The 72,089-nt window shown below is 36.4% G+C and overlaps 3 protein-coding genes across 3 annotated transcripts; 2 read left to right on the top strand and 1 right to left on the bottom strand.

The window, feature by feature from the left end:
- The first annotated feature begins 21,664 nt into the window (after nucleotides 1-21,664).
- Nucleotides 21,665-47,316, top strand: LOC116109355 (calmodulin-binding transcription activator 2). Its single transcript, XM_031395579.1, has 13 exons — nucleotides 21,665-21,869; nucleotides 22,969-23,088; nucleotides 25,473-25,588; nucleotides 25,743-25,831; nucleotides 27,467-27,509; nucleotides 30,988-31,165; nucleotides 31,320-31,445; nucleotides 31,589-31,884; nucleotides 41,344-41,817; nucleotides 42,600-43,285; nucleotides 44,742-45,318; nucleotides 46,089-46,409; nucleotides 46,933-47,316. Exons 1-13 carry the CDS (start codon nucleotides 21,830-21,832, stop codon nucleotides 47,044-47,046), a joined length of 3,180 nt encoding a protein of 1,059 aa, XP_031251439.1. The 5' UTR covers nucleotides 21,665-21,829; the 3' UTR covers nucleotides 47,047-47,316.
- A 7,307-nt stretch (nucleotides 47,317-54,623) lies between these two features.
- Nucleotides 54,624-60,164, top strand: LOC116109324 (protein WVD2-like 5). The gene is made up of 3 exons (XM_031395559.1): nucleotides 54,624-54,811; nucleotides 55,079-55,283; nucleotides 59,244-60,164. Exons 1-3 carry the CDS (start codon nucleotides 54,624-54,626, stop codon nucleotides 59,700-59,702), a joined length of 852 nt encoding a protein of 283 aa, XP_031251419.1. The 3' UTR covers nucleotides 59,703-60,164.
- A 6,532-nt stretch (nucleotides 60,165-66,696) lies between these two features.
- LOC116109323 lies at nucleotides 66,697-67,557 on the bottom strand. The gene is made up of 3 exons (XM_031395558.1): nucleotides 67,489-67,557; nucleotides 67,394-67,401; nucleotides 66,697-66,951 (listed from the first exon to the last, which is right to left on the bottom strand). The coding sequence occupies exons 1-3, from the start codon at nucleotides 67,555-67,557 to the stop codon at nucleotides 66,708-66,710; spliced, it is 321 nt and encodes a 106-aa protein (XP_031251418.1). The 3' UTR covers nucleotides 66,697-66,707.
- Between the last annotated feature and the right edge of the window lie 4,532 nt (nucleotides 67,558-72,089).

The raw sequence follows: 72,089 nt of genomic DNA, 5'->3' as shown, positions 1-72,089 counted from the left end.
CCTCGGCAACGGTGCCAAAATCTGGTGCGCTATCGCAGGTACCAAAATTAAAATCTAAGAATACATGTAGTACTATGAGTAAGGATCGTTGCCACAGAGAGTGGCTAGCCTAGTTTTATGCTACGTGAACAAGGATGGGGGGAATTTGAGTATAACGAAAACAATTTCAGGAAAAACAATTAAGGAACAATTCAAATTAAATTATCAAAATCAATCTAAAGAACAAACCTTGGTCTAAGTCAACATCCACCATCGGAATTTTACAACTGATCATCGATGCAAGTATATATCAATTCGTACTTTGAATATTCACCATTGGAACTATTTTCCTATCTCTCCTTAGTTGCAGTTAATTAGGAAACAAGCGATCTAATTAATCTTACTACTAAACAACCCAAGACAAGCGTTAAAGGTTTAATCTAGTAGCAGTCTTAAGAACTAGAGAGATCGATGAAGCTGAGCAACACAAACACAAGCAGTTGTATTTAATTTAGTCAAGCGTTCTTCTTAAGATTTAATAATTCCTAACGCAGCAAATTCTTAAATCTTAGTTACTCACAAATTAGAGGGATCAAACAATTACGGATTTGATATCTTATTTAGCGATAGATCGCAACAAATAATAAACTATTAGGTCTCCCAGTAATTAAATGAGACAATCATAAAAATAGGCATAGAAGAACATCCAATACTCAAAGCATATATTGAACTCTAAAAACATATTAGATCTCACAGTTTTATTGATTCCGAGGCCTCCGTTTCCTTCGACCAAGTTATGAAAATTTAGTCGCTCATGGCTGTCATGAAAACTCAAAAGAGAAGTTGAAGAAGAAGGGAAGAAGAGGCATGTGTAGTATATCCCCGTCTAATCTCTCTTCCCTTCTTAAAATATCCAATTCAAGTCTTTGAATTCTACTCAATCTTCTAAAAATATTCTAAGTTTTATCCTAAAATAACATTTATCCAAATCTGATTAATTGAAAATAAAATAAAGTGCTAATATAACTAGTAAAGTGGTGTTTCCAGCTGTAACTTTCATGCATCAGATCTTCAAAACTTCCAATAATAAACCACCTATTTGAATTGCATGATAAGGCGGAATGTTCCAGAACGTCAACAGTGCAGGTGTGTCAACTTCAAGCCCGATTACAACCTTGATAAGTGAGTATCTCTCCAAACTCAAAACATGAATGTTGTAGATCTCTTTCTTCTAGTTCCATAGCATTTTGAATCATCTCAATTGAATCTTGGACGAGAGAGTTATGCCTAGATTACAAAGCGATGTCGAAACTGTTAGAAATCACCTAATTAGTTTCGTTTTGCATTTAACGCCTCCATTTGCATCCTAAATCAAAATAAAATAATAATGAGTACATTTAGGCACCAAATAAGTATAAAAGACTAGACATTAAGGGGGAGGGGGGAATATTACATTTTGCATTCTCATCAAACACATGGGCGCTTGCTGTAGGCAAGGTCACTTGACTAACCCACGAGAGGATTCCATAAAGATGGTAACCCCAGTGTCTATGGAACAAATCCTCTAACAAATGGTGGTGCATGTGACCTTTAGACTTGAGATCACCAGAGTGTCTTATGCATCGATTGGTGTAGTTTGACACTAGCCTAATGTAGTTCTATTTAGAGCTATCAATACGGTAGTGATTGGCTGCATCGAGCAGTGTATCAAGACTATGGTGGATCAAAAAAGGATTCATCACTCCTGGGTACGGAGAAGTTTTTCTCACGACGCAATTCAGTCAATGACAATGACACTAAATCTGTGATCACAGTGGGATTGAGTTGTTACTTATCTAATTTATTATTTCGATCATTGGTCCAGTAACTGAATACAAAGATATCGATAATAACTAAGGTTGACACTATTTTTATACCTCTATCTCGATGAGATAATAGATGATGAAAGGATTTGATTATACAATAACATATCATTGACAGGTAGTTGTTTCGCTGAATCCGAATCTATCAGGTGGCCATGATGCCTTGTTAGGGGCCAATTTTGGTCTGTGTGTAGTGAGACGATTAATTGGTGTCAATTGCGATACTACTCACTGCTGGTATGATGAGGAGCCTACAGGTCACACACATAGAAGATAATTTAAGAATCAGTTTGTAAAAAGGGCATTTTCGTCTTTTAGGATGAAAGGGTATTTTCGTAATCTCACAGTGTAATTAAATTTGCTGAGGTTGTTGCCTATATTTAATTTAATGTTAAAATTAAATGAGTGAGATTATATTTAAATATATATATACACATATATTTAAATGAATTATTATTATTAATTAAATGTTAATATATTTTATAAATATATTAATTGATTTTAATTGCAGTAATAATAATTAATTTAAAAATAAAATACCACAAGAGGGGTGTTTGGATGCAAGGGTTGGAGCCATGCCTATTCCTCAACGGAATAGGGTTTTGACATATGCACTATATAAGTGCATGTATTGCATATGTAAGTGCATGTATGTTAAAGAATGATAAGATTTTTCATTCAATCAAAAAGGAGAAAAAAGAGGCAGGCCCTCTTTCTCTAAACCTCTCACGTTTTGTGTAATAACTCTTTCTAACTAGTATACTTTAGGAAATACAATATAAAATCACTAAATATGATATAGAAAATATATGTGTATAAAGGGTATAAGATAGTGGGCCAGAAATTAACTTTACTTTTATGTACAAATTTTTATATTAAGTAGGAAAATCATATACATAAACTCAAAATACAACTAGACAGAAGTGTCGTTCCCCTCCGCTTCTTGATGTTCCATCCGACCGCTTTTCACCTATTACCTGCAAAAATAGTGAAATCAACGGAGTGAGCACTAATTGCTCAGTAAGTAAATCCCCTATGCTACTCTTCTTCCTCCGTTACTCTTATTCTAAATTTCTTTCCTTATAACAAATTTCTCTATTCCTCACTATTCTTTCTCAGATTCTAGCTTCTCATTTACTGATATATAAACACACTTAGTGAAACAAATTCTATATAGAAAGGAAAGCATAATGCATATGCACAAATGCATAGGAAATGCATTTTCTTTTCTGTTTTTCTGCTTTTCTTATTATGTTTTCTATTTCTTTTCTATTTTCTTTCCTTTTCTGTTTCTCTTCTTTCTCTTCTTCTTTTCTTTTCTTTCTTTTCTTTTCTTTTCTTTCTATTCTTCTTTTCTTTTCTTTCTATTCTTCTTTTCTTTTCTTTATTTGCTGATTGGACTCGGTTGAGGCATGGATTCGGAATCCTAGCCGTGTGAGTGTATTCTCAAATTCTTTCTTGGGTACAGTCCTCATCCACATGCACTCTTACAAACTGTACAAATTCTTCTTTCTTATTCTTAGGCCGCTCACTGAAGGCGGCATGCATGTGGGTTATTCTTCTTCTTGTCACTCACGGGTCCCCCATCGCAACAACCTTCTCTTCTCTTATCTTTCTTTAAATGTGTTCTTTCATAATTTTCTTTATTTCTCTTCATTCTTGAATGTTCTTAATGTTCTTATATGCATGTATGCATGTGGATGGCCTTTTTCTTGTTATTCTCTCTATACTTACATGATTAAATGCAAGAATGCAATATGGCATGTGAACATGTCATTCTCTACTTTCTCTACCATCTACAAACTCATATCAATAGAACATGCTATCATATTCATACATACACTTCACTTTGAAATTTCATCAAACACTTTGTATGCACAAACAAAGCACTAGGGTGATTACACTTCCATAACAATCTCTAACCACCAAAATTTGGAGCAAAGCTCCCTAAAAGCAACATCAAACCTGGCCAGGAAAACACACTCCATAATTCTACTCAAATTCTTTCTTAACTCATCCAAACTTCTATCAATCACCCTATACACAAACATCACTCCTCATGGGAGAATTTCAACCATGAATCATCATCAATTCCATCAACAATTCTCAACAGGCAAGCACATAAATACATATAAGAATTTCTCTACACAATTATTTCTCAAATCATGACTAGGGTTGGATTTACTTACCTTGAACTTGAGTAATTCCAACACTATAATATCTCTTGGTAGAATTCCTCTTCCTCTTAAACCCTAAGCATATAAAACTATAAGAATTCAACACTTCAAAAATTAATCTCACATCGTATTGCAAGAATTCTTACCTTTGGATGCTTAGGATTAAAATTCTACCAAACTTAGATCAACTTCTATGAATTTCCTTTGAGATTGGTTGAAGAAAATTTGAGAGAATTGGGGATGAAGATGGCATGAGATAAGGGGAAGATGTCTAGAGTTTTCACTCTTGAACCCTTAATATCTCATAATATTACTTATACTTTCCCATTTCACCCTTGCACTTTCTACAGAATTCCATCTTTGCTCTTTAGTCAATTACAATAATACCCTCATCTCCATTGTATTCTCCATGAAATTCTACTACTTTTCACTCCCAACATTTTCAACGAATTATGGGTGGAATGACCATTTTGCCCTTAAGCAAGTTTTCCAGAATTTTCTCAAAAATTCCAGTGAGTTCTTTTCCCTGGCAAAGCTTTTTCTTTGCCCCGGCGAAGACTGTATTTCCTGCCACGAATTTGTGCAGAGAGTTCATTGCCGTGGCGAAGTATGCAAATGCAAATTTTTCAATCTTTCACCTTGAAATAAGTAAAACTAAGGGCATTAAAGCATTAATGGAGTTACGTACCTCAATGTGGGTGTTACAATTCTCCCCCTTATAAGAATTTCGTCCCTGAAATTCAAATGAACAACTCAGGGTAACTGTTCCGCATATCTTGCTTTACCTCCCATGTAGCTTCTTCTACTTTGTGATTCCTCCATAGTACTTTCACTAACGGAATACTCTTGTTTCGGAGCTCTTTAATCTTTTTATCCAATATTTGTATTGGATGCTCTTCATAAACGAGATTCTCTTCTAAGTCCACTTCTTCTACTATTAGTATATGGGAGGGATCGCTAACATACCTTCGAAGCATCAAGACATGGAACACATTATGCACCCTGTCCATGCTAGGTGGTAGCGCCAACTTACAAGCTACATTTCCAACTCGTTGCAACACTTCAAAGGGCCCAATGTATCTCAGCGCTAACTTTCCTTTGTCACCAAAACGCATTACCCGCTTATATGGGAAAACTTTAATAAACACTTTATCACCCACTTCAAATTCTTCATCGTTTTTCTTTAAATCTGCATAGCTTTTCTATCTGTCTTGGGCTTGTTTCATTCTATTTCTGATCAACTTGACGTCTTTTATCATTTTCTGAGTTATCTCCGGCCCAAGAGCTACATTCAAAACATCTTTCTCTCCCACCTCATCCCAATGCAGTGGAGATCTATATCGTCTACCATACAAGGCTTCGTAAGGAGCCATTTTAATTGTGGACTGATAACTATTATTATAAGCAAACTCCACCAGCGGTAATATCTTATGCCAGGTCATTTTATGATCCATGCAACATGCTCTCAGCATGTCCTCAAGTACTTGATTCGCTCTCTCAGTTTGGCCATCTGTCTGAGGATGGTATGATGTACTAAATGCTAACCTGGTACCCAAGTTTCTCTGTAGACTGGTCTAGAAAGCGGAAACAAATATGGAATCTCTATCTGATACTATTATCTTGGGTACCCCATGGAGTCTAACTATTTCTCTGATATAAGTTTGGGCCAACTGATCTGAGGTAGTACTATCATTTACTGGAAGAAAATAGGCTGATTTAGTTAATCTATTTACTATCACCCATATCACATTATACTCCTTCTAAACTCTTGGAAGGCCTGTGATAAAATCCATTGATATACTCTCCCACTTCCATTCAGGAATGCTGAGTGGCTGAAGCAAACCTGATGGCCTTTGGTATTTTGCTTTCACCTGTTGACAGACTAAACACTTAGCTACGTAATCTTCGATATCTCTCTTCATACCTGACCACCAATAACTCTTCTTTACATCTTGATACATCTTGGTTTCTTTTGGATAAGCAGTGTATGGTGTGTCATGAGCCTTTGTAAGAATTTTCTTTTTCAACTCAGCATCTTGGGGAATGCATAAGTGATTCCTGAATCGGAGGACACCATCTAATATGTGGAATTCTAGTGTCTTGCCCTCAAGCACTTGCTGATTTATTTTCTGACACCACTCATTGACAACTTGTTTTTCTTTAATCTCTTCCAGTAAAGTAGACTAAATTTCTAACCTGGCAATCCTTCCTGGTATCACCTCAATCTGTTCCCTACACAATTCTTCCAATAATTCTTTCTGCATTGTGAGTTGGGACAAATAAGCTTTCCTACTCAAGGTATCAACTACTACATTGGCTTTTCCTAGCTGATACTTAATTTCACAATCATAATCTTTGACCAGCTCTAACCACCACCTCTGTCTCATATTTAGCTCCCTTTGAGTGAAGAAGTACTTCAAACTCTTATGGTTGATGTAGATATTGCTCTTTGCTCCATATAGATAATGCCTCCATATCTTTAATGCAAAGACTACAGCTGCCAACTCTAAATCATGTGTAGGGTATCTCGTCTCATACTCTTTCAACTATCGAGAAGCATAAGTTATTACCCTACCCAACTGCATTAACATAGCACCAAGTCCTTGAAGTGAGGCATTTGTATAAATATCATAATCTACACCCTCTTGTGATAAAACCAAAATGGGAGCAGTGGTTAATCTTCTCTTTAACTCTTGAAAACTTTCTTCACAAGTATTCGACCATATAAAATGAGTTCTCTGTTTGGTAACAGTTGTAAGTGGCTTAGCCAGCTGGGCAAATCCTGCTACAAACCGCCTGTAATAGCCTGCTAGCCCTAAGAAACTTCTAACCTCCTTTATTGTCTTCGGCCTTTGCCACTCAAGAATCACCTTCACCTTACTAGGATCCATTAAGATGCCTTCCTTCGAGACAGTATGGCCTAGGAAGATAACTTGATCCAGCCAAAATTCACACTTAGAAAATTTGGCAAACAACTTCTTATCTCTTAATCTCTGTAGCACAAATCTCACATGTTTTTCATACTCCTCGCTTGACTTAGAATAAACCAGGATGTCATCAATAAATACCACTATAAATTGATCAAGACAATCATGAAACACCCAGTTCATTGAGTCCATAAAGACTGCTGGGGCACTGGTTAACCCAAAAGGCATCACCACAAACTCATAATGCCCATATCTGGTCCGAAAAGCAGCCTCAGCAATATCTTGCTACGCAACTCTTACTTGATGATAACCCAACCTCAAATCAATCTTTGAGAACATTACTGCTCCCTTAAGCTGATCAAATAAATCATTGATACTAGGTAACGAGTACTTATTCTTCACTGTCACTGTATTCAACTCTCTGTAATCTATACACATCCGTAGCGACCCATCTTTCTTCTTCACAAATAAAATTGGAGCACCCTAAGGAGAATGGATGGGTCATATAAAACCCTTATCCAGGAGTTCTTAGAGCTGCTTCTTCAATTCTTGAAGTTCGGCTGGGGCCATACGATAAGGGGCTTTAGAAATCGGTGTTGTCCCTGGTACCAGCTCAATACTAAATTCTACTTCTCTTTCCAGAGGTAAACCCAGTAAATCTTTCGGAAATACATCTAAAAATTCTCGAACTACTGGCATACTTTGCATCTCTAGTTGTGGGACATCACTGTTTTGCATCACATGAGCAATATACCTAGAACACCCTTTTCTTAACATCTCTCTAGCCTTCACACTACTAATTAACATACTAAGTTGGTAGCCCTCTTCGAAACTAAGCTTATCTCCGTCATCAAGATTAAATCTTACTTTCTTCTTTCGACAATCAATCTCTACTCCATATCTCCATAGGAAATCCATGCCCAAAATAACATCAAAATAGGGCATGTCAAACACAATCAAATCCACTGGCAATACTCTTCCATGGATCACTACGAACTCCCCTGGAAGCATCTCCTGGGTTACCACACTAACCCCATCTGGCAATTCTATCTTATCTCTTTCTCTATGTGGAGCGGGAGGTGGATCACTAGGCACTGCTATTGATGGAACTGTTAGGGTGAGCTAATTTACAAATATTTCAGCCCGTAAGGCTCGTTCCAAAGCCTCACTATAAGTCTGAGGGGGCTAGGCACCTGCCATTACATCTTGAGCTATTTTCGGTTTTAGCTCATGCACAAACTTATCCCTCCTCAAGTCTAGTGTACTCACTACACTTGGAGCCAACCTTGCAAGGGAATTAAACCTCACAGAGTACTCTTTCACCGAACTAGACCCTTGCTATAAGCTAATAAATTCTTGAATCTCCTCATGAACTCGATCAACTGTTCTATACTCTGCCTTAAACAATCTTCTGAAATCTCCCCAAGTCATAGAAGTTGTATCATGGGTATCTTCCATCAATTCCCACAATATATGGGCATCACCCCTAAAGAAAAAACTCACATATTGAATTTTCTCTCTATCTGTAATAGGGAAAAGTGCCATCGTACGTTCCACGGACCTAAACCCCTTGTCTGCCTCTATTGGGTCCATCGTACCCCTGAATTTTGATGACTGATGTTGACTAGGCAACCTATATATAGGATCAATACGGTTCTACACTATTGAGGGTATTGGTCTTTCTCCTTCTTCTCTGGGGTTGGTTCAATAATTGGGGTCTGAACTCCCTCCAGTATAGTTCTTCCCTAATTTTCTACTAATAGTTGTTGTATAATATGTTAAAGTAGATGCCCTAGAGCCAATCAATTATTGTAGAATTGACTCTTTGTAACAATGTTCATTAATCAATAAAAGGCATTTTATTCTGTATCGTTTAAATCATTATTATTGCAATATGTATTGATATATGTCCTTAGAATGGTAGAACCGTGACGAAGGTATCAAGTGTTTCAAATCTTGATAGTGAGAACCCTATGAGCACATATGGTGGCCATTCTAGAAACGTCCATAGCCCCAGTATTATTCTGAAGTAAGGGCACAGATAATATGGTAAGGCTATCATAGTGTTGAACGACCCTGTCGAAAGGCAGTGACTAATCTCGCTTGTCAAGGTTGTTTAGTGACAACCTGGTGCAACACATGGGTGCTTGCTGTAGGCGAATACACTGCAGCAAGTTCACTAGACAGACCCATCAGAGGATTCCATATGGATGGTAACCCCAGTGTCTATGCATCAAATCCTCTAATGAATGGTGGTGCATGTGATCCTTAGACTTGAGATCACCGAAGCGCCTTGTGCACCGATTGGTGTAGTTTGACACTAGTCTAACGCAGTTCTATTCAGAACTGTCAATACGGTGGTGATTGGTTGCATCAAGGAGTGTATCAAGACTATGGTGGATTGATAGAGGATTCATCACTCCCGGGTATGGGAGAAGTTATCTCACAGCGTAATTCAGTATATGACAATGACACTAAAACTGTGGCCACAGTGGGATTGAGTTGTTGCTCTATCCGGATTATAATACAGGTCATTGGTCCAGAAACTGAATACATAATATCGAGAGTAACCGAAGGTTGACACTGTTTCTATGCCTTCGTCTCGTCGAGATAATGTATGATGAAAGGATCAAATTGTACGGTAACCATATCGTTGACAGGTAGCTACTTTGCTGAATCTGAATCTATCAGGTGGCCATGATGCCTTGCTAGGGGCTAATCTTGGTCCATGTATAGTGAGATGATTAATTGGTGTTAATCGCGATACTATACACTGCCGGTATGATGAGGAGCCTATGGGTCACACACATAGAAGATAATTTAAGAGCCAGGAAGTTAGAAGGCATTTTCGTCTTTTTAGGCGAAAGAGTATTTTGGTAATTTCATAGTGCAATTAAATTTGCTAAGGTCGTAGCCTTTATTTAATTTATTGAAAAAAATTAAATAAGTGAAATTACGTTTAAATATGTGTTCGCATATATTTAATTAAATAATCATTATTTTTAAATGTTAATATATAGATTAAATATATATTAATTGATTTTTAATTGAAATAATGATGAATTAAAATAAATATCTAATTGGGAGTGTTTGGTAACATGGGGTGTTTGGGTTGGAGCCCAAGCCTATTCCATATGGGAATAGGGCAATTAAAAACATCACTATAAAAGAAAAGTGTTAATTGAAAGAAAATAAGTCATTCATTATTTTCAATTCATTGAAAAGAAAAAAGCTACAACCCCTAAACTCTCTCACGCTAGAATTGATTTTGGCCTAAAATCAAATACTCTTCATTTCTTCTTGATTCTTAAAGCTAAGGAGGATCTAGCAAATCCCTCCTTAGTTCCTTGTGATTGTCTTAATGTGGACTACGTCGGTTCGATCCTGCACTTGGGTCGGTAGCAAAAACGTTCAAAGACAAATTTGGAGGAGCCTCCAAACATGCGTATGTTTTTCTAAACTCATGATTAATTTATGTAGATTTCTACTTTAATATAAACTATAAAATTATACCTTTGATCTTGGCTCTTTGGAACGATCCTTGTATTTTTATTTTTGTTTTCCGCTGCATGTATGGATCGTTTCCTAACAGATTGGTCTAATCATAGCTCTATTAATGATATAGCATGAAGTATTGACCGCCTCGGTTCAAACATGTCTAGGTATATTATGTTCACACAACATGGTCCTAACCATTTCTACTAAAATTGTATTTCTCCTCTCAACAACTCCATTTTGTTGAGGAGCCCTAGGTTCCGAAAAGTTATGCTCAATGCCATAATCATTGCAATATGATTCAAATAATGCATTTTCAAATTCTTTTTCATGATCACTTCTAATGCATGCAGCTGCATAACCTACTTGGTTTTCCAATTTCCTAATCAAATGTAAGAATGATTCAAATGCATCATTTTTATGCGCAAGAAACAGCACCCATGTAAAACGTGAATAATCATCAATAATCACAAAACAATAATGCTTACCTCCTAGACTAGTTGTCCTTGTTTGTAACGTCCAAATCGAGGTACATAGTTTTACTTATGCCCTAATACCCCTAGTTAAATTTATTAAAATTATCTTGAAAAAATGTGAAGAAAATCCCTTAAACTTTCATTAGGGGTAAAATGGTCTTTTCACTCATAATTAGTTGAAAATGTGGGGAGTGAAAAGAGATAGAATTTCATGGAGAATGTAATAAAATGAGGGCATTATGGTAATTGACTAAGGGACATAGATGGAATTTTATAGAAAGTACAAAGGTAAAATGGGAAACTATAAATAATATTATGTTATATCGAGAGTTGAAGAATGAAACCCTAGCCATTCCTCCTCTACTTTCACGCCACCTTTATCCCCAAATTCTCTCAATTCCTTCAATTCTTTTTCAAGGGAAATTCATAGATTTTGGGTTATTTTTAGCGGAATTTCAATCTCAAGCATCCTTAGGTAAGATCCTTGCACTAAGAAGTGAGTTTTAATTTTTAAAGTGTTGACTTTTGATGATTTGTGTTCATAGGATTTAAGAGAAAGAGAGTTGGATCAAAGAAGATTATTAAAGGGTTGGATTGCTCACATCTAAGGTAAGTAAATCCTACCCTAGTTATGATTGAAGCAATATTGTGTAGAGAATTTCTTTTATGCTTATATGTGTTTTATATGAAGAATTGTTGACAGATTTGATGTTGAATGATGGTTAGAACTTATCCATGAGAAGTAGTATTTGTGTATTTGATGTTTGATGAGAGTTTGGATGAATTATGGAAGAATTAGAGTAGAATTTATGGAGTGTGCAATTTGGACAGGTTTGGCGTCAATCTTGGCAGATTTTGTTTCAAATTTTGGTGGCTTAGAAAAGAAGTAGAAGTGTAGCCAATTTAGAGCTTAGATGTGCACATAAGTTGTTCGATGAAATGTCAAAGAGAAGTGCATGTATGAGTATGGTTATGTGTTATTTTGAGATGAGCTAGTAGATGGTAGAGAATGACATGTTTGCATTCCATATTGCATTATTGCATCTAAACATATGAATTTAGAAAGAATTATAAGCATGAACCATCTACATGCATACATACTCATGAGAGCATGAAAAAACATTAAAGAATATTAAAGAGTAAATAGAAAGAAATGAGAAGATTAAAGAAATTCAAATCTGAATTTTTATTTAAAGAAGTGTAAAAAGATAAAAGAAGAGAAGGTTGTTGCGATGGGGAACCCGTGAGTGACATAGCCCCGCATGCACGCCGCCTTTAGTGAGCGGCCTCAGAATTCAGAAAGAAGAATTGTACAGTCCGTTAGAAGTGCATGTAGATGAGGACTGTACCCAGAATTAAAGAATACACTTACACAGCAGGGTTCCAAATTCATGCCTCAGCTGAGTCCAATTGGCAAGAAAGAAAGAAAGAATATAAAAAAAGAAAGAAAAGAAAAGAAAAGAAAATAATAAAAATAAAGAAAGAATAGAAAGAAAGAAAGAAAGAAAGAAAGAAAAGAAAGAAAAGAAAGAAAAGAAATAAATAAATAAATACAGAAAAAGAAACAGAAACCAGAATAAGAAAAATAGAAAAGAAAATGCACATTTTATGCATTTGTGCATTTGCATCATATCTATGCATAATACCATGCCTATTATCTTGAGTAGTGAGAAAATTAGAAATTGAGAAAGAACAAAGAAAGAGAAGAGAAGGTTGTTGTGATGGGGAACCCATGAGTGACATAGCCCCGCATGCATGCCGCCTTTAGTGAGCGGCCTCAGAATTCAGAAAGAAGAAATGTACAGTCCGTTAGAAGTGCATGTGGATGAGGACTGTACCCAGAATTAGAGAATGCACTTACACGGCCAGGGTTCCAAATCCATGCCTCAACCGAGTCCAATTGGCAAGAAAAAAAGAAAGAATAGAAAAGAAAAGAAAAGAATAAAAATAAAGAAAGAATAGAAAGAAAGAAAGAAAGAATAAAAAGAAAATAAATAAATAAATAAATACAGAAAAAGAAACAGAAACCAGAATAAGAAAAATAGAAAAGAAAATGCACATTCTATGCATTTGTGCATTTGCATCATATCTATGCATAATACCATGCCTATTATCTTGAGTAGTGAGAAAATTAGAAATTGAGAAAGAACAGAGAAAGAATAAAGAAAGAATAGAGAAAGAATAGAGAAAGAATAGAGAAGAATAGAGAAGTGTGAGGTAGGGAAAGAAATTCAGTATTTAAGCAACGGAGAGAGAAGGGTAGCGTAGTGGATTTACTTACTGAGCAATTAGTGCTCACCCCGTTGTTTTCAATGTTTTTACAGGTAGTAGGTGAGTCGCGGTCACATGGAATGTCAAGATGCGGAAGCGTTTGGCAACATTGTCGAGATGTTTTGTGACTTTATTAAACTATGTAAAGATTTGTATATAAAGAAAAATTACTATAGGCCCATTATTTTATATTCATCTACATGTATATTTTCTTATATATATTTAGTGAGTTTTACTGTTTATTTTCCGAGTATACTAGCTAGACAGAAAGTATTACATTGTGGGACCACACAAATCTATATGCAACAATTGTAAAGGTCTAAAGGTTGATAGAACATTATTTAGTTTAAAACAAACACGAGTTTGTTTGCCTTTTGCACATGTATCACAAACATGATCCTTTTTTTAAAACAAGCTTAAGCAAACCATGCACTAAATCTCTTTTTGAAAGCTTTGCAATAACATCCATGCTTGCAATGTCACAGAAATCAACAATATAAACATTTAAATGTCTATGACCTATAAATGCAATCTTACTAGTTCTAGACTCAATGACTTCACAACACATGGATTGAAAAACAACTTTAAAGCGCTTGTTGCTCAATTGACTAATGCTTAATAAATTATGCTTCAATCCATCAACAAGCAACACATCATGAATAGTTAGAGACTTGCTACCAATAGAGCCAATACGAATGACTCTTCCTTTTGAGTTATCACCAAAGCGGACATTTCCTCCATTCTTTAGTTTCAATGATGTGAACAAGATCTTGTCTCCCATCATATGTCTAGAGCATCCATTATCAAGATACCACTTGTTTTCTCCTTACTTCTTTGCTTCAAGACACATCTACACAATGAAAACATTCATGTACTTTTTGGTACCCAAATGGTCTTGGGTCCATGGGAGTTAGTTTCAACCATTCCCTTAGGAATCCAAACCCTTTTTACCACAAAAAACTTGCCTTTCCTAATAGGACATTTGTGTGTGCTATGACCAACATACTTGCAAAAACCACATTCCTTAATATATGCTTTTGGTTTAATGAGTGATTATGCATTTTGTTAAAAGGTTGTTCATTTGAAAACATGTTATAGCCCAAACCTTCGTTGTTAAAAACATATATTTGTGAAGCAAGCATTTCATCAAGTCTTTTGCTTCCTAAAGTGAATTTACTCAAAATCTCTTTATGTTTTCAAGCTCATTTTTTAAACATATGCTTTCATTTTGAAAATAAGCACAAGATAATTTCAAAACATCAATTTCTCTATCCAAAATGATTTTATCACATGCAACACAATCAAAATCATCTTTGAGTGGCTCATGATCACTCAAAAGTTTTTCATGTTCATTTTTCAAAACACATGCTTGTTTCTTTAACATGCAATTCCTTAAGGACACTTTTTCATATTCTTCCATTAATGATTCAAATTCACATTGTAATTCATTAAAAGAATAGGTTTCTGAGTCATTTACCTCAAATTTGAAGTCTCCTTTCGAATTCATTTGCTAGCCATGAAGCAAAGGTTGGCTTTCCTTCATTTGTCTCATCTTCATCGCTTCAGTCATCACTTCCACTCTATGTGGCGACAAGAACCATCTTCTTCTAGAATTTGTCCTTCTTGTTCTTCTTCTTCCACTTGGCTTAAGGACAATCTTGACGAATATGGCCCAGTTTCTTACACTCATGACAAATGATGTTTGATTTGCCTTTTTCATCTTCATTTCTTGGTTTGAATCCTTGGAAGTTTCTTCCTTTGAATCTTTTATTGCTTCCAAAAAAATTAGTGAACCTTCTTGCCAAGAAGTTGATTTCATCTTCTTCCATAGAGAAATCACCTTCCTCTTCTTCATTTATCATCTTGAGGGCAATCTCCCTCTTTGGTTTGCTTTCATCTTCTTTTGGCTTTCTCTTCATCTCAAAAGTCAACAAGCTACCAATGAGCTCATCCATTTTCATGTTGGTGAGATCCTTGGATTCTTCAATCTTGGTCACCTTCATTGTCCAACTTTTTGGAAATGAATGGAAGATTTTCTTTACAAACTCAAGAGTTTCAAAACTTTTTCCAAGACCCTTGAGGTCATTTATCAAGTTTGAAAATCTCTTGTACATGTTGGTGATGCTTTCTCCGAATTTCATCTCAAAAAGCTCATAGTCACAAAATAGCATCTTGATCTTTGATTCGTTCACTTGGCTTGTTCCTTCATGAGTTGTTTGAACAATCTCCCATGCATCTTTGGCCGTTTCACATGCCAAAACTCTTCCAAACTCTATAGCATCAAGAGAACAAAACAAAATGTTAAGTGTTTTGTCATTTAAGCTTAATTTCTTTTCATCATCAGTCGTATAGTCTTCTTCTCTTTTTGGAAGACTGGTGTTAAAGTCCATGGGAACATGGTTCTCTTGTTTTACTATTTTCCATAAATTGTAATCTATCTACCTAATATGAAGTCTCATTCTAATTCTCCATTATGTGTAGTTTACACCACAAAACAATAGGGGTCTTGTAGTACAATGACCTTCATTAAAGAGAGGTGTTGATATACTAGCCATATCTAGATTGATTAACTCTTGAAACCATTAGGGATTCAACACAAGAGCCCAAGCTCTAATACCAATTATAAAACCATATATGGCAAAATAGTCATAGAGGGGGGTGAATAGGATACTATAAAATTAATTGCAAAATAAAAACTTTCATCAACCCAAACAAGTTAAGAACAAATAACACCAACAAGGATATGCAATAAATGAGAATGATGCTAAGCACTAAGGATAAACAATATAAAGCCATAAATGAGAGAGAGAGAGTTGAAAATGAAGCAATGAATAAGTGCAAATGATAACGATGCTTCAAGTACATATGCAATGAATAATAAAAGAGTTGAGAGAGAATAAATGCTCAAAGATTTATATTTGCAAGGAGTCGTCCATCCCTTTATCAACCCTAATAGGGGTGAATCAGTAGCGGAGTATGTTACATCGTTTGTACCATTGCATGATGTAATAGATGAGAGGATAGACAGCCTAATGTTGGACCTAGAAGGGGTCATGCATTTGAGGGCAGTTACAAGGCCACTGCTTGAGCATGTGATTGAGGCCGAGAAGGATGAAGCTCTAGTTGGCAAGAGGGAGGAGGGTGAGGTTTGTACACTTGTAATGCCCCACTTGAGGTACGTTGCTAATGTTTCTTATTTCGCTCTTATTTGAGTCAGTTTTTATGAATAGTGGTTGGTTGGTCTTTGGTTGTATTGATATGTTGAGTATTTGCATTGAATTGAGTCAAAATTAGAAGGTTTTTGCTGTTACAGGGCTCGCCGAGGCAAAGGATAATCTTCGCCGCGGCGAAGAGGTGTTGAAGCCATGGGGAAGCTACTGGACAGTTTCGCCGCGGCGAAGGAAGCTTCTTCGCCGCGGCGACGTGCCGGTTGAAAAGTTTATTGAGTTTTAGATATTTTTCCCTTGGGTACTATTTGACCATTTTACCCCTAATTAGTAGGAAAAGTGGGGAATGTAAGGAAATTTCATGGAGAATTTGTTAGTATGGGGGTGTGTTTGTAAGGAATCAAAGGATATGGATGGAATTTCCAAGAAAGAGCAAGGGCAAAATGGGAAGAATGAGTTTGTTAGGAGATATTTAAGGGGGTTTAGTCTTTGAGAACTTTTCATTTTCCCATTCCACCGCCTCCTCCATTCTCCAAATTTCTGTCAAATTCCTTCAATCTTCCAAGGATTTCCAAGAGCTTTTTGAGTAACTTTTAGTAGGGTTTTAATCTAAAGCATCCTAAGGTAAGGATTCTTGCTTTAGATGAGAGTTTTATTATGTTTTGATTAGAGTCTCATGTTGTTGTTGGTTAAAGTTGTAGAGAGAAGGCTAGCTCCCAAAGGAAAGGAGAAGTGTTAAAGAAGCTATTTCCTCATAAGGTAAGTAAATTCAACCTAAGTTGAGATTTAAGAACTCTTTTGAGTAGAGTTATATATGTATATGTGTATTCATTAGGTTTGTTGAAATGAAATGAATGAGATTAGTAGTTATGAATGAGTAATACACATAAATTGAGTTATGAGAAGTGTTTTATTTGCTTGATGTTGGGTTGAGTTTGATTGAAGTTGGAGGAAGTTTTGAGCAAGCTTATGGAAGTGTTTTTTCTTTTGACAGGAAATTTAGAGTTTGTGAGGGAGTTTCCTCCCATTTGGATGATTAAAGAAAAGAGAAAAGTTAGAGTTAGAGTAGAGTTTTATATGCACATGAGTTGTATGATGAAATGCTCAAGAGAAGCATAAGTAAGAGTAGAAAGCCTTAATTTTTGCTACATGGCATAATTGCATTTCATAAATGCATTAATGAGTATGAGTCATTTATGTGCATTAACTATGCATTATTTATGCACTAGAAAAGAGAGTAGAGAAAGAGTAGAGACTTTTGAGTTTAGACTACTCTAAGAGTAAAGAGAAAGAGAGAATAAGCACTTTAGAGTAAAAGCTAGAGTAGTGCTAAAAAAAAGAATAGAGTAGGTTGTGCGATGGGGAACCTGTGAGTACGGGTAGAGTATTCCTGCAAGTACGCCGCATAGAGAGAGCGGGATGAGTATCAGAGAGAGAAGTGGTGTAGCCCGTAGAGTACATGCGGATGAGGGCTATACCCGAGTTTACCCGAGAGATTCTATGAACTCACATGGCCAAAGGTTCCGAATCCATGCATAACCAAGTCCGATCGGCTAGAATGAGTAGAAGTCACAGGGAGTGGGAGCGAGTCCCAACCGTGTCTCCGGTCAGATGGGGCTGTGACTTACTAGAAAAGAGAGTTAGTAGAAAAGAGTTATGAGAAAGAGAAAACAGAGAGTTGTATAAGAGAAAGAGTCAATAAAAATTATAGGGAAAGAATTAGAGAGAGAGTTACGGGGATAATTGAGTAGAGGGTTTACTTACTGAGCATTGTTTTGTGCTCATCCTGTTGTTCCCTATGTTTTTGCAAGTTCCAGATGAGGACACAGTCGGATGGACATCGGCACACGAAGAGAAATGGCTACACTGTCCACCCTATTTTGATAGTTTTGCATATGATACAAATCTTGTATATATTTGTATAAAGAATACATATGTTTAATAAGAGAAAATTTTGGGCCCAACTTTTAATGTTATTTTACATGTACTTTTACTATGCATATTTTTATGAGAATGGAGTCGTTACAACACCTCCACCCAATTGGCAAACCAACACAGCAAGTACTGATTTGCCTACTCATCCATAATATGTATTTATAGGAATCTCTACATCTGCAGGAACATGTACGGGGTCCTCCTCATCCACATTTTCATTCTACCCCACATGACCAACCTCTTATAGAATGCCCTCCTTACCACCCAAATCACCGTCTACTCTTGATTTTTCAACAAAGAAATCAATGCCCTCATAGTTAAAATTAAAACCAGCATTCTCTTCACCAACTTCCTCGTTATCCTCTTCCTTTGAACCAACTGCCAATGGTTTATCTACAAAAGAAACCCTTAAAATCGATCTCGAACCATTATCGCCCACATCAAGCATATATAACTTTACACCTTCATTCGACTTTAATACAGCAGGGGGTACCTTAAAATGTTCAAGAACTTTACTTAAAACATACGTCAGGTGAGCAACTCAAATCACCTATTCTAATTATTTTATCAATCAACTCATCAAAACTAACCTCTATGCTCATAGCAATTGGTATAACTTATTTGCTCTTCCCAATCCACTTCCAGCAACTTTCTTCCTCCATCCATTCACCAAAATATTCAACACCTAATAATAGCCAATTACCTATAATGCAAGAAAAAAAAAATATTAACCAATATATTAAGGGTTGACAGATTTTAAATAGCATTTATAAAGTTGCTTAAGTGATCTAAGCGATCTAGTATATCGCTTAAGCGATCTAGTATAAATAAGTCTGATCGCTTAAGTGATCTTCTACCATATACCTAATCGCTTAAACGATCTGCTACGATATACCAAACTTATAGCAGATCGCTTAGGTGATCTTATGCCATATACCTGATCGCTTAAGTGATCTACTGCATTACACTAGACATACCAGATCGCTTAAGCGATATTCCAGATTCAGAACATATTTTCAATCATCTCCACCTATAATCAGTGCTACCACCCCTAGCCACCGACAATGCAAGAAAATAATCAACAAATTTCACTCATTTCAATTTGCATTACATCAAACATAACCCAACAACCTAAACAACTAAATCAAAATCATAACCAAAACCCAATCCATCATTAAATCTTTGTAAATTGATATATAAAATGCAAGTAGGAGATACACATACCTGGATGAAATGTCAAAAGGAGGAGGAGACGGAACTTTGGCAAGAAGATGTTAATGACGGCGGAAGAAGAAGGTGTTAATTGTTAGAGTAATTGCCCTAGAGCCAATCAATTATTGTAGAATTGACCCTTTGTAATGATGTTCATTGATCAATAAAGGACATTTTATTCTATATTGTGTAAAACATATCTATATGTATTGATATATGTCCTTCGAATGGTAGAACCGTGACGAGGGTATCAAGTGTTTCAAATCTTGATAGTGAGAACCTTATGAGCACATATGGTGGCCATTCTAGAAATGTCTATAGCCCTAGTATTATTCTGACCAAGGACATAGATAATACGGTAAGACTATCATAGTGTTGAGCGACCCTGTCGAAAGGTAGTGACTGATCTCACTTGTTAAGGTTGTTTGCCGATAACTTGGTGCTATGCATGGGTGCTTACTATAGGCAAGTTCACTAGACTGACCCACTAGAGGATTCCATATAGATGGTAACCCTAGTGTTTGTGGAATAAATCCTCTAACGAATGGTGGTACATGTGATCTTTAAACTTGAGATCACCGGAGCGCCTTGTGCACTGATTAGTGTAGTTTGACACTAGCCCAACGTAGTTCTATTTAGAGCTATCAATACGGTAGTGATTGGCTATATCGAGGAGTGTATCGAGATTATGGTGGATCGAGAAAGGATTCATCACTCCCGGGTATGGGAGAAGTGATCTCATGGTGCAATTCAATATATGGTAATGACACTAAAGTTGTGGCCACAGTAGGATTGAGTTGTCGCCTAATCCAATTTATTATTCCAGTCATTTGTCCAGTAACTAAATACAAACATATCGAGAGTAACTAAGGTTGACACTATTTCTATACCTCTGTCTCAGTGAGATAACAGATGATGAAAGGATTTAATTATACAATAACAATATCATTGACAGATAGATATTTCGCTGAATTCGAATCTATTGGGTGACCATGATACCTTGCTAGGGGCCAATCTTGGTCTGTGTGTAGTGTGAGATGATTTATTGGTGTCAATCGCAATACTACTCACTACCGGTATTATGAGAAGCCTACAAGTCACACACTAAGAAGACAACTTAAGGATGGTTAACTATGGAAGGGTATTTTCGTCTTTTGGATGAAAGGGCATATTGGTAATTTTGTTGTGTAATTAAATTCACTAAGGTTGTTGCTTGTGTCCAATTTTATTATTGGAGTTATGTAGCAAAATTATGAATTTAATTATTGAAGTTAATATTAATATTTAACAAAATAATTAAATTGGGACCTATGGGAATTCCACCTAAGTGGGTTATTGCTAAACTTTGGGGTGGAATGGATATTTGACTTTTCTACATAAAGAAAGCAATGAATATGTTTTTACACAAGTCTTCATTTTGGCCGTGAGTGTGAAAAATTAAAGAGAATTTTTCTCTCTTCCTTTCTTCTTTACTTCACCCTTCCAAACCTTAAATTCTTAAAGCTAGAGATTGGTTCTAGTCTTTGTTATACTGTCTTCGTGTAGACAACGTGAGTTCGATCTTATACTTGAATCGGTAGCGAGATCGCGTTCATAGATATTGACGGAGCCTCCAAACGTTGGTATGATCCGATCTTTGGTTTGATTTATGTTATTTTAATTTAAGCATGTAAAGTTTGTGTGTGTATACATATATATATAAGACTCTGATTTTGGGCTTATCAGAGTAATCGATGAGAAATATTTTCGTTTTTCGCTGCGTTTACCCCATCGATTTACTAACATTAATGGCACAGGAAGAAGAAAATGTAAACAAAGCTAATAAGAAACAGCAACCAGGGGAGGGTAGTTCTGATGCGTTAATGGCGGGAGGGAGGAGGCAAATGAATTTGTTTTGGGTTTAGGTTTATTTGCAATAATTTTAGATTTTTAGAGATATAATATAATTTTTAAAAGATTATATATTATTTTATTAATCCTAATTAAACAATAATCATATTTAATTACTGCTAATCAATAATAAGACTATTTAGTTAAGAATTTAAAATTTTACAGCCTTTTAATTAAATTTGAATCGACTCAGTCGGATCGGTCCTTGTGAGAAGAGCTTTTGGATATAAAGGTCCCCCAGATGTCCAATAATAATTAGTCCAATAAAAACGACCTGAACTTTCCTTGGACTTTCCCGTTTTCCTCAGAAACCTCACTCTCTTTCACATTCAAAAACGCTGACTCCAACCCCAATTTTTACACAATCAAGCAAATCAAATCAGTCAAAATTTTGAATTTTCCCTTCTTTCTTCCTCGCTCTGATTCACCTCCATTCCAATGGCGAATCGTGGATCTTACGCCTCCGGTCCTCGCTTAGGTCAGCTCTTTCACTTTTCTTCTTTTCATTTTTTCTGTTAAATTTCTCCTTTCTTTCGATTTGATTGACTATTGAATCAATACTGTAGGTTTTCTTATTATTGCTGTGAAAATGAAATTAATTTAAATATACGAAATGTTTATCTTTTTTCTTTTAAAGATTAATAACCAATCAAGTTATTGTATTTTTATTTATTTTTAATGGTAATGGAGTGCGAATTTTGCTAGATCAATTTTGAAGAACAAGTGAGTTCATGCTAAGAGCTTGAGATGTTTATTCCACTATTTGCTGAATATCTAGTCTTAGATAGATCTGGGAAGAATTTGTATGGTTGTCATAGAATCATTGCGTCAAGTCGCAGTATTACTGTTTGCGTATTGGCGAACTTGACTTATAACAAATTAGTGTTTTCAGATGGATTTTGTGGTTTGATGTTTGGTTTCCTATGAAGAGGTTAGAGGTTCAGATCGTTCCGTGCCCAGGTTTATCTACCCGTTTCTAATCAGGTCTTGAAATTTCCAGGCATAAATTATAAAACAAGAATTAAAATCCACTATGAGAGTCCCAATGGCAATGTATTGGGACAATGATTATATTTGGAGAGAGTGAAAAATGTCCTAAGGTGATCATTGCAAGTTTTTGTTGCACATGCAGTGTATCTTCTACTAGTGAAGATGGTTGCTAGAGACTGAATTATGCATAACTGGGGATATCACTTTTTCTATTATCTCTTATTAGTAAGTTGTGGTTGATTTGAGCCTAGACGTGGTCCAAACATATGAGTAAAATAAGCTGTTTTAAGTCATGAACACGGTCCCTATCCTTTTGCGTATTTTATATATATGTATTTGAGAATTTTTTGAGTTTGCTGACACTATGAGAAAGTCAATGACAGTTTTGGGGAGTTTACTTTCCCTCTGATGTTTTCCTAACTTGATCTCTCAATGTTCTGACATAATGTTCTCACAGTGATAACTAAGCAATGTTTCCAGCATGTTCCTTCTGACTACATGGACCCACATTTTCCTTCTTGTCCATTCATAATATTTTTCCTGGGAATACTTTTTTCAGTTGATTGAGTTTGGCATTTGATTTGCAGATATTCAGCAATTACAAATGGAAGCCCAGCATAGATGGTTGCGGCCAGCTGAAATTTCTGAAATTCTTTGGAATTATCAGAAGTTTCAGATTTCATCTGAGCCTCCAAACAGGCCTTCAAGTATGATTATTGCAAATTATTTTGGAAGCACTAGTTGTTACACAATATTAATTCTTACCAATACTTGCTTGCATAGTAAAAGTTAAAACTATATGTGTAATAAATTGTCTTCAGAGGCTTTTGATGCCAACTTCTCTGGTGACTTGTATGTTTCTTGTAAGTATTATCATGTTAAGCTTTTAATTTCTTGAAATACTAGCTCAGCCAGTCGCAGCCATTAAGTAACTTATACATTTACTCTGTACCATAAAGAACAAACTTTGGACATAGTTTTTAGGCTCTGAATTAGCTGTCAAAGGTATGTTGTTTCTATGTGTATGAACTTGTCAAAATACTTGCGTTTTATAGCCCAAATGGTTGCTGTAGTGGTTAAGGCCTTTGGTTTTTGCCAAGAGCTCAAACGTTCAACTCCCTTTTGAACCATCTGCTTAGGATATTTATCCCACAAGTTTTTTGGCTACCAAAGTTGTCGGCAGTGATCTCCGGTTAAATCTGCAAACATGTATAAAGGTGGATAGATTTTGGGTAAAGAATAAAATAGGAAACTTGTCTTCTATGCTCACAGCAGTTTTCTGTTTTGTTTACACTTGTTTGTCAGCCATTGCTGAAGTCAGTTTTTGATAAAACTGTTCTCAGGACAACCCTTTTTTTAAGAAAATTAATAAGTTATTTTGTAGTATATTGTATGATTACATAAACTGGACTTTATATAATTTGTTTGACAAAAAATCTTAAATAAGGTGAACAAGGTGTGGAAAGCTATAGTGCTTAATTTTAGTTATTGCTATGCAAATGTATATGATATTTTGAAAACAAAAATTCTTCCAGACATGCTCTATTCTTTTACCTCATATTGCTTGATTGTATATAGTTTCTAGCACTTTTTACATTAGTAATTTATAGCATCCAGAGTTTCCTATATATCTTGCTTCTGCCTATGTAATTCACTGGACTTTCTGAATGGTGAAAATTTAGTGAAATAGTGATCTTTGTTAAAGGAGTCGGAATTAAATCTATAAGCAATTGTCTTTATCACCTTTTTTCACTGTGTCATTATAATGTATGGTTGACTTATGAGTCCATGTCACTTATCTTAATGATGATGCTGAAGCCTTTTTGGCTCTCTTGTAACTTGCTCCCCATTTTTCCTGTTCCTTGAGATTTCCCTCCTTGCTATTCCACAGAAAAGCAAACATATGTAAACTGATGCCATTAAATTGGCTGGTTTAAAACTAGTTTCTGTTTATTTTAATTGCTGATTTGTCAACTTCAAATACATTGATTCAGAGTTTCTGGTACCTTTTATGTTATTATATTTGATTTATCTTTTTCTGTTTTTTCTGGTATTGCATTAAATTCTTCTGTTATGTAATTGCTCTGGTCTGATTGTTCCCTGTTCTATCATTCCCTATTTTGCGAGTGCACAATTCTGTTCTGTTTGGTTAGTATCTGAAGTTTATAGAAGGTATTATGCTTTGTTAGCTTGGTGGATTCAAAGTCTATTAGGTAATTTATCATGCAATAATTTTGTAATCCCTTTTTTTTAATCTGTTACATGTTAGTGCACTTTTATTTTGGAATATATAGCCAGATATTTTTCGTTAAATTTCCATAGCACAAAGAAAATAAATTGGGTAGATTGAATGTTGGGTAAACGTAGATTTACTGCTAATGATTCATGACTGTCAAGAATTCCTACAACCGCTAGGTCATTAAAAGTTGTTAATATGTTTTAATGGATTCTGAAACTTTAGATGTGTGAGTGACATATGAGAACTGATGGTAACTGACATTTTGATTGTGATTGCTATTCTAAACCATTCTTTACTGTGTCTCCTTCCAAGTTTTCATTACTTTTATTGTGCAAATAATTTGGGACCTATTTGTTTGGATATGTAGATTCTGAATTTTGAGAGGGGCACATGTATATAATTTATCATTTTGCTATGCCATTGAGGAAAAACCGGGCTACATGGCCTATGATTTAAATGTTGTTCTTTGGTAAGAGTTGGGCATTTTTCACCCTGCTCTTATATTCTTTTTTTATTTTTTAATATCATTCGGAGGAATAATAGGTTTAACTGCTTATTTGATATAAACAACAGCATACCAATTCTTTTGGCCACTACATGTAGGATTAATTGATTCATAACTCTTAGTTCTGAATTTGATGTGATTGATATTTTTTATGTTTCTGCGTCCCTTGCCTGCTTTTAGTTTTTGCATATCTTATGATGTTTCCATGTGGAAGAAATTTTGAGAAGTTTGAAAACTTTCAGTTCAAACATTAGTGTTTGCTTCTTGTTGGTAATTTTCAAACATTTTCTGTGTTGAAACATTGTCGTATTTAACATTGTAGCTTGACATGCACTCCGCCATGCTAGGTGGTTCACTTTTTCTTTTCGATCGAAAGGTGTTGAGATACTTTAGGAAGGACGGACATAATTGGAGGAAGAAAAAAGATGGAAAGACTGTTAAGGAGGCGCATGAGAAATTGAAGGTAAGGTTGCACTTAGCTTCTATCTGGGCTGTGGAACCCTGAGATTAAGGCCCTGAATAATTGCACTTATTCTTCTTCTATTTTATGTTTTGGTATCATGATTCAAATAAAATGTAGTGAGAGTTTGAGAGATAAATTATCCAAGCAATTTTAGGTTGGAAGTGTTGATGTGTTACACTGCTATTATGCCCATGGAGAAGAGAACGAAAATTTCCAGAGGCGCTGCTATTGGTTGCTTGAACAGTAAGTCTGAACTCATCATTGTCATCTCTCTATCTCTCTTCTTTTTTTCTTTTTTTCTTTTTTTTTTTTGGCTAATAAACAAATATTGTCTATTAAAAGTATACAAGGGTGGACAAAATGTCCATACAAAAGGACAAGCTGTCCCTAAACCCAAGGGTTCATAGAACAAAACAACATGAAAACATTTCTCCTGTTCCAAAATCTTCAACACTAAAAATCCCTAATCAAATTTTCACGAAAATCTTCCCTAGCTAGGTAATTGAGGATTCCCAATTTTGTTGACTAAAGAAAAAAGAAACATCTTTGAATTCTGAAGTGATAGACACCCAAAGAGAAGCCCAAAAATTTACTTTATCTCACATGGACCAAATCTCTTCACCACTTCTATCCTCCAAAATTCTCTTCATCATCATCATCATCATCTTTATAATGGACCTTCTTAACTTGATAAAATTGTTACTATTTATGTCACTGGAAACTGATAAAATTTCCAAAGATGTATTGGCATGAAGCTACGATTAATATGACTATACCTTAAAATTCCTTAATTTCTCCATTGACGAAAATTGCAACCAAATAAAAAATGACTGGTTTCCAAAAATTTAAGCCAAAACCAATCCATAGATGTATAAAAACTAAACCAAACAGTTTTGATGTGGCTTCTCAGTTTGAGGTAGATTTGTACGGTCCAGGGTTTAAACTGACCCAAACAAATAAGAAAGTCTAGGGTGGAAATTTTTATATGACAACTTGGATTATATTGTTAAAACTCTGCATNTAAAGAAAAAAGAAACATCTTTGAATTCTGAAGTGATAGACACCCAAAGAGAAGCCCAAAAATTTACTTTATCTCACATGGACCAAATCTCTTCACCACTTCTATCCTCCAAAATTCTCTTCATCATCATCATCATCATCTTTATAATGGACCTTCTTAACTTGATAAAATTGTTACTATTTATGTCACTGGAAACTGATAAAATTTCCAAAGATGTATTGGCATGAAGCTACGATTAAAATATGACTATACCTTAAAATTCCTTAATTTCTCCATTGACGAAAATTGCAACCAAATAAAAAATGATTGCTTTCCAAAAATTTAGGCCAAAACCAATCCATAGATGTATAAAAACTAAACCAAACAGTTTTGATGTGGCTTCTCAGTTTGAGGTAGATTTGTACGGTCCAGGGTTTAAACTGACCCAAACAAATAAGAAAGTCTAGGGTGGAAATTTTTATATGACAACTTGGATTATATTGTTAAAACTCTGCATGCAATTTTTTATAAACTATTTAATAACTGTATTAGTATAAACATATACATGTTTCTTGATAGAATTGATTGGTTTAAACATTGCTGAACTGAAAACTAATGAACTTACTGATATTTTTTTCACCAATACCAAATGAAATAGTTATGATAGAATACTGAATTAAACTGAACCAATGAGTTGTGTTTGGTTTGATTCATTTTAAGGGTTAATCTTTTTGTTTGCACATCCCTATTATTGATGAGGTTTATTGGAATGCTCATTAACATGATATTCATTGATTCTTAGATGGAATCTTAGACATTTTTGTTTAATATGTGTTATTTTTTTTGTCTGGTTCTTATGAAGAAGTTCAATTTCGCAGGGATATGATGCACATAGTTTTTGTCCACTACTTGGAAGTTAAGGTATTCCTTCTTCATCTTCACTACAATTAGTAATTAATATCATCAATTTTGAGCATGGCTTAACCATTGGATGCAAAGACCATACGAAGTTCTTTAAACATATTATTGAAATTTCCATTTACTTATGTTCTTTATATAAAAAATAGAATAAAAACTCACTAGTCTTTTTTATTCTCAATTTTGTTTAAATTGTTGAGCAATTATGTTGAGAAGAGATGATGAGTTAGGTGCAACTTTGTTTGGGATGGTGTAGTTTTGCCTTAACACATGATTGAAAAAGCAATATTTATGGCCTAGGCTATCCACACAACAACATTGTGTTAGTGTAAAACCCGATTTTTACTACTTTCTTTGAGAGCTTAGTTTCCTAGATTTAGATTTGCTTTGATGTTTAGGAGGAAACCTTTCCAAATTTCTCAACAATTTGCATTTGAACATATGCTAGATGAGCAATAATACCACATTTATCACACTTTTGGGAAAATTCTAGTAAACAATGTCTACTGAGAAACTATAATTTTCCCTATTCATCATAGTGGGTATATTGAGTTGTCCAGTCTTATATTACACAACAATATCCACACTTGACCATTGTGATGTATGTAGGTTAAATTTGTATTTCATAAAAGTAGGTTTAATAAACCAATCTCCACACTTGAGAAGGATTCTGAAGAGTTATAAGATAAGATCTCTGGTTTTCAAATGTCTTCTGTCACAACCATTTCCTTACCAAGCGATTTCAATTAGGCTGCTTTTTGCAATTTTAAATCCGTTGGTGATAATGCTCATCATCTTACACAAATAATATCCATTGGTTTTTAGGTAGGAATTTGACCAAGATGAATTTGCAACTTTGAAGTGAATCATATCTAAAACTTTAAATTTTTTAACACCATGGAAACTCTAGCTTTTCCTCAGAGGTTGTAATCTTTTGCAAGCTTTTCACTTAACAGACCAGAAGAATGTTGGCAATAGATCTGGAAGAAAAAATAATTGAAGAAGCAAAATTGAAAAGATCAATCTAGAATTTATAAACTCCTCTACCATCAAACTTTATTTATTTATTTATTTTATAAGAAACTTTAAAATTTGTATGAAATGAAGAAGATGAGAAGATACAGCTATGGATTAGGTGTGAACAAAGAAGGAAAAAATGAAGAATCTTAAAACATCTTGATAACCGAGGCTCAAATGGGGTGAGAAGGAAAACTTTCTCCCAAATCGCTGCTGTTTTCTTCCCTTATAACAGTTTAAAAACACATCTCCAAAGAGTTTTTGCTTTCTTTCCTCTTTCAAAGGTAGCATCATTCTCCATAAGGATTTCATCACAAGAACCTAGAATGGCCATGACATCTTGGCTTTCATGCAAGATTTGTACACAAATTTGAGTTCACAACACAATGAAGGAAAGAATGACAAGAGGACTCTTCACTTCTTTTACACATTGTAAACCAAGAAGCGTAGAGACTCATCGGATATGTCAATTGGATCATTTTACTTGTACTGATTTTTTCTTGAACCAAAGTTTGTATAAGGTTTGGACCTTTTGAAATTGAGATTCCAATTCTAACTTTGAGTTAGAGGAGAGGATACCACCCTAGAAAATATGGAAGAGTCTACAGATATTAGAAGGATTGATTCACAAGAAGATATCCTATCCATTTGCTCTCCCTCAATAAAATATCATTTCCATCCCCCAAGCTAAAGTGAGTGGTAAATGAATTACTCCTTAGATATAGCTATTCAAGGGTTTATATAAGAACCTTTGTCAATCACATTAGTATCTTACCCATTTGGATATCATATTTGCTTTTAATCACCATGCGATAGAGAATCCTTTTTGAAAAGGAACCCTGGAAGCCATATAGCCAAGAGAGCCTTGTTCTTTTTCACCACATTATCAATACCAAGCTCCCTTTTGTCCTTAGGCCTAGACATTGTGTCCCTCTTATGAGATGAACACGTTTACTTCCCTTATATCCTTTTCCACAAGAAATACCTCAACATTCTTATATTCGTTTTGCATTCCCATTGCGAATCTTAAACCATGAAAGACAATAAATTGGAGGAGCTAAGAAGATAAATTGAATTAGTTTAATTCTACCCCTTTTAGATTAGAATCCTCTTTTTCACCCCCCATGTCTTTTTCTAATTTTTTCTACTTTTGGACTTAAAGATAGAAGATTGGATGGTTTCCAAAATGAATACCCTAATACCTAAGCGGTCAACTTCCTTTTGACAATCCAAATTGATTTCCCAATGTTTTCATTTTCCATTTTGAGAAGTTAATCTCCACAAATATGCAGTGGGCCATATCATTTTAAGGTAAAAAATAAGATTAAATGTTTCTAAAACTTTTAGGAGATTTTCAATTTCTTGAAATTACTTGAAGAAAAGGAAGAGTATTATCAATAGATTGTAAATTAGAAGCTTCTATCTTCTCTTACCTACAATAATACCTTCCGCAAGTGTAGCATCAATCTATTCAAGCCATCCACCACTGAGTTGAAGAAAAAGATGGAGATAGAATATTTGAAGCATCTATCTTATCTTACCTACAATAATACCTTCCGTAAGTGTAGCCTCAATCTATTCAAGCCATCCACCACTTAGTTGAAGAAAAAGATGGAGATCCAATATCTCTTTGTCGTATCCCTTTAAGAGGCTCCAAAATGTCCTATTGAAGTCAACTCTATGTAACTTTTAGAATACAGGTAATACATATAGCAATTTGACCGTTATCCTAGTAAAATTAAGTTTTTTGAGATTATAGGATTTAGGAATCTTCAACAACAAAACTTATCCTTAATCAACTAAAGGACATTATAATTCTCTCAAGTGATAATCTCAAAAGACATTCAATGGCCTCACATATAACCTATTTTAGCTGAACATAGAATTACCAAACTGCTCGTAATACTCATGATAATATTGTTGAACTAACAAAATGATTGGCTAAAGTAAAGGAGTTTTATTCCTATGCCAAAAGTTTTTTTTTGTCCTTTTGTGGGTCATAAAGGCATATGCTTCCAAAAAAAAAAAATACTTTTTCTCCAAGAATCCATTGAAATGGCCTCGACATTGCATTATAGAGAAGCCATTATGTAACTCTCTCATGATAACTATTATTGCAATAATGTACTTCCCTTTATCCCAAATGTTAACGGGTTCAATTATTTGACCTTGGAGGGATTCTCACACATTACAGTTGTTTGTATTAAAAAATGTGTATTGTTTCTATAACAAGCTTCAAGTCTAGCATATTTCAATTTTCTCATTCTTCAACTTGAAGTTCTTATTATTTTTTTAATATTGTGTTAGTGATTTTATTATATTTTACCTTATTTAGGAGGTGTTTCTATACATTGAGGATCCCTTTTATTTTCTTGGAAAGTAAAAAATCTTCTACATGTCACATGAATATATTTATAAGTATTATCTACTTAATTTGTCCGCTTGATTTATACCATCAAAACAGGGTAATAAAATGAATGTTGGAGGCATGAGCGAGAATAATGAAATTATATCGAGTCTGGGAAAGGCCAGCCCTTTGACTTATAGCTATCCTGAAAATCATACCAAAGCACTTTCAGGGATTACAGATTCCACTAGCCCAACCAGCACTCTGACATCATCATGTGAAGAGGCTGATTCTGGTATTTTCCGGCTTTGATTTATTTTATGCTGGTCATATTTCTTTCACCCTATTAAACTTAATCCCCTGAGCGACAAAGTTTTATTTTATGAACTGATTGCCAATTTTGATTATGATAAATTTGCTTATATGGTAACTTGTTGCATTCCCCATAGGGGATAGTTATCAAGTGAGTTCCAGATTCCCAATACATCTTCAGTCACGACAAATGGGAAATGCATCTACTATGGATAAGATGAATTCTGGCCTCCCAAATTCATACCTTTTGCTTCCTAAGAATGGTAACCTTGTTTTCTCCAACTCTATCTTTATTTGATCTGTAATTTTCCATTTTAGTTTGTACTTCACTCCCCTGTCTCTTCATGTCAATAGCTTTACATGATATGACATTAAAACATGTTAATATGTTTGAGACATTTACCAGACAATCATGAAGGCCAGTCATCAATTCCTAGAGATCAGATACCCCGGGTTCTTGGAGACAGACCCAAAGATAATGATAATGGTACTTATACAATTGAGTCTCAAAGGACACTTGGTTTGGGATCATGGGAAGAGGTCTTGGAAGATTGCACCAGGGGATATGATACTGTGCCTTCTCATGCTGGTGCTGGAATGAACCTTAAAAAAGACAATCTGACTTATGGTGAACTTTTAGATGGCCAGATTTCTGTCAAAACAGAGTATGCGAGTTCTCTTCCTGTCCAATCAAATTCTCAGGTACCTGTAACAGTTGCTACTAATTCTATCTGATTCTCTTAAATAAAAAAATAGTTGCTATTAATTTCATATGCAATTTACTTACTCTTACTATTTGTAATTTGGATGAAACGGTTGGCTATCATGCAATTATCATTATTTTTTGGTTTTGATTTGTGTTTTCTGCAACTAGAGGGCTTTTAGGTGTCAAAATCTCATATTGCTGTTTTCTGCCTTCTCAGTACAGTGGATTTGTTTGTGGTGAAAGATATTTATTGTATCCCACAGCATAAAAATCTTTTTGGTTGGTCCCACAGTCACAATTTGTATCAGATGTACCTGCAAATAGGCTTTTATGATGACACAAGGTCCATAAAGTTGGGAATTTGTTTCATCTCACATTGTCAGTAAATAAGAGTCTAGGCTTGTTTATAATTCTTTGGTTGCTTCAACTTGGTAGATGTCTTTGGAGTATGTGACTTCCAAAAGCAATTTTTGAAGGTGAAAGACACTTATGAAGTCTAAAGGGAAAATGCTACTAAGTTGGTGATAGACCACTGATAGAAACCTCCTTCTATCTGAACCTGCAAAACCACACATGCACTCAAATTCCCAGAATTCCCAGTCACCCCAACAACAAACGCAAGACAAATCCTCTCAACCAAACTTTACTGAAATACCTTTACTGTATTACTAATAATATCCTAAACAAACACCAGTTCGATCATCAACAAGGACTACACAAAGTATAATCTAGAAAATGAATAGCAACTGACAATAAGCAAATTGGCAGTAAGAGAAAATAAGAAAAAGATAACCAAGGATAACTAGCTGGCTTAGAGGGCCAGTACCTCCCCAACCCAAATTCCCTTTTACTTTTTCAATATCCCCAAACATTCCCTGTAAACCCTTTTTATGCACAAATCCCACTCTAACAGAATTTCTTTAAACCCAATCTGTAGATGCCACCTGTCCATTGCTTTATGTGCAGTAAAATGCTATTTATCCTCTATTCACCCTCTTATTCTTTCTGCTGAAGACGTCACTAAAGGGGTCTCATCAACCACCCATTACTAAGAGATATATCAAGCATGGGAGAAGAACCACTTGTGGGAACAAAGGTAGTGGGAATTAGTTAGAATATTAGGCACACGTGTTCTGATTTTATAGGATATTAGTGGGGAGCCGAGAGTTCTTGTAAGGGAGACTAATTTCATGATTCCATTAGCTTGTTTTTCAAAGGAATATGTTTGGGAGGTCACTAGCTCCTAGAATTGCTAGTAAACTTGTTTTTGGCACATCTTCCTCCTTAACACTAATTTGTTGGTATCCAGACTTTAAATCAAGTTTGGAAAAAATGGTTGCTTCGGCTAATTCATCGAGCAGTTCATCGATGGTAGGAATGGGAAATTTATTTGGTATGGTGATGCTATCAAGGGTTTTATAATCGACAAAAAACCTCCAGCTGCCATCCTTCTTCTTAATCAATAAAATTGGACTAGCAAGGGGCTAGTGCTGGGTTGGATGATGTCAGCCACTAACATTTCGCCAACCAACCTCTTAATCTCATTCTTTTGAAAATAAGGGTACCTATACGGTCTGATGTTAGGGGGTTGAGCTCCTTCTCTAAGCACTATGGCATGGTCATGTTCCCTTTGGGAAGGTAATCTAGTGGGTTGATCAAACAAGTATTTAAACTCCTCCAATACCCTAGCTACCCTAGGCTCCAGTGGTTCCTCTTCTAATTCTGGTTTATACGCAATTGAGCAGAACTCCACCAAATACCCAGTTCCTGTTGTTTGCATCGACCTCAACGTGACCTTAAGGGATACTACAGTTTTTACCAGTGACGGGTTTCCCCGGGTTTCCTTGTAACATCACCCCCTTCTACCTCAAATGCCATGGTTCTTCCAATTCGCACGTGCGTCCCCAAGTGAACTCAACCAAGAGATTCCTAATACCATATCCACTCCTCCTTAATCAAAAGGAAAATAATCTGTTGCACCATAACTTCTTGGATCTCCATTTGTACTCCTTTACATATCCCTTCCCCCCTTATTGTCACCCTGTTACCCACCATCACTCCAAAAAGTCTTCCCTCTTTCAACTGATATCCCCAATTTGCGCACCAACTCATGTGAGATGAAGTTGTGTGATGCTCCACTATCCACCGGCACGATAATTTCTTCCTTCCCAATGAGTCCTCTGATTTTCAAAGTCTTATCCGATGTAATACCAACAATAGAATTCATTGAAAGAGCCAAGGGATTACCTTCCGTGATGGGCTTTGTGAAGAAATACTTTGTTTTATTACATATATCACAATGAAATGTACAATGAATTTATAACAAAAAACAAAAACTAATCTAGGAAGTAAATTGTTACATTCCTATTATAACTGATCTAATTCTTAATAACTTTGATCCTAACGTGATATAGAAGATAGTCTTTAATGAGAATAATCCTATTTCCTATTTTACAATGAGAATAATCCTATTAATCTTATTTCGTATTTTACACTTCAACACTCCCCCTCAAGCTGGAGCATATAAGTCATATGTACCAAGCTTATTACAAATAAAATCAACACGAGAACCCTTGAGAGACTTAGTGAGGATGTCTGCTAACTGGTCGTTGGAACTGACATAACTAGTTGCAATACACCCTGATAGAACTTTCTCTCGAACAAAGTGACAATCAATTTCTATGTGTTTAGTCCTCTCATGAAACACTGGATTTGAAGCAATATGAAGAGTAGCCTGATTATCACAGAGTAACTTCATTTGTGATACTTCGACAAATCTCAACTCTTGAATTAGTTGTTTTAACCAAACAAGCTCACAAGTGGTTAAGGCCATTGCACGATACTCTGCTTCAGCACTTAACCTTGCAACAACCGCTTGTTTCTTACTTTTCCATGAAACTAGGTTTCCTCCAACAAGAACACAAAAACCTGAGATAGAACGTCTATCAAATGGAGAACCTGCCCAATCAGCATCTGAATACCCGATAATATGTGAATGACCCTTATCTTCATACATTAAGCCTTTACCTGGTGCTCCCTTGATATACCTTAAAATCCGGACAACTGTATCCCAATGACTATCACATGGAGTTTGAAGGAACTGACTTACAACACTGACAGAAAAGGAAATATCAGGCCGTGTGATAGTAAGTTAAGTTTTCCAACAAGTCTTCGATACCTTCCAAGATCAGCAAGAGGCTCCCCCTGTCCAGGTGAAAGTTTTAAATTAGGATCCATAAGAGAGTCTATTGGTCTGCAATCTGAAATCCCTATTTCCTCTAGAATATCCAGCACATACTTCCTCTGAGAAATAACAATACCAGATTTGAACTGAGCAAGCATTTGAGTAGCCCTAAGTCTTTCATCTGAAAGTGTTTGAACAAGTGTTGCTTCAACTGTCCAATACCACCTTGATCACTTCCTGTAATAACAATATCATCGACATAGACAACCAGATAGATACATTGCCCTAATGATGTATGTCTATAGAAAACAGAGTGATCAGACTCAGATCGAATCATACTAAACTCTTGGATAACTGTACTAAATCGTCCAAACCAAGCACGAGGAGACTGTTTTAGGCCATATAGAGAACGACGAAGTTTACATACCAAACCAGACTCCCCCTGAGCAACAAAACCAGGAGGTTGCTCCACATAAATATCTTCCTGAAGTTCACCACAAAGAAAAGCATTCTTAATATCCAATTGATGCATAGGCCAGTGTCGAATGTCAGCCATAGCAAAGAACAACTGGACAAAAGACATCTTAGCAACAGGAGAAAAAGTGTCAAAATAATCTGTCCCATAGATCTGAGTGTAGCCCTTGGCCACCAAATGGGCTTTCAGTCGATCAACCTTACCACTTGGACCAACCTTTACAGTGTAAATCCATCGACAACCAACAGTCGAATGGCCCGGAGGTAAGGAAACTAACTCCCAAGTATGATTATGATGCAAAACAGACATTTCTTCAACCATTGCTTGACGCCACCCGGGATGAGAAAGTGCCTCATGAACAGTGCAAGGAACAGAAACAGAGGAAAGGGTGGATACAAAGGCATAATAGAAAGGATATAAATGATGATAACTCAAAAAATTGTAGATGGGATGAGGATTGCGTGTAGACCGCATACCTTTACGAATAGCAATGGGAAACTGATCAGCTTGAGACAAGACGGTGGCAGTGGAGGAATCGAGCACATGACCTGCAGTGACAGGGGTCTCAGGAACCGCAGAAGGAACATCTGGATCACCTGTAAAAGGAACAAGACTATTGTTGACAGGAAGAGTGGTATTAGTAGTAGACTAAGGTATCGAAACCGACGAAGGTGGAAAAGCAATGTATGGTATTGGTAGGACATCTACTATCGGATCAGACTCTAATGTAGGATGAGGAAAAAATGGAGAAGACTCAAAGAACGTAACATCAGCAGAGATGAAGTAGCGATGTGTGGCGGGAAAATAACACTTGTAGCCTTTCTGAAGACGTGAATACCCTACGAAAATACACTTCGTAGACTTGGCTGACAGTTTATCTTGACCTGGAGAGAAAATGTGAACAAAACAGGTGCTCTCAAAGGCACGTGGGGGAAGAGAAAATAATGGATGATCAGGGAATAATATGGAGTGTGGGACCTGGTCTTGTAAGACAGAAGAAGGCATGCGATTGATTAAGTAACAAGCAGTTAGAACAGCATTGCCCAAAAACAAAAAGGGACGTGGCTATATAAAAGAAGAGTGCGAGCAGTTTCAATGAGGTGTCTATTTTTACGCTCAGCAATGCCATTCTGTTGAGGACTATAAGCACAAGAAGACTGATGAAGAATTCCCTGAGATGACATGAATTTAGTAAAGGAATCAGAGAAATATTCATGAGCATTATCACTTCGTAATATACGAATGGTAGTATTATGTTGAGTCTTAATTTCAGCACAAAATGATGAAAATATGGAAAATAATTCAGAACTAGATCGCATAAGAAATAACCAAGTGCAACGGGAATAGTCATCAATAAAGGTAACAAAATATTTAAATCCCAAATTAGAAGTAACACGACAAGGACCCCACACATCTGAATGCACTAACTCAAAGGGGGACGGAGCCCGTATATTGACACGCTTTGGAAAAGAACTACGAGTATGCTTTCCAAATTGACACGACTCAACTCAAGGACGATAATTTAGATAGACCTTGGATCATTTTCTAAAGTTTGGAAAGACTAGGATGGCCCAAACGATTATGAAGGAGATTCGGAGACTCGAAGACAGTGCATGCTGTAGATGGGATATGGAGATGATAGAGACCTTGTGACTCACGTCCTGTGCCAATCAATTGTCCTGTGTCGCGGTCCTGTATAACAACAGAGTCAGTATCAAAACGAATAGAGCAATTTAAAGAGCATGTAAGTTTATTGACAAACACAAGATTAAAGTGACAGTGGGGAATATAAAGCACAGAGTTTAATTATAAGGAAGGGAAGGGTTTTGCACAACCAATAGCTTGAACATCGGTTTTAGACCCATTAGCTAAAATAGCAGGGGTTAAAGATGCAGTATTTGTAATCTGAGTAAGTAAATGAGGGTTATCAGTAATATGATCTAAGGCACCTGAAACTAGGACCCAAGGTCCTAGAGCGGAAGACTGAGTAAGGCAGGCAACTGAATTACCTGTTTGAGCGGAGGCAATGGACGAAGAAGATTGCTTACTGGCCTGATACTGTAAGTATTCATCATAATCAATACCTGTGAGAGTTAAGGAGGGCTGAACCTGCACTGTAGAGGACTCAGAATGAAGATCAGAGTGACCAGCCTGAGCAATATTAGCAGCCTGGGTATGGCAACCATGTAACTTAAAACATTTCTCTCTGGTATGCCCCCACCGATGGCAGTAACTACACTTGGGTCGATTTCCTCTACCACCTTGATCGCCCTGTTCTCTTTTAGTAAAAGTGTGGAACTAAGAAACAAGAACTGAAGAGTCACCAGGGGAATGCACTGTAGTAGGGGAGGAAACACGAAGTAATCTGGCAAACACTTCATCAAGGGAAGGCACAGTAGATCCAGAAAGGATTTGATCTTGAACAGGTGTAAGATCTGGACCTAGAGCTGAGCTATAAGTGTCAGGACCATAAAGAACTTGTCCCGTTGAGCCAAATCTTCTGTCGCAGATTTACCAGCTGGTAACAGTAGATTGAATTCTGTCCTAAGGGAGGCAATCTTACCAAGGAAGTCGGACACATTCATATCCTGCTGTTTGAGATGAACTAAGTTGGGCACAACAGAATATAAACGTTGAATGTCATTTGTATAGAGAAGTTTAGCCTGACTCCAAATATCAACACAAGAGTGGTAAGATTTGTAAATAGGCTGAAAGGGGGGATCAATAGTTTGCCATAACATACTACACAACAGAGCATCAATTTTAGTCCAGGAAGACTTATCTGATGTAATATCAGCAGCCTTGGTGGTCAAGTGATCCTCTAGACCTTGACCCATACACCATAATTCGACAGAGGCAGCCCAGGATGAATAATTAGCAGTCCCAATTAATTTTTCGGTGGTGATGGGAGGGAGAGATAAAAAGAAAAACCACTTGGATGTGACTAAGAGGCTGATTTAGGGGGATCCATGAAGAACATCAGAGTGTCTTGAAGCTGATAGAAAAGCAGAAGCTCACGCTCGCCGGAAAAACAGATCAGAGCAGAGGTTGTTGGAAACTCGATTGGCGCATGAGGGTGCGTGCAGCGGCGGTCGACGATGAAACCACTTGGGTTATGACGACGATGAGGAGACGATCAGTCTGGTATGATTAGACCAGATCCTGATCATTGCTGGAGAGCAGTTGCCGGAAAAATAAACCGAGAAAGAGAGGAAACAAAAATTGGAACTTCAGAAACCTGGCTTTGATACCATGTGAAGAAATACTTTGTTTTATTATATATATCACAATGAAATGTACAATGAATTTATAGCAAAAAAACAAAAAACTAATCTAGGAAGTAAATTGTTACATTCCTATTATAATTGATCTAATTCTTAATAGCTTTGATCCTAACCTAATATAGAAGATAGTTTTTTATGAGAATAATCCTATTTCCTATTTTACAATGAGAATAATCATATTAATCCTATTTCCTATTTTACAATGAGAATAATCCTATTTCCTATTTTACACTTCAACAGGCGTCTCATTGATGATAGGTATGGACTCTCCTTCTGCTTCGTCGTCCTCCCATGCAAGAAGAATCTGCAGAGACTTGCCTTTGCATCAATGATTTGAGCTAAATTTTTCATCGCATCTAAATTATAGATCCCTTTCCCTCTTATATCGTATTTCTGCCTCAGATAGCCGTCGGAAATTCTCCCCTCTAAAACTAGAAGCTGTTGTCTCTGGTGGTTTTTCTCTTCTATCGAGTGGTCGATTTGCCGAAGCATACCCTTGTTCTGGAGTTTTTGTTGTGTTTGGCCACCAACTGGGTTGCCCAACTTCTGACTTAAAGACACCTAGGTATAAGCTTCTCTTCCCCCTTAGGCTTTAGCGAATTTGGGCTTGACTTTATCCATTACCCAATTTTTTTCTTCAACTTGATGGGCTTGCTCCATCACCCCATTCAGGTCATTGGGCTTCATTAGGTCCAATTCGCCTAACTCCTTCAATGGTGCAGTATGAGCCTCAAACTCCTCTCGATATTCCATCACCGACGTCGACTGTTTCAAGGCCAACAACGCCTCATAGGCTGTCCCTTGGAAGGACGGTCAGAATCTGGCAACCAGAGCTGTTTTAAAAACTCTCCAAGAATGAATTGGTGTTTGAAAATTCATCCATTGGTACCAATTCAATGCTCTCCCCTCAATGCAGATGGCGGTTGCCTCCATCATTTCCGTTTCTTCGTATCGGTTGATAGTGAAGTAACGATCCGCCCTGAAGGTCCATCCAAATGGATCGTCTCCATTAAAGATCGACAACTCAAGCTTCTTGATCCTCTTGTCCTCCTTCCCTGTCTCACCACTCTGGTATCGTTCTTGTCCCCTGTTCTCGCCATTGTTTTGATTTTCCAATGATGATGATTTCTCCTTCTCACGGTTTCGTCTCTCATCCCTTTCTTCTCTTAATCACATTAACTCTCTCCTTTCTGTCAAATATTCCTTAACACTAAACCACTCTTCATCGTACTCATATCTTCTTTCATCGTGTTTATTTCTTTCTCAACCCCATACATTTTGTTCTCCATCTTTGATTTTATCATTTCCCAACCTTGGCTCTGATACCAATTTGATACAAACCTCAACCAAAATAGCAAATGCAGCAGCTCAAACACACACAAAACAGTAATCTTAACAACACAGGATTAATAAGAAACAAACTTATATGAATTATATTGATATAGATTGATAAAAAGAAGAACAAGGAAAGGAAATAAAGAAGAACAAGAATGAAAAACAAGTTTACTAGCAATTCGAGGAGCTAGTGACCTCCCAACAATATTCCTTTGAAAAACAAGCTAATGGAATCATGAAATTAGTCCCCCTTATAAGCACTCTTGCCTCCCCACTAATATCCTACAAAATCAGGACACGTGTGCCCAATATTGTAACTAATTCCCACTGCCTTTATTCCTACAAGTGATCCTTCTCTCTTGCTTGATATATCTCTTAGTAATGGGTGGTCTATCAGTTGGCCACTGGATGTTAATTTAGGTCGGTATATGAAGCTGTTTTATTGTGCGAAATTGATTATTATTTTTCAACTAAAGACAAATATTGATTAAATGTTTCAAAAAATAGTTTTAATGACAACTGTTCTTGAACCTGTTTTGGAGAACAAATAACTTTGGGAGATTACACTATGAGATGTAAGCCAGATTGCTTCCTTGCTACAATATAGTCCATTTATATGGGTTGGGTTAAAATGCTCAATTCCAGCTGTTGAAAATTTTTTAATACTTTCATCTACCTGAACATTTATCTGCTCTGAATGTCATTTAATTTTATTTTCAGAAGCATCATTTATTAGGGATAAGCAAACCACTGTCAGAGATTCCTTCATAGACTAAAGTCTTATTTTTGCTACTTGTATTCATGTCAATTGCCAACTTACTGTCATATCATTGAACTTAAATTTGCTTCCAAAAATGAGGATGATATGATAAAAGTGCATGGTACCATTTATATGTTTGAACTGTTAAAGCAGCACTTCAAGTTTACTAGGAAGGCAGTTCAATTCTTCATGGTTACTGTAAATTGAAAATTAGACTTTTGTGAACATGGAGCCCATCTTGAACATGAGTCAGTATTGAAAACAGTACTTTATGATTTATCATAAAATTTAGAATTGCTTGCATGGTACAATTTTATCTTTTTTAATTTATTTGATTATATTCATGTTCAAATTTTGTTTTCTTTTAATCTGAAATTTATAAGATTTTGTTGTTTTAATCTTAAATATTTTGTCCAGATTCCATTTGCTGATGATTCTTTGCACTTGTCAAATTGGAATCTCTGTTCAAATTTGGATTTGGCATATGATCCAGATGTCTGGTTATTTGACCAAAGTGCTCCTGAGCCACTTCGTGGTCGGCAATGTGAGCTGCCTGTACAGAACAAACTTATACTGGGAGATGTGGAATCTAGTTGTGAAAGTGAAACGCATAGAGAACGTAATATCAATAATGCTTTTTCTGTGAAACAAAAGTTACTGAATGGAGAAGGTGGCTTGGAAAAAGTTGACAGCTTCTCACGGTGGGTAAATAAAGAACTTGCTGAGGTAGAAGATTTGAATATGCAATCCTCCTCTGGTATTCCATGGAGCACTGTTGGATGTGAAAATGTTGTTGAGGATTCTTCACTGAGCCCCTCCCTCTCCCAGGATCAGCTCTTCAGCATAACTGATTTTTCACCTAAGTGGTCCTACACAGATTCAGAAATTGAGGTATTGAATTATCTTTTATTTCTAGAACTGATTTGTCAACAAGTAATCTATATGCTATGAAGCAGACAATTGGTTTTTCCATTTAAATAGTGCGTCCCTTTGATTTTTTTAAGCTGCATTGTCAATTTTATAGTCCAAATAAGTAATTTGTAGTTTGTAGATTTTATCCCTAAGTTGCATTGCACATTCAAGTAATTTGTATAATTGGAGGATTTTTTTTGTCCAACTTTTTTCTGACATTAGTTTTCTTTCTTTTTTTCTTTTTTAATAAATTATGGGTTGATTTTATTTCCCCCCTGAGAAATAGCTAAGTCTTAAGCGACTCAATTTTGGGAAAGTATTAGATGCCTACCTAAAATTACCAGAAGCCCCTGGCAAATACCATAAAATTCCTAGTAAATAAAAAAAGCCCCCAAAAATATAAAAAAGGCCCCTATAAATATATATAAAAAGAACCTTTTGGGAGGTGGTTGATACTTTGTGAAAATAACCATGGCGCTTGAGACTTGGCTATCTCTCAGGGGGTGAATGAAATAAATCCTTAATTACGTTTATATTTCTTCAGAAGTTTCTGAATGTGTTCCTTTCTTCCTTATTATGTGTTATTAGCTTGATTTTGTGGCAACTTTAGGATATAATACACACTATAACTACTTCTGAAAGTTTTTTATATTCTTAACTTCTTTCTATGTATATTATAGATTGAAACAGGTACCAATTTAATGTGGAAAAAGGGGAAACTTTTCTATTTCTTACTTTGTTGTGTTTAAACCATGTAACAGGTTCTGGTTATTGGAACATTTATGAAGAATCACAAAGAGGTAGCAAAATGTAACTGGTCATGTATGTTTGGGGAAGTTGAGGTTCCTGCAGAGATTTTGGCTGATGGGGTTCTTTGTTGTCGTGTGCCACCTCACACAGTTGGACAAGTTCCTTTTTATGTGACATGTTCCAACCGGCAAGCATGTAGTGAAGTGCGAGAATTTGAGTATATAACGGGCTCTGTTAAAGATGTAGTTATTTCGGATGTATATGGTTGTGCCTCAAATGAAATGATTCTTTATTTGCGTCTTGAGAAGCTCCTATCTACGGGGTCATTGAGTCTTCCAAATTATCTCTCTGAAAAATCTCGTGAGAAACAGAATTTAATTGGTAAAATCATTTTACTGAAAGAGGAAGAGGAACAGATGGTGGAGCCAACCACTAAGAACTTGTCCCAACATGGAGTGAAGGAGCGGGTCCTTCAGAAACAGATGAAAGAGAAGTTGTATTCGTGGCTCCTTCGTAAAGTAATTGAAGATGGTAAAGGGCCTAGTATGTTAGATGATGAGGGGCAAGGTGTATTACATTTAGCATCTGCTCTTGGTTATGATTGGGCCATAAAGCCAACTATAACTGCAGGAGTTAGTATCAATTTCCGGGATGTGAATGGGTGGACTTCCCTTCATTGGGCGGCATTTTGTGGCAGGCAAGTACCTCTAAGTTTTGATTTTTTAAATTTCTTTTAAATGTGGGCTCCATTCTGTATGCAGTTAAAACAACTTATTTATATTTGGCTTAGACTTATAACTTTCTATCCTGACATGGAAATTGAACATAAGAATCTGATTAGGCAATAGTACATATTGAGGGAGAATCTAGATTTAAGTTTTCTAATTATTTTAGGAGTTTAAATAATTTATTACTTGTTCTGGTTAGATTTAATTTTCTTGTTAGGGTTTCTTATTTTAGTAGATTATATTAGTTATTGGAAGTAGACTCTTATTTCCTAATTTGTTTAGGAATGACCACTACATAGATAATANTAAAGCCAACTATAACTGCAGGAGTTAGTATCAATTTCCGGGATGTGAATGGGTGGACTTCCCTTCATTGGGCGGCATTTTGTGGCAGGCAAGTACCTCTGAGTTTTGATTTTTTAAATTTCTTTTAAATGTGGACTCCATTCTGTATGCAGTTAAAACAACTTATTTATATTTGGCTTAGACTTATAACTTTCTATCCTGACATGGAAATTGAACATAAGAATCTGATAAGGCAATAGTACATATTGAGGGAGAATCTAGATTTAAGTTTTCTAATTATTTTAGGAGTTTAAATAATTTATTACTTGTTCTGGTTAGATTTAATTTTCTTGTTAGGGTTTCTTATTTTAGTAGATTATATTAGTTATTGGAAGTAGACTCTTATTTCCTAATTTGTTTAGGAATGACCACTACATAGATAGGACTTTGGTTTTTAGATTTATGTCACTTCATTGATCATTAGAATAATGACTATTGTTTTCTGCCCTGCTATGTGTTTCAGTTCCATATTCCTCTTGTTATCCCGCTTTTCTTGTCCTTGCCTACATCACTATGTACTAGAAATCAGAGAAGCCATCTAATAGTTTTTTGCCGCGTGCTGGATATTACAAAATGCATATCCTCCTACTCTTCCCTTTCTCTACTCCTCTGTTTGTCTCTCTTCCCTTCCAAAATATAGTAGCATACACACTTCTAGAACTCTTTCATACTAAAGTTCTCTCCCATGCTATCTAGCATATGCCCTAAGTTACCTTTTAAATCCAACACTTTGTTCTCAAAGCTGCACGTTGCTTTGATCATACTATACAGATTAATTATTTACAAATTATAGGAAGCTGGTTTTGAAACATCTTAAGGTTTAATGGCATTTTCTGCTCGGCTTTTTCTTGAATTTCTTTGAATAAGTACTACTAACTCAAACTATTACAGGCTCCCTCACCACTGTGAGACACTTTTAAATGTTAAGAAACCTAATGTTTTTTAGAAAATTTCTGAAAACATTGAGTTTTTTAACATTCGCAAATCTCTCGTGGGGCAATTTATATTTGCTGTTCAACTAAGCTAGAAATCTTATGTTATTAAGTGGTTGACTTTTGGTTAAATCTTTGTAACATTCAGAGAGCAGACAGTTGCTATACTTGTGTCTCTGGGCGCAGCTTCGGGAGCATTGACCGATCCCTCCCCAGAATTTCCTTTGTGTAGAACTCCTGCAGACCTGGCTTCTGCCAATGGACACAAAGGAATTTCTGGCTTTCTAGCAGAGTCTTCCTTGACCAGCCACCTCTCATCCCTTACAGTGAATGATTCAGCAGAAGATAGTGCCTCAGAAGATTCAAGGGCTCCAGCTGTGCAAATTGTTTCAGAGCGAACACCTACTCCAGTGAATGATGGTGATATATCAGATGTACTATCACTGAAGGATTCACTAACTGCAGTCTGTAATGCTACACAGGCTGCTGATCGTATACATCAAGTCTTCAGGATGCAGTCATTCCAGCGGAAACAGTTAAATGAGTTTGGTGATGACTTTGTTATATCAGATGAGCATGCTCTTTCGCTTGTAACAGCCAAGACACTCAAACCTGTGCAAGGTGGACAAGCTCATGCTGCTGCCATACAGATTCAGAAGAAGTATCGTGGTTGGAAGAAGAGAAAAGAGTTCTTGTGGATTCGCCAAAGAATTGTTAAAATCCAGGTTTAGTTATTAGTTTCTCATGGGCTTTCTCTTATCTTTTATACTTTAATTTTTCCCCCAGAAATTAGTTATTTTTTTCCCTCTGTTGTGTTGGCTGTTTCCCGTTTGATTTTGCATGACAATTTATCCTGTCTCCAATGAATTTTAAGTTAATTAAAAAGTGTGATTGAAGGGATGTTTGTGGAATGGAATTGTCTGCATCCTTTCAAGTTTAGATAATCATGGAATCATCCTTAAGTTGTTACTACAATTGAGAGCATGGTTTAGGAGTTGAGTCAGGTTCTTTGGGCTATTTGACTGTTTGCTCTTCAAGTGTTCCCCTAGCAATGATTTTTTTTTTATTTTTGGTTTACTAGTCTGCTTAAATTTCTTGCACTATATGTTTTATTTATTAATAAAAAGAAAAGAAGCAAGATGGAGTTCTCTGTTCAATATTGACAATTTTCTTAAGGTATGTTGGTTTGCAGTTCGAAAATAATCTTCAAAATGTTAGGGTACAGTTGGAGTTTTCTTGTACTATTTAAGTTACTATCTGATTAGAAACAACAAAAAGGACACCTTTATTCGGAATTTAAACTTGTTCTTAGGATTGTATCAAAAACCATTCTTGAAATTCATGGATTTTTTTGCTTAAGAAGTTTATCTGGATTGTGCAACAAATCGGCCCTTGAGATTTTTTTTTCTTTTTTTCTAATTTTCTGCAGCTCTTAATATGTACATTTATGTATAATCATGAACATAAATTCTGACTTTTAACTTATCATGTGAAGGCACATGTGAGGGGACACCAGGTAAGGAAACAATATAAATCAATTACCTGGTCAGTTGGAATTCTGGAGAAGGTCATTTTGCGATGGAGACGTAAAGGAAGTGGTTTACGCGGATTCAGACGGGAAGCACTCAATAAGCAGCCTGAGCCTCAATTTGTGCCTTTAGAAGACGACTATGATTTTCTTAAGGAGGGAAGAAAACAAACAGAAGAAAGGTTGCAAAAAGCACTTAGTAGGGTGAAGTCTATGGTTCAGTATCCTGAGGGACGAGCTCAGTACCGTAGGTTGCTGACTGTTGTTGAAGGTTTCCGTGAGACCAAGGTATATGTACTTTTTTTTTTTTTTTTTTTTTGGGAAGTATTTTTTTCTTTAATTAAAATTATAGATTATATACTTTGGTTGCTGTTGACTTATTGTCCGGCATCACAAACACATTATTATTTTTTTTTTAAATTCTGTGACGGGTCTTGGATTGCCTCTCATTTAGTTGCTAGCTCGTCTGTGGATCTCTTAGGCCGCATTGAATCTCACTTAACTATCTCAGCCACCTACAAGCTTAAACATTTAGGAGTATTAGAATCGAGGGTTATATTAAAAGACAAAAGATTTACATATTTTCGATGCATCTTATGTACAAAAAGGCAAAATAAATAAATAAATTCCAATACATTGTAATGCTAAATTTTTTGTTTTCTAGCGTCTTTAATGTGTGTTCTAAGAGCACATGTTAAGACAATCCTAAATTAAAACCTCGGAATCATGTACTTCCTTAGGATTTCAGTATCCATCGTAATTGTTCTTACCATATCGTTAATGAAATGTTATTGGATTTGATTATTGGCAGGTGTGTGACATGGATCTAAGTGGTTCGGAAGAAATAATTTATGATGATGAAGAACTAGTTGATATTGACTCACTTCTGAATGATGATACTTTCATGTCTATTGCATTTGGATGAATGGCTGAGCTTTGCTTCTGTTGCCTGTACATAAATGGACGGATAGTTTCAGCTTTATGAAGGTCCTAACTTCATTCGGTCTGTAAATATATTTATGTAATCAATATGCTTATTATAATAATTTTAGGTATTTTTTTAAAGAAGACACGCCGAGACACATAAATGGACAATTAGTTACCCCATTATCTAATGCTTTGTATTTTGAAGGAATAGGCCATTTATTTTGTTGATGTAGGTTTTATACACTATTTTATGTAGGTTATATACAAATATTTTACTACTTACTGGGCATTTGGATGGGGTTAATATTAGATAACTGGGATAATATTTTTTAAATTGAGCAGATGATCAGCCGCCAATGGCGTATGACTGGCCGTATTTTTTAATACCGGAGGTTGCCAAAAGTTGCCATAATGATGTATGACCGGCCGTGTGCATGGTTTTAAAACCTGGATCGGCTCGGTCGGTTTAATCGGTTGGACCGAGACCTAGGGTCTTCTTCGAGTCACTCTTTTTAACTGTTTTAAGTTTAAAATATAACAAACACACCCCTGATTAATATGCATTAGTCCTTGAAGGTTTCAAATCTAGCAAACACGCCTTCTGGCCAAATGCAAATCGACAATGATCTCCCTTTTTCCGGTGACCTTTCACCTCCCCTTATTGTCGGAAACCACCTTCTGACTTTCTCCGGCACTGTCGCATTTCATCTCCGGTCGTCACGTGATGTTTCATTGTCCACCTTCGTCGCGTGATTTTTCTTCCATTTCCTAGCGTCGATTGGCCTTCTCTGGCATCGACAAGCTTCCTCAACCATCGATCTACCTTCTCCTAAGCTCCGTTGTCGTCGTTCACGAAGATCCAGTCATCTCACCAAAAAAAGCCACCGCGACCATTGACTTCCACCATCGATCTGCCATTTTCTGGCCATGCCTCTACTTGCTAGCTGCCGATTCGCCCTCCCCATCATCCGATCTACCCTCCCTGGTGTGTCGCCGCTACTTTCCCAATCGATCGCCGATTTGCATTTGGCCAGGGTTGTGTTTGCTAGAATTCAAACCTATAGGGTCTGATGGTATTTATCAAGGGTGTTTTTGTTAGATTTTAAACCTGTCAAACCATTGGTTCAACCGGCGATCCAACCAGTTGGACCGGTTGAATTGTGACCCGGCCATCAGAGCGGGTTACCCTCCGATCCGGTTTTTAAAATAGTGGTCGTGCGTCGGTGAGGCTTTTCTGATCATGGATCACAGACCCATGGTTGGAAAAAGGCCAGATCTGGCTGTTTCATGGCCAGATTTATGGCCATTTCATGGCTATAGAGAAGTTACACTGCTATGGATTTGTATTTTGAACTCACACTTATTTCTATTCATGCTCTGTATATTTATACAACCCGAGAGGCCTAATTTTAGGCATTCAAAGATATATAACTGAAAAATAAATTTACAATCATAACTGAAAAATAAATTTACAATCACAATAAAAATAGTATTTACTTAAAAAATAAAAAACTGATCCTAGAATCATGAGAGGCACAGCACAAAATCTGCTGATGTTAATGGTGGCAGCTGGGNACTCCTTGCATCCTCCCATTGCTTGCATTGATTGTTACAATGGTCAGTGTTGCCGCACTTCCCAGACCATGTTTGGCTAACCCTCTCACAAAGATTTTCTTGCACTTCCGCCTAAATGAAATAGAGACAACAACAGAAACAAAATATAATAGTAAAACAAATCAAACAGTAAACAAAGAAAATAATACGCGTAATTTACCCTGGTTCACCCAATGTGGGCTACGTCCAGCTGAGTCAATATTATTGCAATATGCCTCACCTCTCTCGTTTACAATGAATGAATTGCTCTCACACACATAACAAGAGAAAAGTATGTTTATATAATAGGTTTAAGAAATTAAACCTAGTTTTACAAGGATTCCTATTCCTAAGCCAAACCCAATAAGGAATTAGTAACTTAAAAGAAATCCTACAGCGGTTATACATAGAAAAGCCCAAAACCGCCTACGGGCTCGGGGGCGCTACCCCCGCGACCCCCGCTCGCTCACCAGGGACCCCCGCGTGCGTCTCTGTTACCTATTAATACTGAAGTAGTCGACAACTCCAATACTGCCATCATCCCCAATCAAACAAAGTAAGAAAAAAACAACAACAGTATTTGAAGTACATATGTATACAAAACAACTCACGTCACTCACCCCAGTTTGCAATTAGGACGAAAATTAAGAAGAGTGCAAAAAACTGGATAGCTTTAACAGTCTTGGCCATGATCTTGCTTATTAATTGTTATCTTGCTTCTGTTTGAATTGGGGACGAGTGAACATAGGTCTTTTTATAGTAGAAGTTTTGGTTTTTTCCATGTTCGAAGTTGACAGGATGACACTATTACAATCTTATCAAGGAGAGTAATATTACAATTACAAAAACTTTATATAAAGTCATCTATATAAAGTGTAGTTATGTTATCTCTAATCACATGGTAAGTGGGTTTTCAGATGCATTGTCTATTTTGGATCATAGGTTGAACTTTTGATAATTCTACACAGTTTTGTCCAAAAAAGACGTCTTTAGATGACAAAGGTGTCCTTGTACTATATAAACGATCAAGATCCTCATCTTTTAGTGGAAGTTTGACATCAACATAAAGTGATATAATACTATTCATGTATTGGCATATTACTTACTATAATTTCTTTTGTATTTATTAAATTGATTTTTATATAAATTCTCCTAATTATATTTTGATATATTACTTTATACGAAAGACTTCTATAAAAGGTTTTAAATGCAGTATTATTCTCTATAAAAAATTCAACTGGATATCTTTTTACATTGTTTTTGTCGTAAATGAAGATAAGCCAAAAAAAAATTGGAATTATGAAGACATAAGTTGAAAAGTCGATCCTTCCCTACTGAAAACAGTACTTTAAATTATTAATTGGAAAAGACTTTACCATGGCATAGCCTATGGCTGCCATGCATGTGGCCATTGGTAATTTTGATATATCACTTTATATAAAAGACTTTCTCTTCAAAAAAAAAAAAAAAAAAAAAAGTATGGCTGCCACGAATGTAGCCATTGGTAAAAAGATTTATCCACAATTCATAAATTAGTCAACAATTATAAGCCGATCGATCAGGGTCTCAGCTTTAAATGATTTCACTAGTTGAATGTTATATACACGATCAGATACTTTGGATGCTAGCCAGCAAACAGATAAAGGAAGGGAAGTTTGGATATTTTTAAGCAGTAACGTCCAAATTTCCTGTGAATGGTTGACATTGTTCTGCCAATAGTACAGCCCTTTTGTCAGTTTATCAATCAGGTTCCTAACTTTGAAGATGTGGGTTTCCTTTTTTGGATAGATCGAAACCAGACTATGAACACGATTAATTTGGTCAATATATCCATGCTAAGCAATACTAAGATTTGTCACATCAATAGTCAAGTTCACAGTTCGTTCGGTAATTTTGGATTTACTATTTAAAAGATTTTAAGTTTGAATATTTATAATTATTAATAAAGGATAATCATTGAAGAATATTGTCGATTAATTTTATTGTTTTAAAGATTAGTTGAGATATGCTTAAATTAACCTAAATACCTTTGATAAAAAAAAAAAAAATAAAGTTTACATCTTCAAATTAATACCAAGATTTGGACAGATTAAAACCATATCATGCATGCGTGGACCCGTATTTACTCAGTGGACGGTTCTCAACTTCTCATCACGTTTTGCAGAAGCAGCTGGCCTGTTTGCTTTCCTCCATATCGGAATTCAGAAATTTATGTGTCGTTTTATGAGTTTATCGTCAACACAACGCTAGTCAAAACATCAAATATAAGCACTCTGAAGTTCGTATATGCACGTGAGAACTGTCCAGTGTGTGGCCATATAGGAATTTATACATTATGGTAGTAGAGGAATATTAGAAAAAATATAGATACTATAGAGAAGTTCCACTGCTATGGATTTGTATTTTGAACTCACCCTTATTTCTATTCATGCTCTGTATATTTATACAACCCGAGAGGCCAAATTTTAGGCATTCAAAGATATATAACTGAAAAATAAATTTACAATCATAACTGAAAAATAAATTTACAATCACAATAAAAACAGTATTTACATAAAAAATAAAAAACTGATCCTAGAATCATGAGAGGCACAGCACAAAATATGCTGATGTTAATGGTGGCAGCTGGGCTAGAGTTGTCACTGGTTTGGCGCTTGAGTTGTCACTGGTTTTTCTTCAATTGCCTTGATACGCCCCCGCAAGAACGGGCTACCATCAGATAGGCCGATCTTGTCTCGTAAATAGGCCGTCCTTTGTCTTGAGAGTGGCTTGGTGAGTAAATCTGCAAGTTGGTCATTAGTGTGAACATGTCGAACATTAAGAATTTTTTGCTCAACCAAATCTCGCACAAAGTGAATGTCTATCTGGATGTGCTTCATTCTTGAATGCTGGACAGGATTAAAACTTAGCTGTGTTGCACCTAAATTATCACACAAGAGTATAGGTGGTTGTGGTAATTTAAACTTCATTTCTTGGAACAGAGATAGCAGCCACATGGACTCTGCTGCAGCCGTTGCTAAAGCCCTATACTCAGCTTCTGTTGATGACCGTGCAATGGCACGTTGCTTTTTGGAGCTCCATGAAATGGGTGCATGACCAAGGAAGAGGATATAAGCTGAAGTTGATTTTCTATCATCTAAACTACCAGCCCAATCAGCATCCGAGAAACATGTGAGTGCTGGGTTTGATGTTTTTCTAATGTTGATGCCGTAAAAAATGGTGTTCTTCAAGTAACGCAGCAATCTTTTAGTGGCTGTCCAATGGGTCTGTGTTGGGCAATGCATAAACTGTGATAGTTTATTCACTGCGAAGCTTATATCAGGTCGAGTTAAGGACAGATATTGCAATGCTCCAATCACCCTTCGATATTCTGTTGAATCAACTGATGACGAACCATCTGCCAACATTAGAGAAACCGAGGTAGAAAGAGGAGTGGTGACATCTTTAGCTCCATCCATACTTGTTTTAGCTAGTATATCTCTGATATACTTATGCTGAGTTAGAAACAAGCCGTCTTTAGTAGGAATGACCTCAACACAGAGGAAAAAGTGTAAGGACCCCAAGTCTTTGATGGAGAATTTCTGGCCAAGTTGATTAATAATGCTTGCGACAAATGTCGAATTATTTCATGTGAGAATCAAATCAACAACATATACTAAGCAATAAGCAAGTATGGAACCATCATGAAACACAAAGAGAGAGGAGTCGGATTTTGCATTGACGAAACCAACTTCTAACAGTGCTTGTTTGAGAGCAAAATACCAAGCACGAGGTACTTGTTTTAGTCCATATATTGCCTTTCTAAGGCAGCAAACATGATTTGGTTTTTCTGAACTCTTGAACCCAGGTGGTTGCTTCATATATACCTTTTCAGTAAGATGCCCATGAAGGAAGGCATTATTAACATCTAATTGCCTTAGAGACCAACCTTGCATAACAGCAAGGGTTAAGACAGTGCGTATGGTGACTGGTTTTACAACAGGACTAAACGTCTCTTTGTAATCCAGTCCTGGTCTCTGATTGAACCCTTTGGCCACAAGCCTGGCCTTGAATCGATATACAGATCCATCAGCATGTCTCTTAATCCGAAACACCCACTTTCAACCAACATATTACAATCATTCGGAGGTGGTATAGTTGCCATGTATTGTGACGCATTAACGCAGTCAACTCAGAGGACATGGCATCACGCCACGGGAATCAGTGAGTGCTTAGTTACATCATGGGTTCCAAGGAGAGTGGAAGAGGATACTTAGTGACTGCAAACGATTTTTTGGTTTTAAATGTCATTCATGGATCTAGTAGTCATTCGGTGAGGTGCGCACTATATTATCTCAGAAACAGCAAGTGCATGCACTTCTAATGGAGAAATTTGGCTTGAAATCAAGGTAGAGAAGGAGAGATTATACCTGGAGAGGAGGCGGTTCAGGGATGACCCATTCGCAGACAATGGTGAGAATTCAGTACCCACTTGGAGATTCAGAAGTTTGGAGGAAGGCAAGATGACTTGCGGCAACATATCGGTATAGAGGAGGCTTCGCATTTGCTGTGAGGTGAGATGGGTACTGAAATGTCATGTTTTGATTTCTGAAAAGGGAAATTCTTCGTGGAAGATGACATGCCGAGAGATAAAAATCTTTCCAGTATTGGGTTCAAGGCAGAGATACGCATTTTGGGATAGTGAGTAACCCACGAATGTGCATGGTTGGGCCTGGGCTCAAGTTTATGCTTGTATAGGGCTAGTTGGATAACATAGGCAGCCAAATTGTTTGAGCTTGCGGTATTTGGGATTTGTTTGAACAATGTTTCAACGGTGATTGATTGTTCAAAATCGAGGTGGGCATCTCATATAATGAGATAGGCAACGGTTTGAAACGCGTTGGCCAATATGAGAGAGGCATGTGAGCATCCGTGAGTAAGGTGAGACCAGTCTCAACAGGTGGCGATGTCGTCTTTCAGACATACCATTTTGTTGGGGAGTGTGAGGAGCGGTTGTGTAATGACCAACTCCATGAACAGAAAGGTAAGATTTGAGTCCAACATATTCCCCACCTTATCAAAATATAGACTATTTATTTTGTGTTAAACTTATTTTCCATAAGATTTCGGAATTGCGGAAAATTTTTTTGAACATTGGATTTAGAGTCATAGGATAGAGCACAAATATATTTTGGTATAAGGTCAACAAAAATACATGTATTTTGAGCCATCAATACCAATTTCATGAGATGGACCCCAAACATCTGTGTAAATCAATTCCCTGGGAGTAGTGCTAGTGAGACCATGAGAATGAAATGGTTGACAATGAGCTTATTTGAGAACATGAAGTACAAAGGATAAATGTCCATTCTATTGGTTGGTAAAGAAAAGGCATGAATTAAATGATGGACAATTTTGACGATGGATGGACCAAGCCTTTTGTGCCATCCATCGGCGGTTAGTCGTTCATGAACATAGGCAACAACAGTTTGGAGTGTGTGTAGGGTGAGATGCTCTGGAAATGGGTACATCCATCTTCACATTCGTTTGAGTAGTGTCGCCCTCGTGGATCGATCCTTCACCAAAAAATAAGTAGGAGAAATTCAAGATAAACATTGTTATGCTTGGTAAAGTGAAGAACAAAATGAGGTTTTTTTAATTGTGGGAACACAAAGGGTATCACGTAAATGAAAGACACGATTAGTTGATGCAAGAGATAATGAACCAATATGGATACAGACAAACCTGATCCATCACCAATTACCACCTCATCAGTACCATCATATTCAGAATTAATGGACAGATTAGAGAGATCGGTGGTCATATGTGAGATGCCGCCGAGAGTCAACTAGCCACTTTTGATTTTTTGCATGGGAAGATGCTGCACAGTTGCAGTGAATCGACTGAAGGCATTTTGGGCAATTTTGGCCGTGTGACCCACTTGATCACACCATTGACACTTGCTTATATTTCGTAGCCCGAATTGGAGGGCCCATTTTTATTATGTCGTGTTTGCTACGAGGCTTGTTGGAGGAAAACTTAGGGCTTGGTTATGCTGTCCAGGAGCACCGCCTTGTCGATGAGAGTAATTTGCAGTGGGAACAAATGTTGCTGCCGATTGATTCTCCAGTCGGCGAAGATAAGTCTCATGGCCTACAAGAAGATCATGTAGTTCTTCAAATTTCAGAGAGGTCTCACGAGCACGAATGGGTGCCGCAATTTCTCTAAATTGGGGCCCAAGCCATTGAGTATGTAGATAGTTTAATCATCATCCAAAACGGGATGATCGATGATTGCGAGTTCGTCAGCAATCACTTTGATTGCTTGAAGGAACTCGGTGACGTGCGATTTCCACGAGTGCTCAAGGTCAAAACCTCCTTGAGTTGCATCGCACGCGTCCGTGATTTGCCCGGTATAAAAGGGTAAGTGCTGTCCAAGCATCATGGGATGTTTTATAGCAGCAAGAAGGGGAAGAGTAATGGTGGATGTGGAAGCAAGAATGGCGTGGAGGATGAGTTTATCTTGGCGAACCCAGTGGAGTTCTCGGCTTTGGAGACAGCGGAGTTCGAGCATCAATGGGTGGGCATTTTTTTACACCGTGACAAAGTCAATGAGATCATAACCAGTGAGCAGTGCTTCAAATTGCGCCCTCCACTGAGGAAGGTATAGTAGGGTGAGTTTTTGTTGATGGTGGTTGCGGCATTAATGGTGATGATGGTGGTGAATCGTTGGTAGATGCAGGGATGGCAGCCATGTTGCAGAAAGCAAGAATGGAAGATACTCGTTAGAGGTTTGGCTCTCCTGCACATATAGAGAAGTTACACTGCTATGGATTTGTATTTTGAACTCACCCTTTTTTCTACATGGCTTGATATTTATACAAACCGAGAGGCCTAATTTTAGGCATTCAAGATATATAACTGAAAATAAATTTACATCATAACTTAAAAATAAATTTACAATCACATAAAAACAGTATACATAAAAAAATAAAAAACTGATCCTAGAATCATGAGAGGCACAGCACAAAATCTGCTGATGTTAATGGTGGCAGCTGGGCTAGAGTTGTCACTGGTTTGGCGGAGTTGATGGTTTTTCTCAATTGCCTTGATAGAACATCTTTTGTAGAAGATAACGTTTTTTATTTTTTTATTTCTTGTTTCGACATTGAACTCCAATTATGTTCTTTCGAACAATTTGTTCTTTTCCAGTTGCGATATTGGGGCTCATTTTCATCACCTTATTTAATACTGTATAATGGAGCGAATAATATTATAGGGTTCTAAATATGTAAATGGTTTAAAGTCATTAATTTTTTGAATCCTTGAACCATAATATAAAACTTTCTAACTTCCAACCAAAGACTCTATGATCAGCTTAAATACGTAGATCTTAATATACTCCTGACAGATTTATCATCAGAATGATCTTGGGTTTTCAGTGGATAAAAAGAGTGACTACTACTAGGAAGCATAGTAAACAAGTAATATTATATATATAGAATCATAAAGCATTTTATTTAGAACACTTGATGATGAACGTACATAATTAATAACAACCACAGCCGGTGTTCAAAGAGAAACGCTTAATTAGCAAGCTAGCCAGCTCGCATTTTAAACTATGAAAAGAAGTTTGAGCAACCCTAAGCAAGAAGGGTATAAATTTTAATATGTTTGTGAGAGGACAATGAAGTAGCAGAAGCATTCAATTGCCACCTTTTTATGACAAGCTCCACTCCTTGCATCCTCCCATTGCTTGCATTGATTGTTACAATGGTCAGTGTTGCCGCACTTCCCAGACCATGTTTGGCTAACCCTCTCACAAAGATTTTCTTGCACTTCGCCCTAAAAAATAGAGACAACAACAGAAACAAAATATAATAGTAAAAAAAATCAAACAGTAAACAAAGAAAATAATACGCGTAATTTACTGGTTCACCCCATGTGGGGTACGTCCAGCTGAGTCAATATTATTGCATATGCCTACCTCTCTCCTTTACAATGAATGAATTGCTCTCACACACATAACCAGAGAAAAGTATGTTTATATAATAGGTTTAAGAAATTAAACCTAGTTTACAAGGATTCCTATTCCTAAGCAAACCCAATAAGGAATTAGTAACTTAAAAGAATCCTACGCGGTTATACATGAAAAGCCCAAAACCGCCTACGGGCTCGGGGGCGCTACCCCGCGGACCCCGCCGCTCTCACCAGGGACCCCCGCGTGCGTCTCGTTACCTATTAATACTGAAGTAGTCGACAACTCAATACTGCCATCATCCCAATCAAACAAAGTAAGAAAAAAAACAACAACAGTATTTGAAGTAATCAATGTATACAAAACAAATCACGTCACCCCAGTTTGCAATTAGGACGAATAAAAGTAAGAAGAGTGCAAAAAACTGGATAGCTTTAACAGTCTTGGCCATGATCTGCTTATAATTGTTATCTTGCTTCTGTTTGAATTGGGGACGATGAACATAGGTTTTTATAGTAGAAGTTTGGGTTTCCATGTTCGAAGTTGACAGGATGACACTTACAATCTTATCAAGGAGAGTAATATTACAATTACAAAACTTTATATAAAGTCATCATATAAAGTGTAGTTATGTTATCTTAATCACATGGTAAGTGGGTTTTCAGATGGTTATATTTGGATCATAGGTTGAACTTTTGATAATTCTACACAGTTTTGTCCAAAAAAGACGTCTTAGATGACAAAGGTGTCTTGTTACTATATAAACGATCAAGATCATCATCTTTAGTGGAAGTTTGACAATCAACATAAAGTGATATAATACTATTCAGTGTGGCATATTACTTACTATAATTTCTTTGTATTTATAAATTGATTTTTTATAAATTCTCCTAATTATATTTTGATATATACTTTATACGAAACTTCATAAAAGGGTTTAAATGCAGTATTATTCTCTATAAAAAATTCAAGGATATCTTTTTACATGTTTTGTCGTAAATGAAGATAAGCCAAAAAAAAAATGGAATTATGAAGACATAAGTTGAAAAGTCGATCCCCCTACTGAAAACAGTACTTTAAATATTAATTGGAAAAGACTTACCAGGCATAGCCTATGGCTGCATGCATGTGGCCATTGGTAATTTGATATATCACTTTATATAAAGACTTTCTCAAAAAAAAAAAAAAAAAAAAAGCAACTGGATATCTTTACATGTTTTTGTTGTGAATGAAGAAATAAGAATAAAGAAAAAAAAAAAAAATTGGAATTATGGAGACATAAGTTGAAAAGTCGATCCTGCCCCACTGTGAACAGTACTTTAACATTACGTGAATGAAGATAAGAAAAAAAAATTAGAATTATGGAAACATAAGTTGAAAAGTCGATCCTTCCCCACTGAGAACAGTACTTTAACATTATTTGTTATAACCTAAGTCTAATAAGCAAATTCGCAACACAAACAGCACACACAAGGTTAAAGATCAAAAGAAATCACACACACACAACACAAGGCACAATTTTACCATGGTTCGTCTCTCCAATCTTGGATAGACTACATCCACGTTGAGCTCCGAAATATGGAAGCCCACAGCACTAAGAAGATATTCAACTATTACAAGAAGGACAAGACTACAAATCTGCCAAACTCAGACTAACACCCACCAAGGCCTAATCACTCAAGAATCTCTCAATAATCTGCAAGAAACAGAGGACAAATACCCGCCTCTAGAAGGAAACACAACCTTCTCTTAATCAACCCAGATTAACCCAGAAAGATTCTGCAACAAACCAGCCCTAGTGTTTTTTCCCTCTTTTGCAAACCCTAATACACAGAGTAACAAAAACGCGTTCTCTTCGTTTTATCACTGTTGCTCTTCTTTATATATGTCTGCTTTAGTAATTCTCAGCCCTTGGATCTGTCTTGATCTGAAGGCTGAAATTTGGTAATGGTCTTAAACAAAACGATCCCGTTTTGGCTTGAATATACTTAAGTGAAACGGCTCCGTTTTTGGCTTTACAATACTTTCATTATTGATTGAAAAAGACTTTACCTTGGTGTAGCCTACGGCTGCCATGCATGTGGCCATTGATAATTTTGATATATCACTTTGTATGAAAGACTTTATCTTTAAAAAAATAAAATGCAACTGGATACCTTTTATTTGTCGTGAATGAAGATAAGCCAAAAAAAAAAAAAAAAAAAAATTGAAATTATGGGGATATGAGTTGAAAAGTCGATCCATCCCGGCATCCCAACTGAGAACAGTACTTTATTTTTCTTTGCCTGTGCTTTGCACTTCACCCATCTCAAATTATTCTTTTTCCTGATTAATGAATTTACTTTTAGGTTGTTGAAAGCAGCCCAACCTTCATCTCTAAATTATTTTGCCTCAGTTTTTGTATATATATTCAGGAAATATATCTTGATCACATGTTTGGTTCCCTAACCTAATATTGTCACAGTTCATGCTCAATTCATTCTTGATCTGATGATTTGAGTTCAGACAATTGATTGTTTTTATTTCCAATCACCCTCTGTGACCATTCCAGTTGTGTAGCAGAATTGATTTGCCAGTTTACTGGTTATAGGTAGCCGGAGAGATATTAAGACAATTGTAATTGCTTTTTCCTTAACCTTAATATAATTTGATGTAGATATACCAACAACAAGAGCCAAATCTCCCAAACTTCGTAGGAAGAAGACCTTGACTTCCGTGGAAACAGATAGAAATGGTAACCCCAACACTCGACCAGGCCAACTAAGTCTGGATGGGAAAGCATCTCAGAGCAACTCTGCCAAAGGAATTTCTCCTCTACAATCGAAGAAGCCACAACGGAAGTCCCTTCTTAAACTGCCTTCTGAAAGGAGCAATTTAAACAATTCCAGCAAGGAAGAAAAGATGACATCACCAAAAGCAGCAAATGAGGAAAATACCACTTCCTTGACTGCAACAAAGGAAGCTGATTCTCTCATCCAGGAGTCAGCTCCTGCAACTGGTTCAGAAGAAACTCAGCTCGGTGCAGAGGAGGAACCAGTAGTTGGGGAGCAAGATGAACCCACCTTTGTACAAGAACCCATGGCATTGGAGGGTCAAGTTCATTAGCAGTTGAAATTAGATGCTTATACAAAGTCGTTGACTTGATATTTCGTAAATAAGAAAGGTTTTAGACTCCAACTATTTGATGATGAAAGAGTGAAGGATTCTGCATTTTGGTTGTGATAACATATTGTCCATAGTTACCAGCATTGGTTGTTTGTGTGCTTGCTTAGAAGCTTGCTGGTCTTGTCACTAGGATTCTGCATTCCTAATTTGAGCGGTTTGTGTTATAATTTGCCAAGTTGCTATCCTAATTGATGTTGTTTAGTTGCCGGCTTTTTTAGATTTTTCTGAAAATTTTGGGTAAGTCTGTCATCGATTAGTGCATTATCACAGGTGTTGTTTGTTCAAAGGGGTTGCTCTTGAACAATTGGAATTGTCAGTTAAGGCTGATTTTGTGTTGTGGACAATTTTTTTCCCCTTTCTGTGAACTACTTCTTTATGTTCATCTTTCTATTTCTGTTGTAATGAGTGTGTTTTTCTTTTTCAAGGGCTCCATTGAAGCCACTTCTTTAACCCTGGGGCCCTTGGCTGCTTAGTTAAGCTGACCTTAATGACTTTTTGTTACATGTTTTACTCCTTGAGACTGGTTTATAGATAACAGAACCATTTGAATTGGTTTTGTCCTTTCTATTCGGATTAAATTAACCTGTGGGTAAATTTGTAAAATATGAGCTATCCCAATTAAAAAACAAACAGAAGCAATTTTATTGTACGACTTTCATTATATATTCACTTTGAAATTTATCTATCAAAATAGGGATAAATTGGTCATTTGTCATCTCATTTTTCACAGATGTATAGAGACAAACTGGTCATTTCACTGACTCATACTAACTTGGTGGCATAATGTAATTCAACGAATAATACTGTACGTACTAACAGATTTTACTAACCAATGTACTAACCTTTGTTAAAATTATACATAGTACCCATACTATACGCATGATACTCGTATTATGTTTTAAATTAGTACACCAGTTTGTAGAATTCATTAATACCCATAGCATTACCGATAATTCAACATAATGTTGTAGGTATTTATGTAATTGAACGAGTTGATTAGCCATAAATTAATAAAAAACTAAATATCAAACTCCCAAAGATATTTTAGCCTTTTCTGTCAATTTTGTCTGAAGGTATGTGTTTGTCTTTTCCAAATTTACTAATTTATCTTTATAGTAAACTTTAGATGGGTGTAAATCGTTCTCCCTTTTATATATCAAAGACTTTCTCTGACAAAAAAAATGCAACTGGATATCTTTTTACATTGTTTTTGTCGTGAGTGAAGATAAGCCAAAAAAAAATTGGAATTATGGGGACATAAGTCGAAAAGTCGACCCTTCCCCACTGAGAATAGTACTTTAACATTATTAATTTGAAAAGACTTTCCCATGGCATAGCCTATGGCTGCCATGCATGTGGCCATTGGTAAAAAGATTTATCCACAATTCATAAATTAGTCAACAATTATAAGCCGATCGATCAGCGTCTCAGCTTTAAATGATTTCACTAGTTGAATGTTATATACACGATCAGATACTTTGGATGCTAGCCAGCTAACAGATAAAGGAAGGGAAGTTTGGATATTTTTAAGCAGTAACGTCCAAACTTTCCCGTGAGTGGGTGCCATTGTTCATTTGTTCTGCACTAGTACAACCCTTTTGCGAGTTTTCTATGAATCGGGTTCCGAATAGATGTGGGTTTCATTTTTTGGACAGATCGAAACCATACAATTTAGTCAAAAAAAGGTGCCCAAGCTATACTAGAGTCGTCACATCAATTTTACATCTTCAAATTAATATCAAGATTTGGAAGTTGGTGTTTCCTTCTAATTGCTAACTGAGGTGGTGGTGCAGTCTCTTTCAGCCGGCGGCTGCCTTCTCTTGCTGGTTTTTGTAGTCTGGTTTTGCAAGTTAGTGTGGGCAGCAGCTGTATAGTGCTGCGTCTAGTTAGTCCTTTGCTGTCCGTGTAAAGGGTATTTTTTTTTTTTTTGGTTACGGGAGTGTTTGAGCTAACTTATGTGTATCTCGACAAGTCTCTTAACTCCGAACAAAGCTTTTAAAATAGAACAAATCTTACCGTCCATGCCAACAATATTAGTAACCGTTTGAAATAGGGCAAATCCTACTGTTCATACCAACAATATTAATAATCGTTCTTGTGATTCGAATCTAAGACCATAAAGGAGCAAACCCTTTGGCTTTAAATCTTTACCACCCTTTGGCTTTAAATCTTTACCACTCGGCCAACCCATTATTGTTTGGGTATGGTTTTTTTTGTTTCTGCAGCAGCCAAGGATGTTCTTCTTGTCCGTTTGGCTAGCTGCTCCGTTTTGTGCTTAAGGATTGCTTTTCTTTCCTTTCGCTCGTTTTGTGTAGCGCGCCTCTTGGTCTTGTCAAGGGTTAGACTTTAGACTGTAAATCTTTATTCTTTAATACAATTACCGAGTTACCACAACAATTTGTTCTTTTCCAGTTGCGATATTTGGACTCATTTTTCATCAATTTGATCTTGTAATTGCTATTTAAATAGTTGTGAACGATAATTAGAACATTTTTGCATGCATAGAATTTCACAATTTAACTCTTTTTGGATTTTGTGAATCCTTGAACCATAATATAAAACTTTGTAACGTCCAAAGACTCTATCATCAGTTTAAATACGAAGATCTAATACTCTTGAAATCAGATTTATCATCAGACTGATCTTGCATTTTAATGGATAAAAAGAGTGACTACCAGGTAGCATAGTAACCGAGTAATATTTTATATATCATTTAGAATACTTTGATGATGAAGGTACAGAATTAATCAGCTAATAATCAGACGACAGTCCGTGTTTCAACGTAGAAACACTTTATTAGCAAGCTAGCCAGCTCGCTTATTTTATACTCCGAACAAGAAGTCTGAGCAACCCTAAGCAAGAAGGGTATAATTTATTAATTATGTTCGTCGAGTGGACAATTGAAGTAGCAGAAGCATTTCCTACTGAAACCTCTTTGATGACAAGCTCCACTTCTTGCATCCTCCCGTTGCTTGCATTGATTGTTACAATTGCCAGTGTTGCCGCAGTACCCAGACCATGTTTGGCTAGCCTTCTCACAAAGATTTTCTTGCACTTCCGCCATCGTCGTCTCTGCATCCCATCAAACAAAGTAAGAAAAAAAAAAAAAAAAAACAACAACAATATTTTAAGTATATATGTATACAAAATAACTCACGTTACTCACCTCTGTTTGCAATTAGGACGAGGATGAAGAAGAGTGCAAAAAACTGGATAGATTTAACAGTCTTGGCCATGATATTGCTTATTATCTTGCTTCTGTTTGAATTGGGGAAAGGTGAACGTAGGTCTTTTTATAGTAAAGTTTTGGTTGATTCTTTTTTCATTAGCGATATCTTTTTGCATTATGATTGTCGGTGAAAGAAGCTAAGCCACAAATAATTTGGAATTATGAGCAGAGCAAAAATAAAGATTCCGGAAGCAAAAAGTTTATCTTATGCCATCTCTTTTCAGTGAATAAAACTAAGGCACACTCGTGTCTTATAGACACGCGAGGGTATGTTACAAACTCTAGTTAACTTTAAATCTACACCATTAACCAAAATTCAAGAGATTCATTATACACCATTCGATCATAACAGATGATCACACTTCTTCTGCCGTATGCAAGTTGATTATCAACTTGCATTAACTGCATGCAAGGTGCTCTGCAGCTTGCTTCAACAGACTGCAAATCTGCATGCAAGTTGCTCTGCACATGTAATTACCCTACGAGGAGACGATTTTTTTGCACCCAAATAATATTTTAATGACATTTTTTTCACCATACATTTTTAAAATACTATTTTATTACCTAAATTTATATTCAATTTTCGATTCTAGCATCGTTGTAACCCTACTCCATCACAATTTTCTTTCCTAATCATTACTTACTAAAAACCTTCAAACTCGACTCTGCTAACCATGCCAATCGCAAGCAATCGAATGATTAAGGTTTGTACAGCCACTCCTCCCAAGAAGTTGAAGCGACGCCCTTAGGCCATAAGGGCATCAATTAATTATGTTTGTCGAGAGGACAATTAAAGTAGCAGAAGCATTTCCAATTCCCATCCCTCAAATGACAAGCTCCATTCCTAGCATCCTCCCATTTCTTGCACTGGTTGTCGCAATGCCCCGTGTTGCCGCATTTCCCTGACCATGTTTGACTTGCCTTCTCACAAAGTTTTCCTTCCACCGGCATCATCTCTGCATCCAATCAAATAAATAAGACATTGCTTGGTTATTCCTTTTGTTTAAATTGCAATATTATATGAGTAACTAGACACTAAATTATAAGAACAATGTATAAGTATGTATGCATGCACACGTTATTAAAGAACAAATTACCCCAGTTTGCGACGAGGATGAGGATGAAGAAGAGGGCAAAAAAGGGGAGAGATTTAAGAGTCTTGGCCATGCTTTAACTTAACTGTTAGCTATTTGCTCTGTGTTTGTGCTAATTGAAAGGCGTGATTAGGTCTATTTATAGAAGTTGCTGGCTTTCGTGTTGAAGTTGTACACTGAGATACGATTTGGTGAAGTAATAAACTAAGGGATAGTGATAGTCGACGTATATGACAACAATTTAGTTGATTGGATCGATGAACCAATTCCAATAATCTCCAAGAACTATTACAAGAATGTCAGAAAGAACACAATGCAAACTATATACGAGGTCCAAAAGTCACATATATTGAGGAATTATGAGGGAGAGAATTGAAAAATCCATCTCCAAAGCTGACATCAGTACTGTAACAATTGATAAGAAGTCTCTAAAACCACGTGTAGCCAATTTGATTTGGTTTCTCATGCGACTAAGCTGCAAGCGACAGCTTTTAATCCATTTGGCACAAAATTTCATCTAATGTGTCTTTGAGGTGGCAGCATTTTGAAGGAGTTAACATGCAAAATGATGTTTATAAGTCAAGTTTGATAGGAAAAAACTTAAAACTTTAGTCAATCCATGCTATCCAACTATAGACCACGAAACAAGAAGAAGGAACTGAGAAGATATGGTAAGGAAGAAAAAAAAAAAAAAGCTGAGACAAACACAAAGAAAGAGATCGAAGAGGAAATTATCATTCAAGTCTTTGTCTTATACAGTATAATATACGTAATTGTCTATAACATAAAAGTGATATAAGTAATTGATCTGTCTCGTGAGTGAAGAATATTAACATTAACTTGTTTTTAAATGTTCATAAATGTCAGTGTTCTACTTCTAAATTATCAAGTATATAAACATGCATATTACCCGCCCATAGGTAGTTAAGCGGTAAGCGCGAACCAAGGGGACTACAAATGGTTCAACTCACAGTTTCATGTTCGATTCCTTCATTAAACACAAAGATATTATATTTGTCCATGATTTACCTAGGGCTATGACAATGGATTATTGAGGACTAATTAAGGTATATAAATTGTTTCGAACACCTCAATTATTAAAAAAAAAAAAAAATGCATGTTCATATAAGTGACATATAAATTAATATTCGATCTACTTGTGCCTTAAAATTTCTGTCAAATACATCAGTATTTCCTTACGTAAATTTGAGATAAGGACGAGTAGGGTGATAAGGTTAATTATTATAATTAATGTTCTATTATATACTTATCGCCTCATTTTTCAACTAAAAGTTAAGCGTATCGCCACATATTTCTGCAGTTTCAAAAGGGGGCCCCCGTTGATCACTATGGATCGGGGTTTCTACAAAAATCTCATGGCTGCGGAAAAGATTTTGCCATGTGGTGGCCGTTGCTAAAAAGATTATTCCATAGTTCATAAATTGATCAACAATTATAGGCCGATCGATCGAGTCTCAGCTTTAAATGATTTCACTTAGGTGAATGGTATATACACAATCAAATATTTTGGATGCTAGCAAGCTAAAGGATAAAGGAAGGTATATTTGGATATTTTTAAGCAGTAACGTCCAAATTTCCTGTGAATGGTTGACATTGTTCTGCCACTAGTACAGGCCTTTTGTCAGTTTATTAATCAGGTTCCTCACTTTGAAGATGTGGGTTTCCTTTTTTGGATAGATCGAAACCAGACTATGAACACGATTAATTTGGTCAATATATCCATGCTAAGCAATACTAAGATTCGTCACATCAATAGTCAAGTTCAAAGTTCGTTTGATAATTTTGGATTTATTATTTAAAAGATTTTAAGTTTAAATCCTTATAATCACTAATAAAAGGTAATCACTGGAGACATATCTAACTGTTAACTTCATGGTCTCAGATATTAGTTGAGATACGCGTAAATTGACCCAAACACCCTAGATAACAAAAAAGAAAAAAAGTTTACATCTTCAAATTAATATCAAGATTTGGACAGATTAAAACCATATCATGCATGCGTGGACACGTATTTACTCAGTGGACGGTTCTCAACTTCTCATCACGTTTTGCAGAAGCAGCTGGCCTGTCTGCTTGCCTCCATATCGGAATTCAGAAATTTATGTGTCGTTTTATGAGTTTATCGTTAACACAACGCTAGTCAAAACATCAAATATAAACATTCTGAAGTTCGTATATGCACGTGAGAACTGTCCAGTTGCGATATTGGGCTCATTTTTCATCACTTTATTTAATATTGTATAATGGAGCGAAATAACATTATATAGTTTCTAAATATGTATATGGTTTAAAGTCATTAATTTTGTGAATCCTTGAACCATAATATAAAACTTTGTAACGTCCAAAGACTCTATCATCAGCTTAAATACGCAGATCTTAATATACTCTTGAAATCAGATTTATCATCAGAATGATCTTGGGTTTCAGTGGATAAAAAGAGTGACTACTACTAGGAAGCATAGTAAACAAGTAATATTATATATATATGAATCATAAAGCATTTCATTTAGAACACTTTGATGATGAACGTACATAATTAATTAACAACCACAGCCGGTGTTTCAACAGAGAAACACTTAATTAGCAAGCTAGCCAGCTCGCTTATTTTATACTACGAAAAAGAAGTTTGAGCAACCCTAAGCAAGAAGGGTATAATTTATTAATTATGTTTGTCGAGAGGACAATTGAAGTAGCAGAAGCATTTCCAATTGCCACCTCTTTTATGACAAGCTCCACTCCTTGCATCCTCCCATTGCTTGCATTGATTGTTACAATGGTCAGTATTGCCGCACTTCCCAGACCATGTTTGGCTAGCCCTCTCACAAAGATTTTCTTGCACTTCTGCCTGAATAAAATAGAGACAACAACAGAAACAAAATATAATAGTAAAACAAATCAAACAGTCAACAAAGAAAATAATACGCGCAATTTATCCTGGTTCACCCAATGTGGGCTTCATCCAGCTGAGTCAATATTATTGTAATATGTTTCACCTCTCTCGTTTATAATGAATGAATTGCTCTCACACACATAACAAGAGAAAAGTATGTTTATATACTAGGTTTAAGAAATTAAACCTAGTTTTACAAGGACTCCTATTCCTAAGCCCAACCCAATAAGGAATTAGTAACTTAAAGGAAATCCTACAGCGGTTATATATGGAAAAACCCAAAACCGCCTACGGGCTTGGGGGCGCTACCCCCGTGACCCCCACCCGCTCACTAGGGACCCCTGCGTGCGTCTCCGTTACCCATTAATGCTGAAGTAGTCGACAACTCCAACACTGCCATCGTCCCTGCATCGATCCAATCAAACAAAGTAAGAAAAAAACAACAACAGTATTTGAAGTATATATGTATACAAAACAACTCACGTCACTCACCCCAGTTGCAATTAGGACGAAAATTAAGAAGAGTGCAAAAAACTGGATGGCTTTAACAGTCTTGGCCATGATCTTGCTTACTAATTATTATCTTGCTTCTGTTTGAATTGGGGACAAGTGAACATAGGTCTTTTTATAGTAGAAGTTTTGGTTTTTTCCATGCTCGAAGTTCACAGGATGACACTATTACAATCTTATCAAGAGGAGTAATATTGCAATTACAAAAACTTTATATAAAGTCATCTATATAAAGTGTAGTTATGTCATCTCTAATTGAAAGACTGAAAGAGAAATCTCTTGAATCAAAATCAAGAACCAGAAACAAGAAATGCAGAGAGAAAACAGAGAAGACGTAAAACTGAACTTTTTGATAAACTTTTTCTAACTAACTTTTTAGTACACGTGATAAGTATTTAAGCACACACAAATTGCATGAACACTAAACGACATCGTTTTTCATAATAGCTAATTCCACATTTGTCCTCTATTCTAATATTCCCCCATAAACCAAACATTCTCTATTTCTCCTAAACTATTCTTATCTTCAAACGCTTTCTTTATCGTAATCGTTTCTTGACTTTCTTTCTTCACTCTCTTTCTTTCTAAACTGCAGTTTTGCACAAGTGATTGAAGAACTGTACACTAAAATCTGCACATCTGCACTAGTCTTTTCCTTCTAATGGCTCTGCAACATTTAATTTTTCCCTTAGCCACTGAAACCTATGTCCAGACAAGGGTTTGGTTAGTATATCTGCCAGCTGATACTCAGTACCCACATATTGTACACTGACTCGTTTATCAGCAACCAACTCTCGGACGTAATGCACATCTATCTCAATGTGTTTCGTTCTTGCGTGGAAGACAGGGTTTGATGACAAAGCCCCTGCACTCATGTTGTCACACCACAGAACTGGCGTGACTGTGTTTTCAATTCCAAGCTATGTGAATAAATTTTGAATCCAAACCATTTCAGTGGCAGCTTGACACAAGGACCTATATTCGGCTTCAGTAGATGACAGAGATACAACCTTTTGCTTCCTTGAACTCCACTGGATCAAATTACCTCCAAGAAATATTCCATACCCACTCGTTGATTTTCTATCGTTAGTGTCACTGGCCCAGTCTGCATCAGCATAACCTTCTAGCACAAATCTGTCATCTTTGGTGAACAACAGTCCATGATGGATGGTTCCTTGAATGTACCGAAGTACTCTCTTACAGGCAGACCAGTGAGCAACCATGGGAGTCTGCAGAAACTGACTAAGTTTATTAACAACAAAAGCGATATCTGGTCTGGACAAAGTTAAGTATTGTAGACTGCCCACAATCTTCCTATAAAGAGAGGGTTGATCAAATAATTCACCATCCTCTTTGCTGAGTTTTGTTCCGAGAGCCATAGGAGTTTGACAAGGCTTTGAATCTGCCATGCCAGCTTTGTGTAGGAGCTCACGAGCATATCTGGTCTGAGTTAGAAGCAATGATGTATTATTACGAGTCACTTCAAAGCCAAGAAAGTAGTTGAGGGACCCCAAAGTCTTGCGAGCAAATTTTCGATTCAAATCTGTCACAATCTGCTTAATAAGATGATTATCATTCCCAGTGAGAAGGATATCATCTACATACACTAGTAGATAGATGACTTGAGCTTCTCTTTTGTAATAAAACAAGCTGACGTCAGAGGTGGAGTTCTCAAATCCCCAAGATAACAAGACACCTTTTAACTTGTCAAACCAAGCTCTAGGAGCTTGTTTTAAGCCATACAAAGCTTTATGTAGCTTACAAACATGTTTTGGTAATTTTGGATCAGCAAAGCCTTCTGGTTGGTACATGTAGACAGTCTCAATTAGTTCGCCATTAAGAAATGTGTTGTTGATATCTATTTGTTGAATATCCCATTGATTGTGAACTGCCAAGGACAACATAACTCTTATGGTGGCAGCTTTGATAACAGGGGAGAAAGTCTCAAAATAGTCTAGGCCTGGTGTTTGTTGGAATCCTTTCGCAACAAGTCTTGCTTTATACCTTTGCAAGGATCCATCAGAATTTAGTTTGGTTTTGAACACCCATTTGCTGCTTACTATGTTCATTCCAGGCATGCAAGGTACCAGTTCCCAAGTCTGATTGTTCATAAGTGCATTGTATTCTGTCAGCATGGCATCTTTCCATTCTGGTGTGTTTAAAGCCTCAGTTGCAGATTTGGGCTCTACTAAGACTGTCTGAGTGGATAAATAAGCACAGAGGTTAGATGAATTCAAGCTGCTCTTGGACCTGGTCACCATCAGATGAGTATTCTGAGTATTCTGGAGTTGTGACTTAGGAAAGCATAAATCAACTTCTAACTGAATTCCTGGACACTTAGAAGAAGATCTGTATGTTGTAGGTGTTGTGCATCTGTCAGATGGTTGATCAATATGCAAGGAAGGGATGTTGAAATCAGAGCAAGATGATATCATATCAGATTGATGTCTTTGTGGCACAACAGACTGATTTTTGAACTCAGAGCAAGGCTGATTTCTTTGTGGCACAGCAGACTGATGATTAAATTCAGAGCAAGATGGCAAAATCTCAGACAAATTTCGTTGTGACCTGGGACCTGAAAGAGATGCTGCTGTATCAGACTGATGTTGTTGTGGCACAATAGACTGATTGTTGAACTCAGAGCAAGACTGATTTCTTTGTGGCACAGCAGACTGATGATTGAATTCAGAGCAAGGAAGCAAAATCTCAGACTTGGGACCTGAACGAGATGCTGCTGGTGACACATTTTGTTGAGCTACAGATACGAATTCTGCTGGTTGAACTGTAGAATGATGATCAAGAGTTGGTTTTGCACAAACCTCAACTAAACTTGTGATTATGGAATCTAAAAAATTGACAGAACAAGTTGGAATCTGCCATGAGCTTTGGAAAATAGGAGCATTAGTTAAACCAGCAACTTCACTATCTTCACATGAGACATTCTTGAAATCAGTCTTAAAAGGAAAGTCACATTCATTAAATTTTGCTTGCTTAACAATATACAACTTACCTGATGAAGACATACATTTATAGTCTTTGTGAACAAGGCTGTAGCCCAGAAATACACACTTCTCAGTGTGGTAAGAAAACTTTCGTTTCTGGTAAGGTCTGATGAAGGGATAACAACAGCAGCCAAACACCTTGAGTTCATTGTAATTTGGTTCTTGACCAAATAGCATTGTAAATGGAACTGCATAATTAAGAGGAGCTGACGGCAGTCTATTCAACAAGTATACAGCAGTACTGAAGGACTGCCACCAGAAACAAAGTGGCATAGCTGCATGTGCAAGAAGTGCTAATCCAAATTCAGTAATAGCTCTATGTTTCCTCTCTACCCTACCATTTTGCTGGTGTAGATAAGGGCATGTATGTCTAAAGAGTATGCCATATTGATCAAGGTATTTTGAAAATGTCCTAAACTCACCTCCCCAATCTGTTTGCAAACACTTAATCTTATGGTTCAACTGTTTTTCAACTAAACAATGAAATTTTGTAAAGATAGGAAATGCTTCAGACTTGGCTTTTAATGGGTATATCCACATAAACCTACTATAATCATCCACAAATATGATATAGTATTGAAATCCTTCGGAGGATTTAACAGGGGCAGGTCCCCATAAATCAGAGGAAACTAACTCAAGGGGAGCTTGTGAATGAGAGTGAGATGTAGGAAATTGTGCTTGTTGCATTTTTACCATATTGACAAGCCTCATAAAAAGGTGTTTTATTGCCAAAATAACCAGATACATTCAGTTTATTCAACACAACTCTCAAGCTCTTCTCTTGAGGATGGCCTAACCTAGCATGCCATAACAAAGTAGTACCAAGTTTTGAATTCAGTACAGGACTCATAGACGTACAATTATTCACCAAATCAGAAGTAGAACTAGAAGATTCAGCTTATGAAACTGAAGCTTTATTTGCTGTTACATTAAGTTGAGGACAGAAATCTTGGATTGCAGGGAAGGAAATCGTAGGAGACCTAACTGCTTCAAGAGATTCAGAAGATGGCATAGAAACATGCAACTGATACAGCCCATCTTTCAGGCTCCCTTGGAGAAGTATGTCTTTAGTTGTTTTGTCCTTTATAAAGCAATGTGCAGCATGAAATTCAACAATAACATCATTATCCTTTGTTATTTGTGAAATGCTCAAGAGATTTTTGGCTATATTAGGAACACACAGCATATTTCTCAAATTCAACACTTTAGAAGAAAATGCAGAAGGTATAAAATTAATACCTGTATGTGTGATGGGAACTGTGTGTCCATTACCAACCTGCACTTGAGTGCCTCCCTGATAAGCTGAGTGAAGCAGCATATTCTGAGAATCTGCTGTCATATGATTTGTAGCTCCAGAGTCTACAAACCAGGTCTGATCGTTTAGAGTGTGAGGAGTAGCAGAAACAAAAGAGCTTTGTTGCTCAGAGAAGCCTGTGACTGCTAAATTTGAAAAACCTCCTTCACCAGTCACTAGAGTTGTTAGGGATGATGATCGAGGCACATGATATTGTTGTGGTTGAGGTGAAACATAATGTTGAGCTGAGGCACCAACTGAGGTAAAAGATGGTTGAAACTGAGCAG

This window comes from Pistacia vera, unplaced genomic scaffold (assembly GCF_008641045.1).
Source record: "Pistacia vera cultivar Batoury unplaced genomic scaffold, PisVer_v2 Contig578, whole genome shotgun sequence".
In the NCBI taxonomy this organism is placed as follows: domain Eukaryota; kingdom Viridiplantae; phylum Streptophyta; class Magnoliopsida; order Sapindales; family Anacardiaceae; genus Pistacia; species Pistacia vera.
This window is presented reverse-complemented; position numbering and strand designations above follow the sequence as displayed.

Coding starts and splice junctions, on each gene's coding strand:
- LOC116109355 (XM_031395579.1), top strand. CDS start 21,830: ATGGCGAATCGTGGATCTTACGCCTCCGGTCCTCGCTTAG. Junction 27,510..30,987: donor TCCACTACTTGGAAGTTAAG/GTATTCCTTCTT, acceptor CCATCAAAACAG/GGTAATAAAATGAATGTTGG. Junction 31,166..31,319: donor ATGTGAAGAGGCTGATTCTG/GTATTTTCCGGC, acceptor CATTCCCCATAG/GGGATAGTTATCAAGTGAGT.
- LOC116109324 (XM_031395559.1), top strand. CDS start 54,624: ATGTCGTGTTTGCTACGAGGCTTGTTGGAGGAAAACTTAGGGCTTGGT. Junction 54,812..55,078: donor GTTCTTCAAATTTCAGAGAG/GTCTCACGAGCA, acceptor GATGTTTTATAG/CAGCAAGAAGGGGAAGAGTA. Junction 55,284..59,243: donor TGCGCCCTCCACTGAGGAAG/GTATAGTAGGGT, acceptor ACCTTAATATAA/TTTGATGTAGATATACCAAC.
- LOC116109323 (XM_031395558.1), bottom strand. CDS start 67,557: ATGGCCAAGACTGTTAAAGCCATCCAGTTTTTTGCACTCTTCTTAATT.